Source organism: Meriones unguiculatus, chromosome 20, assembly GCF_030254825.1.
Source record: "Meriones unguiculatus strain TT.TT164.6M chromosome 20, Bangor_MerUng_6.1, whole genome shotgun sequence".
Classification (NCBI taxonomy): Eukaryota; Metazoa; Chordata; class Mammalia; order Rodentia; family Muridae; genus Meriones; species Meriones unguiculatus.
In genome coordinates this window covers 63266462-63338550 of record NC_083367.1, presented here as the reverse complement: position 1 = coordinate 63338550, position 72089 = coordinate 63266462, and the positions used below count along the sequence as shown (strand labels likewise).

General features: G+C 42.8%; 1 protein-coding gene and 1 pseudogene across 1 annotated transcript; both read right to left on the bottom strand.

The window, feature by feature from the left end:
- Positions 1 to 19434: 19434 nt before the first annotated feature.
- Rsph3 (radial spoke head 3) lies at positions 19435 to 64440 on the bottom strand. The gene is made up of 9 exons (XM_021635736.2): positions 63670 to 64440; positions 56653 to 56740; positions 48193 to 48334; positions 45446 to 45591; positions 44314 to 44517; positions 42336 to 42498; positions 40309 to 40395; positions 39835 to 39953; positions 19435 to 19590 (listed from the first exon to the last, which is right to left on the bottom strand). The coding sequence occupies exons 1-9, from the start codon at positions 64215 to 64217 to the stop codon at positions 19567 to 19569; spliced, it is 1521 nt and encodes a 506-aa protein (XP_021491411.1). The 5' UTR covers positions 64218 to 64440; the 3' UTR covers positions 19435 to 19566.
- On the bottom strand, positions 31559 to 39828 carry LOC132649559 (large ribosomal subunit protein eL34-like; annotated as a pseudogene).
- Positions 64441 to 72089: the final 7649 nt, after the last annotated feature.

Genomic DNA, 72089 nt, shown 5'->3' with positions numbered 1-72089 from the left:
CTCCTGGCATTCCCAAGTACCCACACACACGGCACTCTCTCTCTCTCTCTCTCTCTCTCTCTCTCTCACACACACACACACACACGAACACATAAATTTAAAATAAAATAAACGAATAAATGCAAACAAGTGTGTGCCGAGAACCAGCACACACTTAAAGAACAGGCACTGGGCCACACACCTGTAATTCCAGCACTGGATCAGTGAAGACCTGAAGATCTCTGAGTCTCACTGACCACTCAGCTAGGTGGGCTACTGGCTCCAAGAAGGGACCTGGCCTTAAACTGCAAGGTGGGCAGCTCCTGAGGAGCCGAAGTTGACTTCCGGTCTCCATATGCACACACGCATGCACACGAGCTCATCCCCACACAAATATGAGCACACATAAACATACAACCTCCCGTACAGAGAAGGGGAGAGACGCCAATTGAACCCTTCCTGCCTTTGAGGGGTTTGTCTGCAGGCTGCAAAGATGACCTTCCAGGGCCGGTGCATCCGAGCCTAGGCCACGTACCCCCCAGAGGGTCCCCTCTCGGTGCATCCCCCAAACTCAGTCAATCACTGTGTAAACAGAGCCTGCTGCTACCCCTCCTTGCTTCCCTTAATCCTTTGAGCAGCCAACACTTGTTTCGAAACTCTGCAGTCTCACAGATGGAAAAAAAAATCCATGATAAGGCTCGAATGCGGACCAGCTTGGTTAAACATAGTTCTACAAGGAAACCTAATGTGTTCGATGCAATCATCGAAACCTTTCATTGCTTGAGCATGAGTCTTAAATATTTAAATATTGCCTTCTCTTCTGGCTGTTCTTTCTGGTGTCTGAGGAAAAGGAGACATGGGTATGAACAAAATCTCTTGAGTTAAATAAACTATACTGGGAACCGGGCCCCTTGCTAAGTCCCCTCTGGAAGTGACACCTGCCTCTATTGCAAACATTTTCTCCTCGGAGTGGTTTTAATTCCAGGCCAAACCCGTTCTGCAGCGTGCTTTTGTCCCTTTTCTGGGACTGAGCGGTATCAGCTTGCCAAGACTTTAAACCCCATTGGGTTCTTTCATTACTTAAGAGCTTCTTTTCAAAGCCTTTCAGTAGATCACAGAATTAACATCTAAAAAGGCCTAGCAGCAGGAACCCTGGAGACCTGGGGAGTGTGCCACCTTACTCGGCCAGCCCCCCTGAGGTCAGCTCGCAAGAGGAAGGGGCTTTCGGGGAGGAACCCGGATGGCAGAGATCGGCTTGGAGCCCGAAACTCCTCTCCCTGGTTTTTGTGTTTTGTCTGGGCAATTCTCACAGATGGGATTAAAGGCTCCGTCCCTCCCCTCCTTTGTATTTCACACTTTCTTTAGCTCAATTCCGTGTTGGCATCTCCCTCCCAATGCTGAGGGAAAAAAAAACCTGAGCAGGGAAGTCACTTTTATTGTTTTCATCCTTAAATATTCAGTCACTTAGTTCGGTGTAAACTATATTTGAATGTACATTTTTGATTCGTTTCCATTTTAAAAAACACCTGATAAGGGTTTCTTTAATGGAGGAAGGATAATTTAGGAATCATATTCAAAGAGTCCGATTAACCTGGCCTCAGTTTACCATTTAAGTCGAGGATTTCTTTACTTCTTTCCTGGTCTCTGTCTTTCCAGCCCCGTGGAGTTCTGGATGGAGATGAGGGTGCTGAGCTGTGGGAAGGGGGGAAGGTGAAAGGGTTGGGGGTACTCACTAGTAATCGATCTCGTTACCTTGAATTTGGTTTCTGGCTTTTCTTGTACTCTGGGGTTGCCTTAGGGAAATCTGAGCAACTGTTGGTAAAAATGAGGTATCATCATGGGAGGGAGAAAAGAAAAGGAATCTCACGTTCCTTCATTTCTCTTCTTCCTGCCCAAGGTCTTGTCATGCTGATACCTGAGGTGGTTTTAGAAGTTAGAAGCTGGGGAGAGGAGACCTATCTCTTGCTGGGGCCCTGGAAAGGAGAGAGCAGATGACCTTTGTATGTATGGGTTTTGTCTGAATAGTAACTGGATGGAGGTCAAGGGTCTGGAGGAATGGGCGTGCGACCGAGAGCTGTCGCTCTGCTCACAGAGCGTGCTATAAACATCATGTTCCGGGCAGCATTCGGGAGCTTCTGGAGCAATGCAGAGCGTGGTGACTGCAGTTCGCTGGGCCCGGGGAAACCCACAGTGATGGCCACAGGACACGCTTTGTCCCTTTAGAGGCTTGCTGCACATGGCTGGCCAGATTATACTTGCAAATGCACTTCAGCGTGTTGGCGGAAGGAAGGAGGCATTAAGCGCGCTAACAATGTGGCCTTTGTTCTAATGGTGCTGCAGGGAGGGCCCATGGGGAAGAGGCAGATTTTGGAAGCGTGGTTCACGCCAGGCGTTGGCTGCTACATCTCGTGGGAAGGGGACTTCCGGTCTGGGTTCCTCTGTGGCGTTTCAGTTTGGTGCCACATCAGAGGGGTTTGTTTCGGTTGGCCCTTGTTGCACAGTGTGGCCTCCTGGCTGGAGCGTCCATCCTTCACTTTCTTCATTGTCTGGTATTTCTCGCCATGATACGGTTTAAGTTGGGCGGTCAGACTTCAGTGAGACACCACCTTTGCTGTCACCCTCCAGGCTCCTGTCTTGTAGACAGAGCTCAGCACTGGGCCCTGCTTCCGCCTGGTACTTAGTGAGTGTGACAGCCAATTGTCCGTCCTCCCGCCCCCCTCGCTGGTCTCTGATTCTCTTTCTCATATCTTCTTGAGTCCTGGTATTCACAGAGACAGGTTCAAATCCTAGGGCCTGGGGCGAGGGACATGCTGTCACCTCAGAACCTGCTGCTTTGGGGAGATTATTCAGGTCAATACTTACCGAGCGATTCATGTGGGGTGTTTAACAGAGAATGCGCTCGATGCGTGCCGACTTGTGTCACTGTCAATCACTTATTCTGCCGGCCACCACCCACTCGCTCCCGTGTTCTGAGCCCCCACAGCCCTGCAGAGCTGTAAGCGCTTCAGGCAGAATCTTGCTTGTGTTAACTGAGTGTGGAGTCCACGTGGCTCCTGAGAGAAACAATGCTGGTTTCTGCTCTTCTCCCTGGGTGCCTCTGGCGACCTGGGAGCCTGCTTCCGTTCGAGTCTTCTCTGAAAGATATACTCTGGGAAAGCCCTTCCCCGGTGGCTTCCAGGACAGTGACATTCTGACCAACGGAATGTGAGGGATTTTAAAGACATCACCCACTAGGCTTGGGCATTGTGGTTGCCATGCCTCTCTCCCACTGAGCTGAGTAGAGACTCAGCGGGCTGAAGCCCTGAGGGCTGGCCTCTGAGAACCCTCCTGTTTCCTGTTGATGAAAACCGTCAGAGGAAGCGCCTGTCTGCTCACCTGCGCTGCTGCTCTAGGATCTGACCTGCCTTTCATTGTCACTCCCCTCTTCCAACCCTCCTCAACTGCCTCCCTTCCTCCCCCATCCTTCCCATCGTAGCCCCCAGAACTGTGGGAGAATTGGGTCATCTGCTAGGTGAATGGCTTCTCCAGCAACATAATAAATCGAATTGAGCCAATTTTATAGTAAAAAGGCAGGATTATTGGGGGGCTTCTCTGGGCGGGTTCACTGACCACAGGAGCTGGGTGGGGTCAGTGAAGTTGCAAGGCTATGCCAGAATGGGGGTAGGAGGGAGTTGTGACATGATGAGGTACTGTGATGATAGACTTATTTATTTGGCAAGTTTAGGGCCCTATAGGTGGGTCTTAGGTACAGTGGTCACTGGGAACTGGCTTTGTCCAGTGTTTTGTGAGGGCTTTTGAAAGCAAGAACTGCAGGTCAGAAGGGAAAGGTGGGGACCTCTTGGCTCAGGCCATCTTGCCTTTTTGTCCCAAAACCTCTAACCCAACACTATGGTCCTTCAGAGAGAGGTGTGGGACAGAGAGTCCCTCCTTAGCCAAACACTGGCCAGACTTCTCCAGCTAGGCACTCCATGTTTGGATCTCCAAGAGCCTAGTTTTACAGTTTACTCTGAGTCAACCCCAGCTTGACAGCCAATTGTTCTGAATACCCTGGCCCTCACCCTGCTGACACGGGATCCATGTCCAGCCTGCTAGCAGCAAAAGCTCTGCTGGGTCACTGCAGTCAGAATCACTGTCATCCACAGAGACCCATCAGGGAGCTAGGCACAATTCTCCACTTGTCTTCGTTGGCCTTGAGACCAGTGTCCCCCCTGACACTGCTGAAGTCCTAAGCCAACCTCTGAAGTCCTGAGGACTCAGAAGATCATTCGTTGTTTTTTCCACACGGACAGACTAGCTGCAGCCTGGCAGGGAAGGTCATGGCTGCACCTTCTGCCCACCCTTCATGTACACATAAGCTATGAAAACAACACTTGGTTTTGACACAAAGGAAAAGGTAATTTTGCCTTGGGAAGAGATAACCATTCCCTTTCTCAATCCCAGAAGGCAGCCCAATCCTTCAGGCTTACCTCAAGGGCTTCTGTGTTCACCTCTACAGTGACTGGTTGGTGATGTAGGTTTGTGGAGCATCCCTAGTGTCCAGTAGGCAGCAAGGAAGACTGGGAAATGCACCGTCTGTGGAGCACATTAGCCAACTACTTACTCATGGGCCTTTGGAAGTGTGGGCCTGGAATGGCCAGAGCATTGGATTAAAAAAAAAAAAAAGTTATTGGGGCTGGAGATATAGCTCAGTGGTTAAGAGCACTGTCTGCTCTCCTAGAGGTCTGGAGTTCAATTCCCGGCAACCACAGGGTGGCTCACAACCATCTATAATGTGATCTGGTGCCCTCTTCTGGCATGTAGGTGTACATGCAGATAGAGCACTTACACATAAAATAAATAAATAAATCTATCTTTAAAAATTATCAGGGGCTGGAGAGATGGCTCAGTGGTTAAAAGCACTGGCTGTTCTTCCAGATAGGCCTGGGTTCAATTCCCAGCACCCACGTGGCAGCTCACAACTGTCTGACATTCCAGTTCCAGGGCATCTGAGCCCCCCCCCCACCAGACATACATGTAGGCAAAACACCCAATGCACATGAAATAAAAATAAGTAAGTGATTTGAAAAAACTCTTTTATTGTGTATGTGTAAATGTGTGCATGCGTGTGCATGTGTGTAAGTGTATGTGTGTGAATATGTGCTGTGTGCCTACACTGTCTCAGATATAACACCAGAGTTGTGGGTCCCATAGAATCAGCATCTCTGTCTGATATCTGAAAGCCCAGATATCAGATATTGGCTCTGACCTTAGCAGTGGCTCAGTCAGGAGAAAATGGTACAAGTTTCCCCTACGAGGAGGACCACTAAGGTTATAAGTGAGTGCCACAGGCTCTTCCTCAAGGTCTCTGAACTGCGCAGGCCCAGGAGTACCTGCTCTGTGTCCGAAAGGTACACGTACTAGAAAGCGCGGCGCTGGTTAGTTTCTGTCAGCTCGGTAAGAAGTAGAGCGTCCCAGGAAGAGGGAAGCTCTTTTAGATCAGACTGGCCTCGGGCATGTGTGTGGGGGGCATTTTCTTGATGAGTGATTGATGTGAGAAGTGAGTGGTCCTGGTTGTATTAGCAGCCTAAAGGCGCTCTGGGAGCAGTCAACGAGCAGTGGTCCCCTGGTTCTGTTTCAGTTCCTGCTTCCACTTTCCCGCTTTGAGCGCCTGCCCTGATTCCCTCAGTGGCAGGCTATGAGCTGAAAGAGGCCCATTCCTCTTCAAGCTGTGTCTTATCATGGTGTCTTATCACAGCATCAAAAGGCTCACTAATTCATCCCCTAACATAGCTCAGGCTGAACCGTATTTGATTAATGTGGAAAGGGAGAGGTGGAAGAGAGCGGGGCGGGGCGGGGCAGGGATGCAGAAAACACCTGGGCAGCCTTGTCAGTTCACACACCTGTGCCCAGTACCTCCAGATGGGGCCTGGTCCGCAAGCCTGAGGATTCTGAAGATGGACATCACTCTCGGATGGCTTTCCTTCCTTGCAGGTACCTGAAGTGTGAATGTTATGTTTCCAGCCACGGCGCTGCTCCCTCCCATGGAGGCAGAATTCAGGAAACCGTGCAGCCTGGTTTCTTAGTACAAATGCATTGATGACTTCTTCTGGCTGATCCACTGGGGTTTTATTGTTCTCGTTTTGCTTAACTCATCCTCTTGCCTTGACACCAGCTGCTTAAAATAGAATTTAATGATGTTTTTGTACCACCCTTTTCATTGCATTTACGACTTGGAAGCAGAGGGACATTTTATTATGAGCTTTAAAAACTTTTTTTTTTCATGAGTGTCAATGTTTGCTTGCATGTGTGTATGCAGTTCCTGCAGAGTGTAAAAAAGGGGCTTGAAAATCCCCGGGGAACTGGAGTTACAGGTAGTTATGATCTTTCTTGTGGGCAGTGGGAGCAAAACCCAGGTCCTCTGCAAGAGCAGCCAGCATTCTTAATTGATGAGCCATCGCTCCAGCTTTTTATTTTGAATTTCCTGTGCATTGTTAGAGCCTTCCAGGATGAAGACAAACCCACTGTGATCTGTGTCAGGAGCATATGCTAAGCACACGCTTTTCAAAAAGGGCTGTTTATATGGAAAAAAATGAGGTCCAGAGCATTGCACCCTGGCTGTGGCACATTTCTCCTGAAGAGTCTCATTTCCAGAAGGCTCAGGGATGGGCCTTGAACGATAATACAGCTATGTACTTTCAGGGCCTTGGAAAGGTTTCTTGGAAGTGAGTTTGAGGTTGATTCCTCTGAGTGCTCTGGTCTGTTCTCACATGGAAAGATTCAATCGTGGCTGGGAACTCTATGCTTTTCATGAATTTTGGGTTTCAAAGATGTTGACTGATGCATTTTAGCGATTTACAATGCCAGGATGTTAATATCATGTCACCATGTGTGACCTCTGTCCCTTCCTCTTTAGCCTTTTTTTCTTATGCTCTCAGAGTCTTGATTTTCCAACTCCATTTATGTTTTCCTGGCATCAGATATTGTTAGCCAGTCTAATGGAAAATTCTGATGGAGGAGAGCATTTTTCCAATATGAGATGGTTAGCTATTAATTAAGGCTGGCACATAACCTCAAAGCTCACTCTCCTCCAGAGCTGCTAGTGTCAGGTCACGTTAGAATGCCAGGTGGGGGTCATTTCTTCACATCTGCTGTAAATCATCCACGCCAATTGCATCTTCCTCTTTCATGATTAAGTTTTTAAGGTGCTACTTCTTTGCAGTTCAAGCCCTGGGCAGGCTGTGAGTATGGAGGCGGCAGAATTTTATGCCACCCTCATGTGGCTCTGGGGGCACCAGACTGGACATGACTGCAGTGTGTCTCATCAAGATGACCCTGGGGCTTCTGAGAGAGCTCAGGAGTGGAGCAATCAAGAACTTCTATTTGGAAATTCCTCTCCTGAAAATAGGTTCCTGGGGGTGGGGATGGAGCTCAGTCGGCAGAGTTCTTACTCAACACGTGTGAACCCTTGGGTTAGAGCTCCAGCATTGCATAAAAAAAGTGCTGTGGGGTTGCAGGCGCTAAAGAGGCAGAGACAGGAGGATCAAAAGTTGAAGGTTGTTTTCGGCTAAATAGTTCAAAGCCACCCTGAGCTACATGAAACTCTCTAAGAAAATGAGGTAAAATAAAGGATTTCTCTGCTTAGCATTCCGTTTTAGAAAGTGCGTGTGTGCTTGCATGCACACATGTCTATAGAGAAAAGAGAGGAAGGGGAATTTACTCTTTTCCTTTTCCACTAACATCAATCAGATCTTTACTGTACGTGTCTGTTAGGAGACAGACAGTTTTCTGGGTCCAGCATCTCAGGAACAAGTTCTATCTTGCCGGCAGGGTCAAAACTGAGTTCATATTCTCAGGCCTTGGAACCCAGCTCCTCGCCTGCTTCTTCGGGTGTTTCATATTTGTCTGTTAACCAGAAAAGGATGCAAAGAGGGAGCTGCCATTATCTAAGCTAAGGCACACGGGTTGGGAACATGCTGCCTGTGCTGACTTAAAGCTTGCCCACTCCTTTGTTCCCTTATTCTAAAACTCCAGACCAAAGTCCAAGAGAGGACTTGACTGCAAAGAGCTGAGTCTAGGGTCCTGAAACCAGGTGACATGGAAAGGCCCAGTCACCCATGTTTACTTCCTTGCTCAGCCCCTTGTATCAAAATATGATTGGTCAGTTCAACAGCCCACCGGCTCCTGTTCCCAGCCTTTAAAAATGTTGTACAATCTTCCTTCCAGATGAGGTTCAGATCACAAACCGGCCACCTCCCTCCTCGCACAGAAAATAAAGCTCGCATTTTAAGCTTCTGGCTCTGAAGTGACTACCCTGAACCCAATAGGCCTTTCAAAAATTGTTTAAAGAAATCGGTTTCCAGCTTTATGTTTGCTTGTGTGTCTTTGCAGGTAGATTTTTTTTTTTTTTTTGTATAGCCTTAATCATTGATTCTAGAAAAGACTGAGCACTCTGGGTGGTGTGGAGCAGCCCGTGCCTGCAGCTCTACCGTCCTCGGGGCAGCCAGCCGCTCCGTATAGGTCCATCCCCTGCACTGGCCAAGGGGCCTGCAGGGCTTTGCTTTTCTGTGCAGCTCTACCTGAGGCAGCCCTTTGGTTTAAAGAACGGATTTGTGCAGAGACTGCTGCTCTCCCCCTTTTGTGCCAGAGCAGGCTGAGGGGGTGGGCAGATTGACTCCTGGGCCTGGAGAACACAGCCCTTTCTCTATTGGGTCACAGTCTGAGAAGGGAGTTTTTGGCCCCTCCCATCAGGGACTCCAGCCTGACCCTGCCCCTTCCGGGCAGACAGGGAAGTGTGGCACATGCAAATGAGGCCGAGGAAGGTGAGAAGGATTTGACCCAAATGGTGTTTTCAATGAGGATTCCTTTGGTGAATCCTTGGCTATTTGAACTCAAGCCCCCAGAAAAAGAAAAGAAAAAGTAGAGGGAGAAGCGGAGGAGGAGGAGAATGAAGGATGAAGAAGGAGAAGGAGAAGGAGAGTCCCATTGCCTTGATTAGGGTTGCTATTGCTGTGAGGAAACACCATGGCCAAAAAGCAAGCTGGAGAGGAAAGAGTTTATTCAGCTTACGTTTCCTCATTGCTGTTCATCATTGAAGAAAGTCAGGGCAGAATCTCAAACACGACCGGAACCTGGAGGCAGGACCTGGTGCAGAGGCCATAAAGGGGTCGTGCTTACTGGCTTGCTTCTCCAGCCAAGGACCATGAATGGAGATAACCTAGAACCCCTGCACAGAGGTAGCCCATGGGAGTTCAGTCTCCAAGTGGGTTCCATAGTAATGGGAACAGGGACTGCCTCTGATATGAACTGATTGGCCTGCTCTTTGATCACCTCCCCCTGAGGTGAAGAACAGCTTTACCAGGGAACAGAGGAAGACAATGCAGCCAGTCCTGATGAGACCTGATAGGCTAGGGTCAGATGGAAGGGGAGCAGGACCTTCCCTATCAGTGGACTTGGGGAGGGGCATGGGAGGAGAAGGGGGAGAGAGGGATGGACTAGGAGGGGATGGGAAAGGGAGCTACAGCTGGAATACAAAGTAAACAAACTATAATTAAAAATAAATTACAAAAGATTCTTATAAGAAATAAAATAAACCCAAGGACCACCAGCCCAGGCATGGTACCACCCACCATAGGCTGGGCACTCCCACATTGGTCACTAAAATGCCTTGATCTCAGAGAGGCATTTCCTCAAATGAGGCTTCTTCCTCTCTGATGGTTCCAGCTCTTGTCAAGTTGACACAAAACCAGCCAGCGCCCACATCCACACTGAGAATTCTATAATGCTGATTTGGTCAATCAGAACTTGGAGACGATGAAGAGCTGGAATATTAGACACAGAGTCAGAACACCTTGGGCTATCGTCAGCTCCCTTAATAGCCATTTGTTGCCCACGTGCTTCTGACCTAACATCACACAAATCAGATGACTAGGAGTGTCCACAAATTCAAAAGCTAAGAATGTCATTGGATAGCAGATAAAGTCTACAGCAGAGATTTCTCAACTTGCTACAACCTGCCTATCTGATGTTTCCACTAATGTGTTTGAAAAGTGCCTTGAATTATGACTTTATTTGTTCCCTTACTATAAAAGCTTCATGAGCTCAGATATAGGATATCATAATATTGGCTCAGTTCCAATACGATAGTGCTGTCCTGCAACCAAGAAAGACAGGTTCACTACTGTTTTAACATAAAAATTGATGGATAAATTTCTGTTCTCTCTCCCTCTCTAGACTCCATCTGTGAACCTCAGGCTCTTTCTAGCCACTCCAAGACTATCAAAGTGCTAAAAGCAATCCTTGGTTTCATCACTCTCAAACCCAGTCTTGGAATAAAATACCAAGAAAACTCAAACAAACTACAGCAGCAAAACAAGCATACAAAAGAAAAAAAAAACTGAAAATGAACAAACAAAGAAACCAATTAACAAAACCAAGGAGGAGCCAAATGAATGGATGGTCTTGTAATCCTCTAAAGGAATTCTCGTGAACTTTGATCTGGACATCTGATAAGTACCCCTTCCTCTGATTCTCCTGGTTCCCCATCCAGGACTTGTAGTGCTCAGAACTCTTGCCCTTACTTCTGCCTCACATCTCTTTCCAGGTACTAGTCAGAGACCTGGTTTTTTTCTATCACTTGGCTGTTATACAAATGGAACTACTGATGTGCCTGGGTAAGTCTTAGGAAGATCCACTGGAGGCTTCCTTTGGCTGCCACACCTGATACCCCCACTCAGCAGGAAGAAATCACATTGACCCATTTCCACAGTGGTTCTTAGTTACCTCTTCAGAGTGGGGAATGATGAGGATGGAAGGTAGAAATTAATTAGGTGGCCTAGAGTAAAAAGACTGACCCCAGTCTTTTTCAGCTAAGGGCCAGAAATATCCTTGGGTCTCTTGGCAACCTTGATCTCGCCAGAGGCCAGAGATTCCAGAAGCGTTTGAGGGTTCTGATCCCTAAATGATTTTCTTTTTCCCTAAATGATTTTTGCATTACCTCTTTAGTAGTGGTGGCAGGGATGCTAGGGTAGCAAGAAGGGCTGGTCCAGGGAGTAGAATCCCTGTTGGGGTGGAGACCTAACATTCCAGTTGAGTGGGGCCAGTGACCTGGCAGAGGACCATACTTCAGAAAGGCAGGACCACACTGAAAGGCAGGTTCACCTTGAGCCACGCTAGAGCTGGGTGGAATAATTATCCCTTTAATGAGACACGGGACTTTCCATTCTCAGAACTGCCACCCTCCAGTACGTCCTATAAGCCAAGCAGTGTTGAACTGGGGCAGGTCCTAACTCAGAAAGGCACAGCCTTCCTCTTTCAGATGCTTTGATCTTACTCGTTAGCCTCCCTCCCCACCTCATGGCTGCTGACCTCCAGACCAGCCTACACAGTGCAGCCTCCTCTCCCTCTTCTTTCTATCCTTCTCCAGGCTGTTGCTGAGATTTACAGCTTGCCTGCTCTGGTGACTTTTCTTTAATTCTAATAAAACTGCCCTAAAGCCTCTAGAGCAGCAAAACCAACAACCCTTTATGCAGCTGTTACCATATTGGAGCATGGTGTTTGGAGTCTGGTTTTCTGGGTAACGGCTACTTGTAGTCAGCTCAAGAATAACCCATCTCTCGTCTCCTTCGAGGCAAGAACTGTGTTTTGTGGATTTGTGTCAGTAGCCATACTTTAGACTGGGCTAAGATAATGCACCACAGTTGGGGGCCGGCGAGACGGGTCAGAGGATAAAGATACTTGCCACTAAGCCTGTGACCTGGGTTTGATCCCCAGGAACCACCTGGTAGATGAAAAGAGCCGACTCCTGTACATTTTCCTCTGACCTCCATAGCACACCCCCCCACACTCAAATAAATAAATATAGGTCTGGTTTTGTTTTTTGGTTTTGTTTCTTGAGACAGGGTTTCTGTCTGTATCCCTGGCTGTCCTGAAATTCACTTTGTAGTCCAGGCTGGCCTTGAACTCACAGATATCTGCCTGCCTCTGCCTACCAAGTGCTAGGATTAAAGGTCTGTGCTACCACACCTGGCTCAGCTTTGGGTTTTTTGTTTGTTTGTTTGTTTGTTTGTTTGTTTGTTTTTTCGAAAGAAGGTACTGAGGAAAGGAGAGTTGGTTCATTTCCACGGGGTCAAACTGCTTCAGGAGGGGCTATGGTATAAACGCCTTTGCAAGTCCTTTGGACCCACTCTCTGGTTGACATTTCGGAGCTGACGAGAAGAGAAGCCATTTGGGTGACTGCTGAGGGCACCAAGCTGCCTGCTTGTCTGTGTCTCTTTCACCCACTGCTTACTACAGTTTCAGCAAATCTCAGGGCTCCACAGCAGTGCCAGGACACACCACATCTACACATAGGATGCAGGAGGCTCTAGTCTATGTGCTGTCTGCCTGCTGACCTGCTTCACTCTCACAAAAGCCCTGTGAGGAAGGCAGTCCATTCCAAAGTGTGGAAGACAGGCACCCAGAGGCAGACAAATGGTCCAGGAACAATGACTCACAGGTGGCAGAGCTGGCTCAGCACAACCCAGGTGACAGCTCTGTCTGGCTGCTTTTCTATGTAGACACTGGCACAGTCCTCCATGTGAGGGTCACACAATGCTGTTTTCAAAACACACAACAGTTCTGCACCACAAAAGATGCGTGGTAGGTCAGATAGCAACTGCTCCTTGCATCCAAGAAGTGACCTTGCTGCTGGGTATGTTCACTTATCCCTGCTCCTCCCTGGGTGGAGTGCTACATCTGGCAAAACCTTGTTGTCTTGGCTAGTTTTATGTCAAATTGACACAAATTACAGTCATCTGAAAGAAGGGAACCTCAATTAAGAAAATGCCTCCATAAGATCCAGCTCTAGAACATTTTCAGAATTAGTGATTGATGTGGGAGAGCCCAACTCATTGTGGGTGGGGCCACCCGTGGGCTGGTGGTCTTGGGTTCCATAAGGAAGCATGATGAATAAGCCCGTAAGCAACACCCCTCCGTGGCCTCTACGGCAGCTCCTTCCTCCAGGCTCCTGCCCAGTTTGAGTGCCTGTCCTGGCTTCCTTCAGTGATGAACAGTGACATGGAAGCATAAGCCAAACAACCCATTCTTCTCCAAGTCACTTTGGTAACATTGTTATCACAGCAAAGGTAACCCTAAGTAAGCCATTTGGTATTCATGTAGGCACACTCACAATGCAGGGGTGACAATCACAACAGACCATGCTCTCATCTCGGTCCCCGGCACTGAGAAGCTGCTTTTCATACAAACCACGGAGTCTCCTTCGGACCCACAAGGTCACTAGAAGCAGGATGCAAGTCTGGCCTTGCTCCCTTCGTTTCACACATGTCTCCTTTACTCTGACCCCTGTTTGACTCTGTACAGGCATGCTAGTCACAAAGACAGGTCTGTCTCCTTATTCGTGATCTCCTCTTTTTCCTACAAGGGTGAAGGTACAGAGATAAATCATCGCTCTAAACCCAGAGTCACCCTGGAGTCCAGGAAACAGCAAGGTCTACCAGGCACACAGAAAGATGATTGATGATGGACAGGGTGCACTCCAGAGCAAATCACCTTGTGGGAACCAGTTTGCTCCCTGCTGCTGTTGGCTAATAGATGAACATTTTTTTTTTTGGAGGCAGTTTCATGCAGCCCAGGCTGGCTTTGAACTCCTGATAATTCCTTCTCTACTTCTCAAGTGCTGGAGTTGTAGGCATGCGCCAAGATGCTGGGCCAATCAACATCTTTTTATCTCATCACCCTCTTGAACTTGAGCTGAGACACCTGAGTAAGGTGCCATGCCTCCAGGAAGGCTTAGTTGTGCACATCTCTCGCTCACATCTTAGTTATTCCCTTTAAACACACCCAAGTGTTGAACACACACACACAATGGAAAGAAAAGAAAATGGTGCCAAGAGTTTTAAAGAGGGCCCTTCCAGGACAAACCTCACAGTAGCTGTGACATAGAAGCTGCACTGTAGTGCCTCAGCCAAACTCTCCCCTACCTCCCTTTAATTTGTGTCTAGCAGCCTTTTATTCCTGGCCCTCACTTGGTCCACACTATATTTCTGATTTGTTCTTGATCCTAGCTCCAGAAGCCATCCATCCACCCATTCAAGAGAGTATCTTCAATTGCTCACCAAGCAGCCTGCTGTTTGTTGAGTCCTCCCTGGCAATAGACGCTGCCTGGGGTCACAGGACACAGAGAAACAGGACAGCCCCAGATGGTGGGCAGCTCATGAAGTGCCACATGAACTTGATGACACATTCTACACATGGATTAAAGGCAGGAGATTGAATAAGTGCCACATCTAGAGAGAACGTCCTTGCAGAAGCCACACTTCATGTAAGGCAGCACAACGCCAAGTCAAGAAGGGAACTTGTGGGGCTGTCCAGCAGCCCTCCTAGAGAAGCCTGAAGCTGGTCTCCAGTGACAACTCTCTCCTCGACGATTGCAGATGTTGCCCACGGGCAGATGTGTTCTCTAAACTGCACTAGCATAAAGAGCCTCTGAGCAGTTCTCCACCTGCCCCTAACCACTTCAAATGTAAACAAGGTGATATTCATTCAAGTTCTTTTTAAATTAAATTCTTCTTCCATTCTTCTTCGTCTTCTGTCCTAGAACTCTGTATAGACCAGGCTCGCCTGGAACTATCACAGATCCACTTGCCTCTGCCTTCTGAATTCTAAATTCTTGGTCAAAAGAAAGAAACAGGGGAAGAGAGCCATTTGAAACCTCTCCCTTTCCCCTTCTGTTCCTTCTCTTGAATCTTCCTTTCCTTCCTCCTCCTCCTCTTGATTCTTTCTCCCTCCATCTCCATTTCTACTCTTGTCTGGAGAAAAGAGTACTTCTCTGGTTTAGCTCTTCGAAGTCTTGCTAAAAAAAATCTCCATCTTCGATTGAGGCCTTACAGCAAAATGGGGAGTTTTCCAGCTTCTAATTTTCCTTTTGCTTGAGGACCATGTGGTCTTGGTCAGCTGTGACTGCTACAGTAAGGATCAGCACTAGAAACAGAAATAGTTTATGGTGACTCTTTCATTAAGGAAGACCATTGTAAGTGGCATCAAATATCCCTTTCTCTGTTGTCTGGGAGTTATTTGGGCTGAGTGGTTATTGCAGAACAGCCATGCAAAATTGCCAATGGCATTTTCATGTGAACTTTGTCAGCAACTTCTTGATAAGACTCTCATAAAACAAGGATCTTCCCACCCTCCACATCCAAACATCCTAGACTTGGCCTTCTCTCTCTGTGGCTTCTTTATACGCAGATTCCACTAGGCAAGGATGGAAAATATTGTTCAATACTTTCGTCTACACTGAATATGCACAGATTTTATGTTTTTCATCATTTCCACAACAATGCAGTGCAACCGTTGTTTTACCGTTTATAAATTGTTTGGTTTAGCTGGGTGTGGTGTTGCACGCCTGTGATCCCATCACTGGAGGAAGCAGGGTCAGATGGATTTCTGTGAGTTTGAGGCCCACCTGTTCTACAAAGTGAGGCCAGCACAGTCAGGACTATACAGAGAAACTCTTGTCTCAAAAAAAAAATTTGTTTGGTTTTACAGGTTGTCTAGAGATTTAACATATAAAGCAGGATGTGTGGTCATAAGAAAACACTTTATCATGTTATTTAAGGGTTTGAGTGTGACAGGGTTTTAATATTTGCACAGGGTCCTGTAACCAGTTCTTCATGAAAACCAAGAGATGTCTTTCTAATCTATTTACATATGTATGCACATATACATGCATGTATGTATATCTGAAGCCGAGCCTTATAGCTCATAATGTCCTCAAAGTTGCTGTTAGCCAAAGATGACCCTGAATTCCTGGGCCTCTACCTGTAATACCCAAGAACTAAATTAAAGGCATAAACACATGCCCATTTCTGTCTACTTGTGCTGGTTAGTCTTATGCCAACTTGACACAAACTAGAATTATCTGAAAGGAGAAAATGCCTTCATAAGATCCAGCTGTAAGGCATTTCTTAATTAGTGATCACTGGAGGAGGGCCTAGCCCATTGTGGGTGGGGCCATCCCTGGGCTTGTGGTCCTGGGTTCTGTTGGCACTGTTTTTAGACTGTACTTTATTTGGTGTTCCTTAAGCCTCTACTTCCTTTCCAACCCCCTAACCCTAGGCAGCAGAGAAAGAAGGTTAGAAGGGAAAGGGGAAGTAGACCTCTTTAGACTTAGGGTTAGGGTCATCAGGTTAGGGTCATCGGGTTCTTCAGGAAAATACCAGTTTCAGTCATTAGGATATCTAGCAGTCCAAACTATCCAACAGCAAACAGCACCTTCTTCCTCCCCTGTCTGCCTCCTCCAAGATCTCACTCTCTCTAGGCTCTCATATTTATACTCTCCTAAGGTCCTCAGAATTCCACTAACTCCAGCTCGCAAAGATCACACACCTCTCCCAGGCCACACGAGGCTGTTCCCAGCTGTCAAAGACCATGCCCCACATGAAGCAATTACCAACTGTGGACAAATGAAAAGCAAATCTGTATCTCACACTTCGGATTAAAACAAAAACATATTTACGTAACATGACTGAGTTTTAAAAGAAAGCAAAACTTCCACTACAGAGTTCTATAAAAGCAGCTGAACAAGCTATGAAGAGCAAACCAGTAAGCAGTACCCCTCCATGGCCTCTGCATCAGTTCCTGCCTCTAAGTCTCTTCACTGTTCGAGTTCCTGTCTTGACTTCCTTCAGTGATGAACAGTGATAAGGAAGTGTAAGCCAAATAAATTCTTTCCTCCCCAACTTGTTTTTTGGTCATGGTGCTTTGTCACAACAATAGAAACTCTAAGATCTCTCTCTCTCTTGCACTTATCTATCTACCATCCATCCATCCATGTATGCATGTTACCATCTATCTGCTACCACTTGCTGTTGTGGATATAAACGTGTTTTTGTTTTGGTCCCTGGCATGGGATGTGGGACTGATTTAGATGGTTCACAGCAGCAGACTATTTGCTTCATGTGGCTCTGGGAGGAGCTCTTTGCCAGCTGCAGATAGTTTAAATCTGTGGACTCTGGAAAGAGAATAAACTCCAGAACCCAGAGAGTGTGGGGCCAAAAAAGAGAAAGAACAAGGCTGCTCCTGCCTCTTCCTTGCTGCTGTGAAACAAGAAGATGGAGAATCCTCTCCTGAAAAGAGGATTAGACTGGCTCCAAGGAACCTGACCACCGTGACCAGCAGGAAGCAGCTAAGAAAGAACTTCGTCCCCTCTCCCACTAACCTTTTCTCTCTCCTACCTGGTGTTGGGGTGTTAGAAGGGATTGGGGTGGAGTAGGGAGGAAAAATAAGATGAAAACAAAAGTTTAAAAAAGTACACCAACAACTTGATTTTCCCCCTTAGGATCAATAATATTAAAAAACAAACAAAAAAACAATAGTTCAATTCAGAGGGCCACAGGAATCCATACCACAGCCAGGTGAGGCTGGATGCCCCACGAGATGGTTTGTTTCCTCCTGGGAAATTCTTCAGATGTGGGAGCCTCCTACCAATGTTCGGGTTGAAGCACTGTTAGGAGTGTCATGCCACACTTGATACCAGTCCACAGTTTAGATGCGAGAGGAAATGAGTCATCATCCTAGTCTGACTAACTCAGTCAATAGGAATAAGAAGCTCAGCTCTCTAGGAAGAACTAGGTCATAAGACCAGATAGTTTTAGGCCCTTTGAGTTGCTATAGCAACATAACTTAGACTGGAGGATCATTGATAGGTGACAGGAATGCATTGCTCGTGTATCTTGAGGCTGAGGAATCCAAGCTGGTTTTTCTGGCTGGTTGTTTGGTAAGGACTTGCTCTTTGCTCCACAAATCATGGCTTACTGCTGCACCCTAACATGGAAGAAGGGGACAGGGAGATTGCTGAAGCCTTTTATAAAGGCACAAAGTTCTTTCAAGAGTGAGAGAGCCCTCTAATCATTTCCCAAAGATTCCCCTCTCTTCATACTATCACATTGGGTACTAGATTCCAAGATATGTGTTTTGGGGAGCACAGATACTGAGACTGAAGCATTAGTGTCCTTCAGTTGGTGAGTTAAGGTCTGTGACAGCTGGTCACACTGCATCCCCACGCAGGGAGCAGAGGAAGTTGAATGTCATGCTAGCACTCTCCATTTTATGTAGCACATGATCTTCACCCACCATCAGTGATGGACTGGACTCATGAACTGCAAGTTGGAACAAATCCTTTATCCTCTGAAGTTGCTTTTGTCATAGTGTTATTACAACAGGAAATGTAAGGTAATCATGAGACACATTCTTGTAGTTGCCTACAAAGGACTGGAACTCTCACGTATACCCTGTAGGCTAAAAATGGTTGAGGAAGAAGTGGAGTCAGTTAAGCCACATCCCTTGAGGGCCATGTATGATTACTTTATAAGCTCCCATCTCTGATATTTGGGGGTTATGGAGCAGGCAGAAGTGGCTACAGTCTGGTCACATCATTCAACTTCAGGTTTCTCCAACACTGAGAACTATATTTTAGGTAAACTGAAATAGGAGACTAGTGCTTGAGAGGAGACAGTGTACAGATGTTCATCTGATTGAACATCGCACTAAACTAATTTTTTTTTAAAAAATATAATGTTCAGACCCTGCTCCAGACTGAGGGAATCACAACTTGTTCACTGAAAAAAAAAAAAAGAGTACTTTCAGCTGGGTGTGGTGGTGCACGCCTTTAATCCCAGAACTCAGAAGATAGAGGCAGGTGGATCTCTGAGTTTGAGGACAGCCTGGTCAACAGAACACGTTCCAGGAAAGCCAGGACTACACAGAGAAATCTATACTTTCAGTGGGATTGAAGGGATGCTCAGTGGTTAAAACACTGGCTTCTCTTCCAGAGAACCAGGGTCTAATTCTGATGTCCACATGGTGGTTTATAATCTATGACTGCAGTCTCGGCGAATCCAATCTGCCTTCTGGCATCCAAAGGAACAGGCATGAAGGTGAAACACCCACACACATAGAGTAAAATAAAGTGGTTTTAGGGTGGCTTTTTTGTATGTGGACTTGGGTCTGTTGTCTTCAGCTCCCAGGTCAAGTACCCACCCAAAGGCCCTTTAGGAGGAGCTTCGCCTTAGCCAGCATGAGGCTTGAGAAGTGTGCCAGGGAGGGAGGCAGAACTTGGTTAGCAGTGCTCGGGAACTGGGGGTAAGGGCAGATCCCAGCTGTTTGCTCACTCATGTGTTTCATGTGTTCTGAGTTACCATGAAAGGTCCCAACACACAGCACAGACTACACAAACATTTGTTGACTAAGTCAGTGGTAAAGTATAGAGATCAGCTGTGTTCTCTCCCTAGGTTCTCAAGCATGCAGCTTTCCGCCCCTCCCCCCCAACACCCGCGTCCAGAGCACACAGTAGGAGACTGTCACCCTTCACAGGCTATTTTTGTGTTGATGCCTCTTCATTTTGAAAAGAGTAGACAGTGCTTTATGGCTTTTTCTAAAACTCAAAAATGACAATGCCTTTTCAAAAGCATTTTAATGAATAATCTACAATAGGTAAATAAATTAAGAAAAAAATAAACCTTACATTTTTATTTCTCCCTTCTCCCCCCTCCCCCCCCAATAAGCCAATGGTTTCTAAGGTGGCTGTTAAAATCTTCTTGATGACAAGGGTTAAACTCAGCCTGGGAAATAGTCGGACATCTGTAAGACACAAATATTCAATATGTAAAAATATACAATATGTAAATTAATGAAGGGCAGTCATTTGTTGAGGAAAGCTAAAATAGTGGCCAGATAAAGTAATCTCCCATGAGCCCCACTTCTCAGAACCTGGCATCCAACCAAGGGTTCAATGAAAGTGGACAAGGGGATCTACCCCAGCAGGAAGAAACTGCTTTGTCCAAAGACCCTTCTCAAAAATCCAAACCTGGAAACAGAAGGTAATGACTCATACTTTATGGATGACTAATAGTGAACCAATTCTGATGAGTTAATGAATGGATCTTTTAAAATTATTGTAAACTTTATGATGGTTCATATTACCATTCTCTGTATTGTGGCTTTGTTAGTAATTACAGCAGGTGCACACAAGAACTAAAAAGTGCTAGAAATAACAAACGTATATTGATAAGTCCTTTGCATAATTTGCAAGTTTTAAGTTTCTCTCTTTAGAGAAAATAAGGTTGCTGCCTGCCTTACTCATATAGTGATCAGAGGTAGGCGAGCCCTTTCAGGTAAACTTTTTTGCCTTTATTAACTGAAAAAGACAGCTGAGATTTAAGGAAGTAAGAAGTGAGGGCCTGGGAGGAGAGCTCAGTGAATAAAGTGCCTGCTGTGCAAATGTAAGGAACGGAGTCTGATCCCTGGCTCTCAAATAAAAACCAAGTGAGCATGGCAAACTGCCTAGAATTACAGTGCTGGGGAGGCGGAGATCAGGACCCCCAGGGTAAGCTGATGAGCTAGAGTAGCTGTTATTTCTAGGTTCAGTGAGAGATCCTGCCTCAGTAAATGAAGAGAATTAATCAAGAAAGAATACAGTGTCGGCCTCTGACCTCCATAGGCAAGCACACACACATGTATAACCACCACATACATATGAACAACCACATGCATATATACATATGAAGTTTGAAATGATATTCATTAGAATTAGAGACATTTTATTTACAAATACTTCTTAGAAAAATCCAAGGGTAGGAACTCTGTTGGTTGTAACTATACACACAAACAAAAACTGCATTCCTCCCCCCAACCCCACCAACCCCTGAGATGGAGTTTTACTCTGGTTGTTCTGGAACTCACTATGTAGACCAGGCTGGCTTCAAAACTCACAGATACACCTGCCTCTGCCTCCCAAGTGCTGGGATTAAAGGCCTGTGCCACTATACCTAGCCAAAAGCCAGACTTCTAGACCAATGGGGCTTCCTCTCCAGCCTTTCCCATTATAATGGAATGTATCTCCCTCCCGTCCTCCCTCCCTCCCTCCCTCCTTTCCTCCCTCTTTCTCTGTCTCTCCCTCTCCAGCCAACGCCCGCCCCCCAACCTCTCTTTCTGCAGGGTTTCTCTGTGTGGCCCTGGCTGTCCTGAACTCATGCAGTAGAACAGGCTGGCCTTGAACTCAAGAGATCAACCTCATCCTGAGTGCTGCAATCAAAGACATGAGTCACTGCCTGGGTGGAATTTATCTCTTACACTGTAACAGAGACTAACACCTTTCTTCCCTTCCTTCTTTCCTTCCTTCCTTCCTTCCTTCCTTCCTTCCTTCCTTCCTTCCTTCCTTCCTTCCTTCCTTCCTTCCTTCCTTCCTTCCTTCTTAGATATTCTGACATAGAAATGACGAAAGAAACTAACGTTGAGTCTTCCTGGAGAATCTAGGGCCCCTTTCCACCTCAAAGCCATACCATCTCTTTGCCACAAGCTCTCACAGTCACAGATTCTGAGCATCATGTAATAGCTTTGGGGACTCTGTTCAACTTTACTAATTACAACCATTCTTCTTTGGGGCATTTATATGGGAGAAAAACAAAATGACAAATCTGTCCTAAATGACAGATTAAATCACAAAAACAGCCACTAAGGACTTTTTGCTGAAACTGTCAGCCTTGACATGCATTCATGGAGAATATGACTTTCTTATATTCTGGCTGTCCCTAAGTGTCAGAGTCTGGGGTATGCATATCACCGAGGGAAGAGCTCAGGTCATCTCAGAAACCAGAGGGGATGTGCCCAGCTTGAGGTAAGCACACAAACTACATTATGGCACCAGGAAAATAAGCTACATCGCACATGATGCACCTTTGTTCTGGCACACAAACTTTTAGGGAAAACATCTTTAAATATATTCTGGCAGAATATTATTCCTTAAGAGCAGCACCCTGCCTGCCAGTCACACCGTCTTGGTCCCTAACCCCATCTCCCACCCCCCTGCTCTTCTGAGTAGATCAACTGTTTGGTCCCTATCTCCTCTTCCCACCTCCTGCCCTTCAACTGTATTCTGCAGCTGTCTCCTTGTGGACGTCTCCACTTTTCCAACCTCAGAAGTTTCGTTTCAGTTCAGTCTCTTCTTTATGGTTCAGTGTCCCTTAAGTAACCCAGTGCCCTTAAGTAACCCAGTGTCTAAACACTTGTCACTGAGAAGTTTACTTCCTCATCTAAGGAGTGGCTCCCTACAACTCAAATCCATCAGGCTCCAGGATGGCAGCTTCTGTCTTCCCTGGCCTGCAAGCTAGTTGCTGCTGTCACTGTCTTGAAAGCCCGATTCTTTAATCTTCCACTGTCTCTACTCACAGCAGGGAGGGAACTTGGTTGTCCCTAAGTGTCAGAGTCTGGGGTATGCATATCCCTTAGGGAAGAGCTCAGGTCATCTCAGAAACCAGAGATGAGGTAAGCACACAAACTACATTATGGCACCAGACCATAAGCTACATCGCACATGATGCACCTTTGTTCTGGCACACAAACTTTTAGGGAAAACATCTTTAAAGCAGAAAATAACCAGTGTTGGCTTTTTGCTTCTGACACTATAAGGCCATTTGACTGGCACCTGTCTAATGACCATGAAGCCTGACAGGGCAGAGGACACACTGTCAAATCTGTACTCTCAGAGTGCAAAAATCAGACTGGAGCCCAGTTCCTCACCAGAGGTTAGCTTCATCTGCCTCTACTATTTTACAGATAACCAGCTTTTCTTTTTTCCCCCTATGTCTCTGGCCCTGGCATTCAGCACCACTCTTGCAATTTACCTTCTTGTCTCAACAATTTGAATATTAGCAATTAGCCTTCTTATTTCCAATCTTTTTGAAAATTTTAGATATTTGCTATAGTTATCCTTAAAAATATAAACATGATACCATTTCCTGCTCAAGATCTACCCCAGTTCTCTCCAGAAAGTCAATCGGTATGCGAGAACAAAACAATTTTTCTTACAATGAGGAGTGAAGTAAAAATAACTTGAGTACATATACAATTAATCGTTATGAAGCGGACAATCTTTTGAAAGAATTATTTCTCCACTTAATTATTTGAAAAATGCAACTAATCAAATGGATTCATTTATGTGTGTAGTGGACTAACAAAACAATATGTCTGTAAGTTGCTTAGACCTAGTTGGTCTAATGAGTCAGCAGTTCTTATGATTAAAAATTAGCATTTTCTATCCAATGTAATAGAACAATCTGCATAATCCATCATAAATAATTTTGCCATATTTCTAGACCTTATGAAGATAAAATCCACAGTATTTTGTGACTTCACTGTTTCAATAATGCAGGCCAGGATTATGACACTGGTGACACCATGTTTGGGCACTGGTGTTGGATTCTTACGTGACCCTAATCTGAACATGGTGGTTGCAGTCCTGCATCTCTGAGCTCATGAATGTTTTTAATGTAATTCTCTTGTGCTCAGCTCTCAGAACTTAAATCTTAATATATCATTTATTTTTTTTTAATTTCTGTCTATAAGCCGCAGGCTAATGCTCCATCCAGCTTTTAAGAACACATAACCAGACACAGTTCTACAAAGACAAAGAATAAAATCTCACAACTATCATAAATGAACTCAGTTCTGCACTGTGACAATACTCTGAGTTCCTTTCACACGGGAAGTGTCTGAAGGCCTGTGAAACCTTCCTGAGGGCCTCAGTGTATAGGGGGAGAAGTCATACTTTATTTCTCGCATGGGTTACAAGAGCTTCAGTTATCATATTAAAGGACCTGTTGAGGTACTGTTGGATGCCAAGTGTTAAATTTGCCATGGTAAGGTGGCAGCCTGGTGGCACTGTGTGCTTAGAAACTCAATGCTCAACGAGCCTGTTTGCCCTCCCTTTATGTCATATTTAGAGAAGACAAACGATTGTGAAACAAAAACAACACAACAGATGTCAGTGTGAGAATTTCACTTTCATCACTGGGTAATGAACATTCTTTGTCCTATGTGGTGGGATCACGTTATCTGACAGGCTGGACCTGAGGAGAGGGCTGGCAGCAATTTAAACCATCTAGAGAGCTGTTTCCTCATTCCTCTTGGATGAAATCTATACTTTTCTGGATATTTAAAAATTATGGCAAAAAGCATAAATAAATAAAAGCTAAAGATAAAAATTAAAAACGAAAACCTCTCACCCAGCTCTCATCTGGCCAGAAACCCTTCTCCATCAGCTAGTGGCAGGCAGGGTGTTGTCTGCCCTTTCTCTTTCGGCTTTGCTGTAGAAGCCTGTTGTTTCTAATCTCAGAAGCCAGTGGGTCACAGGCAGGGAGAAGCTGTCCTCGGGGTTCTCTAGGGGAGGTGGTAGGTATTCTTCAACCGTGGCTCTTTCTCTCTCAGAGAATGTCTGGAGGTTCATGCCTTGTCCTGTCCCCTCCTGCAGGAAGGCACTGTCTGCCTGAAGCAGTAGAGCAGAATGCAGGGGAGGGGAATCCTGTTCAAGAGTTGCCAGTGTCTGTGCAGTGTGCAGCCATAGGGGGCTTCTAGGGCAGTGCTCAATTTTGTGACAAGACAGCGGTGTGTCTTTTGGCCCCTAACCTCTCCTGCAGGGAGCCGGCTGAGGTTCTTTCAAGCCTCTCAGTGATGGAAAGTCTGCTCTGACACTAGTGGCTGGGGACCGAGCCCCTTTGGCCACCAGAGCTGACTGATGAATTTCAAGCTGTGCCAGTGCCGGCCTCTTGGTGCAGCAGCTAGCTCTGCCATAGTGCCTGTGCTATTTCCCAGACAGATGGCCAAAGCCACTATGGGGACCATGGGAAACAGGAGGTGGTGTGTGGGGCAGAGGAGCCGAGAGGTCCTGCTGGGGGATACCCTGAGTGTGACCGCTGTACCATGGGGCTGGTGACTTCTTACCCAGTATATAAATCCATTACTTATTGTTGGGCAGCACTTTAAGCCTTGCAATAAACCTGTTCAGGGGCACCGAGCTGCAGCTGCAGGAGGTTAGGTCAGCCTTCCAAGGACTGCCTTTGAAGGACCTTAGAACACACAGCCACACCCTCTCTTCTCTCCAGCTGCCTCAGTGAGCCAGTTCCTTCCTGTAGGACAGGGCGGCACAAAGCACACAGTGGCATGATGCTTGGGCCTGGGCCCTGTCTCCTTTGAGAAGGGAGGTCCATCTAAACACCTGGAGACCTATCACAGAACCCAGGAGCAGCAGGCAACCACCTTTATGGCACTGAGCAATTTGGTTTATTCCAGCAAGATGACTGAAAAGGGAGGCATGTTAACTGAAAAATTTTAAGATGCTGTGAGTGGTCTCTGACATAAACTGTTAGTGGTAGTATTAGGCAGTGTTGAGACAAGGTCTCTTGCATAGTCCAGGGCTAGCCTTGAACTCATGAAGTTGCTGAGAATGACCTTGAACTTCTCATCCTCTACCACATTCATTTTATCCAGTGTGGGGAATCAAACCCATTGCCTAATGCCTGTTAGGCAAGTATTGTACAGACTGAGCCACATTCCTGGCCCCAGATATAATGTTAGTGACCCATTTTAAAAACAAGGGGGAGGGGCTGGAGAGATGGCTCAGAGGTTAAGAGCACTGGCTGTTCTTCCAGTGGTCCTGAGTTCAATTCCCAGCAACCACATGGTGGCTCACAACCATCTATAATGAGTTCTGGTGTGCAGGTGTACATGCAGGCAGAACACTGTATACATGGTAAATAAATAAATCTTAAAAACAAACAAACAAACAAACAAGGGGGAGAAGCAAAGTCATGGGAAGGCCTGAAAACCAGGCCTTGAAACTGAGCAGGCCACACTCATCTTGTTAGGATGCCATCCAAGAATGATGCCCTTGGCAGCCCATTCTCATGGTCTCTGAAGAGCCAGCTATATTCAGCTTCACCTAGTAGTGTCCATCAAAGGGAAAATGGCCACTGACTGTTTCTTATGGCTTTATGTGGTCATCCCTTTGGCCCACTGTAGCCAAGCAACCTCATTTGTAATGGCAGAATATTCTGGTGGAACATGGAAGACCCCTCCATTCTACCAGTGGTTTCATTCTTGGTTCTGTGTAGCTGAGTTCATCATAATGACACCATTCTCTGCTATGCTTGACCAGATGGCTATGAGACTTCCTAAGTCACTGGCATCCAGTGGCCTGGCCTGGCCATGGTGCTTCTAGATGACAAGGCCACTTGTGACTTGGGGCCAGTCATGGGAGTATCCATCCTGCCATGTTGGATATGGGTCAACACCAGTGATTAGGAAGAAAAATCAGCTTGCCAAAGTATTAAGAAAGAAGGTTGGATGATGCCCTACAAACATCCTGGACAGGTGTGACTATACAATTTGAGAAGATCAATGCCAAATGAAACACAGAGCCCTTATTTAAAGATTAAGAATTTAAAACACCTGGTGTGATATTGCACACCTTTGATTTCAGCACTTGGGAGGCAGAGGAAGGACTGTGAATTCAAGGCCAGCCTGGTCTACAGAGTGAATTCTAGTATAGCCAGGGCTACAAAGAGAAACCCTGTCTTAAAAAAAAAAAAAAAAAAAAAAAAAAAAAAGAATTTTAAGACAATAACATAGAAAATCAAGTTTTGTTGGGAACCCTTATGAGTAATGGGTTCTGTGTGGCTCTGCAGGTCACATGAAGCTACCTCTCTCTGACTAAGTGGTCACTGTGGGCAACAGGAAACAAAATGTGAACTATGACATGAGATAAAAGCCTGCACATTCCAAAACTTGGAGTTGGACCCACGGGTAACAGTCAACAGATGCAACAGGCCCTGTGGGCCATGGTCTGCCGGATAGTGCTGCTTTAGCTATGGAAGGCCGAGATGATGGGACATCTAGGAGTGAGGCGTAGTTTGGATTTGGGGCTGAATGAGGTCAGAGTCAACTTGTCCAGCACTTATCTTCTGCCTTCCAGAGATGGGTCTGGCCTTGTGGCATGTGATCATTAGAATCTAGCCTTTGCTTAACAGATGCTGGCTGTAGCCAAGTGCCAAAGACAGTGGAGTAAACCTTGGTGGAATTCACCAGAAGCTGTTATACAGCTACAGCCATAACACTTGTCCCAAGACTGGACTACACCAAAGGAGACATAGCTTCTCTATCTGCAGTAGATTGTGTCTGCTAAAGGGCGCAAGACCAGCTGTTCCTCTCCTGGAATCAAAAAGGCCCACCTCTACTCAGCCACACTCACTGTGAACAGTGAGGAAACTGTAGTTGCAGCTACCTTTTTTTTTTTCCCTCACAAGTTTTTCTTCTTCCCATGAGCAATGTGTGGGCTGCTGGATGCTAGAGCCCAAAAATAATTCTCAGAGTAGCAGCCCTTCAACTCCACTTGCTTAGCAGACCAATGGGAGGCTGGCACTGTTTCTCAGTACTAGAACACCAATTGGTTCTTTCCTTAATGCTGAGATTTCTTATTTTGCACTTCATTTTTTATTTACTTCATCAAAGATTTCTAACAGCTGTTTAAAAGTCACCATTGCTAGTTTCAGGAGCTGGTACCTCTTGGCATAGGATGCAGTTTTTTTCTTTAGAATATGCTTTTTTTTTCCTCCTATGACAGGTAAGTTTTTTAATTGAGATATTAAATTACATATTTGTGGGAGGTGGTGTGATAATTTGATACATGTACATGATCTGTAATGACTAAGTTAATAATTGGTATTTCTATATCCTCAAACATTTATCACACCTTTGTGTTGGAAGCCTTTAACTTCATTTTTTAAAAAAATATGTTTTTTTCCTTTTTTAATTTAAATATTTATTTTTTGATATTAATTACAGTTTATTCACTTTGTATCTCAGCTGTAGCCCCCTCCTTCATCCCCTCCCAATCCCACCCTCCCTCTTTCATCTCCTCTCATGCCCCTCTCCAAGTCCACTGATAGGAGAGGTACTCTTCCCCCTCTATCTGACCCTAGCCTATCAGGTCTCATCAGGACTGACTGTATTGTCTTCCTCTGAGGCTTGGTAAGGCTGCTTCCCCCCCAGGGGGAGGTAATCAAAGAACAGCCACTGAGTTCATGTTAGAAACAGTCCCTTACTAGGGAACCCACTTGGAGACTGAGATGCCATGGGCTACATCTGTGCAGGGGTTCTAGGTTATCTCCATGAATGGTCCTTGGTTGGAGTATCAGTGTCAGAAAAGACCCCTGAGCCCAGATTTTTGGTTCTGTTGCTCTCCTTGAGGAGCACCTGTCCCCTCCAGGTCTTTCTATCCCTTCTTTCATAAGCTTCCCTGTACTCTGCCCAAAGTTTGGTTATGAGCCTCAGCATCTGCTTTGATACCCTGCTTGGTAGAGTCTTTCAGAGGCCCTCTGTGGTAGGCTCATATCCAAACCTCAAGTGACAATACATGCTGGAGAGGATGTGGAGAAAGGGGAACCCTCCTCCATTGATGGTAAGAATGTAAACTTGTACAACCACTTTGGAAATCAATCTGGCACTTTCTCAGACAAGTAGGAATAGCACTTCCTCAAGATCCAGCTATCCTAGCCCTAGGCATATACCCCAAATATGCTCAAGTGTACAAGGACATTTGCTTAACCATGTTCGTAGCAGTTTTATTCACAGTAGCCAGAACCCTGGAAACAACCCAGATGTCCTCAGCTGAGGAATGGATACAGAAATTGTGGTACATTTATACAATGGAATACTACTCAAAAATTAAAAACAAGGAAATCCTGAAATTTGCAGGCAAATGTGGGATCTAGAAAAGATCATGCTGAGTGAGGTATCCCAGAAGCAGAAAGATACACATGGTATATACTCATAAGTAGATATTGGACATATAATATAGGATAATCATACTAAAATCTGTTCATCTAAAGAAGCTAAGCAAGGAGGACAATCCTAGGTAAGATGATCAGTCCTCACTCAGAAAAGGCAAATGGCATGGATATTGGAAGAGGGAGAAAAGAGGAAATATTTTATTCTTTGCACACCCCATTTACAAATGTCTAAAAAAACTGTTAAAATCCATCATCTCTCCTGCCCCTTCCCAGCTCTAATACCCACTGCTAGGGTCTCTACATTTAGGATATTAAAACTGCAGCTTTATCATGAAGATGTGTACATATCTTTCTGCGTCTGGTTTCATGTAACATGGTATCTCCAATACTATCCATGTTGCTGCAAATAACAGGAATTCATTCTTTGTGAGGCTGAGTAATATGACATTATGCAAACATAAGCCATTTAAAAGAGCCACTCTTCCATCACTGGACCCCTAGGTTGGCTGGGCATCTCATCTGCTGTGCGTAGTGCCGTAATGAGAGTTCAGGTGAGGCTTTAGGACTCACTCTGTCTAGCCAGGCATGCTGCTGCACACCTGAAATCCCAGCACTCAGGGAGGCAGAGGCAGGCAGATCTTTGTGAGTTTGAGGCCAGCCTGATCTACAACGTGAGTCCAGAACAGCCAAGGCTACACAGAGAAATCTTGTCTCAAAAAACCAAAACCAACCAACCAACCAACCAACCAACCAACCAACCAACCAACCAAACAAACAAACAAACTCACTATATCTCCCTTGGATGAATACCCAGTATCAATCATATCGCTAAGTCATCAGCAGTTCTGTCTTTTTCTAAGGATCCTTCACACCCTTTCTGTAATGTCTGTAGTAGTTACCTTCTCAGTGAGTGTGTGCAAGGGTCTCCTTTTCTCTCCTTTGCCAGCACTAATCTCCATCTCTTTGGAAATAGGCACCTTACAAGAGCAAAGCGCTTTCTTACTGTGGTTTGGCTCTGTATTTCCCTCATCATTTTTGATACTGAGTATTTTAATAAACGTGTTGGCTAACATGACCCCCCAAAATGTTGCAATGTGCATTCTGGGCTGAAAGAAGTATTCTACGATGTCTAGTGTTATTAGCCTATAAAGGTGCTCACACCACACACTTCTTAATCTCCTGCTAAGTTATATTATCCATTGTTCAAAGTAGGGGTTTGACTTAAAAATGGAAAGCTGAAGATAGCAAAAGATTTAAATAAAACAAAACTTCAGGGGCTGGAGAGATGGCTCAGAGGTTAAGAGCACTGGCTGTTCTTCCAGAGGTCCTGAGTTCAACTCCTAGCAGCTATATGGTGGCTCACAACCATCTACATTGGCCTCTGATGCTCTCTTCTGGCATGCTGGTGTGCATGCAGATAGAGTCCTTATATACATACATAAAATGTATAAATATATCTTAAAAATTTTTCAGGCTGGAGAGATGGCTCAGCGGTTAAGAGCACCAGCTCTTCTTCCAGAGGTCCTGTGTTCAATTCCCAGACAACCACATAGTGGCTCACAACCATCTGCAATGGGATCTGATACCCTCTTCTAGGTGTGTGAAAACAGATCACTCATACATAAAAATAGATAAATAAATATTAAAAAATTTTTTTTTCAGTGACAGGGGTTTGATGGTTCTCATTTTTGTATTTGAGAGTTGAATTCTCACCTACTGGTAGGTGCAAATACATTTTAAGTGTGGTATTTTCCTCAGATGGTTTGTGTCTTGCTACTTTTTTAAGATTGATGCCGTGGCTGACTCTACAGTTTCCCCACAGGCCTGTGTGGAAGACTCGTTCTCCAGCTGGAAGTGCCATTGGAGCAGTGCTGTGACCTTCTGGAGGGGGCCCTCCTTGGAAGAAGTACATTGTGGAAGGGCAAGCTTTTGAGTGGTGTGTCTGGTTCGAAGAGCCCTTCCTCCTCCTCCTCTTAGTTCTTGCTGCCACGCCGGGAGCAGCTGTGCTACTCGCTGGTTACCATATCTCATTTCAGGTGTGTACAATAGAGTCCCCTGACTGCAGACTACGCCCTCTAACAGTGTAAACTGAAGTGCGCGTGTGCTCCATGTGAAAGTCCGCAAGTAGCTGTCACAAAGGTGGAGTCTGCCTGCGTCTACCGTCAGTAGAGCTGCTTCAGCTCTGGCTTGGTTATGGTTTTTGTGTCATTTTCTGTCCTTTTACAAATTTCAACTTACTTGTATCTTTGAATTTCAGGTCTTTCGTAGGCATGTACCTGAAAACAGAGATTCCCCCGAGTGTGTCAATTGTGTCTCTTGTAGACAAAATGTTTTATATTCTGCTGGTTGTTGCCTTCTGAAAACTGGAGTGTTTAAACCATTAAATGTATAAGACTTCCACTGCCATTTTGCTGTGTTTTTCACAGGTCTTATGCATTTTTATGTTTCTCTTTCTCCATTATTGCCCTCCTTTTGCATTAAATTCACGTTTTCCATTACACAATATAATACTTTGCTTCCTCTTTCTTCCCCATGACTGTATGCTGTTCATAATCTGAGGGCACATTCACATGATTTGTCTTGCTCCCTTCACACTGATTTCCTTGTCTCTTGGAAGTCTACAGCACATCTCCATGTGATGTCCTTATTCTATGGAGAGCTCACAAGCCTCTTAGATGAGGTACTTTCTGCCATGTATAAATCTTTAGCTATGCATCTTCTAGATTCTTCCTCTTCTAGCTGATATTTCCTGTTCACATCTGGATATGCCTGATAGTCTTGCTCAGGTTTCAGAGATTGTTTATTTTCCTTCACTCCTCTTTCTTCCTGTTCCTCAGAGTGGATTTATTTTATTTGGCATAATTTCAGCTTCAGGGATTCTTTATTTGTAGATCAAACTGTGCTATGGAAGTCCTGAAGAAAGGATTTGATTTCAGTATCTGATTTTTGAATACCAGAATTCCCACTCGGTTCTTCTCGTTTCTGACTTCTATTTGTTTTTTTTTTTTTTTTTTTTAAGATTTCATTTTTATTTTCTGTGTTTTGCTTTTATTCATATCTGTATACCACATGTGTGACTGGTGTCTAAAGAGGTCAGAAGGTGGCATCAGATCCCCTGGGACCCGTATTGCAGACTACTGAAAGCCAGCAAGTGGATAGCTGGGCACTAAACTGTGGTCCTCTGAGGAGCAGCCAGTACTTTTAACCTCTGAGCCACCTCTCCAGCCTCACTGCTTCTGCCATTTCATTGATTTTATTATTTGATGAGATCACACTCTCATACTTTAGCTCTCTAGACATTGTTTCCTTCAGCTCTTTGAACATGTAATGACTCAAGCATCTTTTCTGGTAAGCTGAAAATTTGGACTTCCTCACAAAGCTTTGGCAGATAGACCTTTGCTCTTCTGAAGGATATATTTTCTTATTTTTTGCATGTTTGTTAAATGTTTTGTTTTGGGGCATTAAGTACTGGACATTTTGAGTAAGTATAACATAGTATTTTGGGAGACAGATTCTTGTCCCACCAGTACTTTGAGTTTTTGTTGTGGTTTTTATTTTACTCTTTATAATAACCTTCCTGCAAAAATGCTGTCCAATTCTCTTCTCTGATGTGTGGCCACTGCAGTCTGTTCAGTTAAGTTAGTGGATCAGCAATTAGAATATATATTAAAAATACTCCTTTCAAAAACCATTCTCATGTGTGTGTGGGGAATTCATGCCACTGTGCATGAGGGAGGTCAGAAGACCACATGCAAGAGTTAGTACTCTCCCTCTACTATGTGGGACTTGGGGAACTAAACTCAGGGCACATGCTTGGTGCAAGTGGCTTTACCCACCAAGCTATCTGGCTGAGCCCTAGAGACTTAGGTGAATCACTAACCCTTCTACTGTTTGCAGAGAGGCTCCGTATGGGTCGGGGTATATGTCAATTCCTACCCGTATCAGTCCTCAAGGTCAATCAGGGATGAGCACTCCATGCTCCTACTCCTGCTGTTGTCTCCATCTTAGGTAAATGTCATGTTACACTTGTTCTAGATTTAAATTATTTAACAGCAATGCCCTGGTGTTAGGACCTTTGTCAATGAGCAAACTCTGAGTCAGATCAAATAAAGTCATGCCCTAAAGATGGGCTTTTCAGGGAGCTGACCCAAAGTCAAATTGTGACAAGTGTCTTTGGAATGTGCTTTGAGAGACACTGAGCCTATTTTACTCCTTTCAGTGGCTGCTAGGCTACTTGTTAGCTGTTATGGCCCAAGTCTGCTGGTCTCCATGGCCATGGGGCTGAAACAAGACTGAGAGAGGGGAGCACCATCGAGTTTGTTGTTCTGAGAGCTGCTGCTGTCCCCAATACACGCAGGGCCACTGCTCCAAGTCTTTGATTAAAGTCAGATTGATTCAGGGAATTTTTGCCTGCCTGTCCCCATTGCTTTTGTGGAGTAGCAGATTTTGAGAAGTCCTTTTCCCACCATTCGAGATGGTGGTTATGGGTTCCCTTCTACATATGGTAATTCCTGTCCTGGGCTGTAATATGAAGGTATGTTTAGGAGCAGCTGAGGAATGTTTTGTGATAATTATACACACACACACACACACACACACACACACACACTGTTACACTTTAGGATATATCTTCCTATGCAGTTTCTTTTGTGACTACTAGCTCTATGGTATGCTCATAGCAAGCACTCTCCCCTTGTATGTCACCTCTAACTTGCTATGGAGTTAGTAACCGAGAGTCAAATGTTACTTGCTATAGTGCCATGAGGGTGCACAGCACTGTGTGTGGGCTTTGTGGTGTTGTACTTCCTCAGATGATTTTGACCTTCTTCCTATAGTGTGCACAAGTGGTTCTCAACCTTCCCAATGCTACGACCCTTTAACACAGTTTCTCATGCTGTGGTGACCCCCAACCCTAAAATTATGTTCATTTGACTTCATAACTGTCTATTTGCTATTTTATGAATCATAAAGTAAACATCTGTGTTTTCTGATGGTCTTTGGTAACCCTGTGAAAGGGTCATGACCTACAGGTTGAGAACCACTGTTTTAGACAGTGTATTTGTCTATATCGGAGATAGAGGATGTGCGTTGCTGCTAAGTTGGGGGGAGTAAGACTCTTAGAGTACTCCTTAGTGAGTAAGATTACAGCTACAACAGCATCTGGGCTCCAGAGGCACATGAGAGGAACCTGGATAACTACAAGTTTCACAGTTGTAGTTACAGGGTAAAAGGTAAGAGGTTGTAAAGCTATGGTGTGGGAGAAAAAACTGAGAGAACACTTCAGGAAAAAATAATTTTACGAGGGTGTATAGCATGATGATTGATATAACAAAAACTCTGGTCTCCTATGCCATAATCATGCCTCTATGATTACAACTAAGGACAGAAATGGGGAGGCTTTAAACATGTCTATATTTAGTATACATGCATATGTGTGTGCATGCTCATGTCACAGAATCTCTGTAGAGGTCAGAAGACAACTTGCAGGAGTCATCTTTCTCCCTCTACTGTGTAGGTCCCAGAGTCTGAACTCAAGAGTGTCAGGCTTCATAATAGTTGCCTTTACCCGGACCTTGGGATAGCTTTTAATTTGGTATAAAAGAACTCCTAATGACAAATGTCAAGAGTAAATAATTGACTAAGCATTTACCACTGCGTGGGCCAGGTGAGACAGAACAAAATAGGAAAGAACTGTTTTCTAGCTCATGAAACAAAAAAACTCCCTCATTTTTAGAGAAAATAAAGAAAGATTAGAGCTGGTGAGGTAACTTAGTATGTGAAGGTGCTTGCCATTAAGTCTGACAACCCATTTTTGATCCCTAGTACCCAAAAAGCAAAAGGAGAGAAATGACCCCTAAATCTGTTCCCTAACCTCCACATGGGTGCCCATGGCATGCCCTACACATATGGTAATTCGGAGAGAGTAGCTGACTTGAATGAGCATCTGTTAGAGATCCAGAATGGGATGAAGAACGAAGTTAGTGAGTACAGTAAGTATGGTCTACAATAATCATTTTAAGAGTGAGTCTGATACCCCAACAAAGCTGGCAGATGATGTTACAGCAAGGTAAGTATTCAATGCGAGACTGGATATCTAAGGACTGCAAAGAAATTAAAAACAATTTCTCTACAAGTTATTAAATCAGCATATAAAACAATGGAGCTTATTACAGTACTTTCAAATATTTATGTCATTATACACTTTGTTTTTCAAGATAGGGTTTCTCTGTGTAGCCTTGGCTATCCTAGAACTCAGTATGCAGACCAGGCTGACTCAAACTCAGATCTGCCTGCCTCTGTATCCCGAGTGCTGGGATTAAAGGTGTGTGCCACTAATGTCTGGCTTAAACACTGTTCTTATTCATCCCCTTCCCATACTCTCCTCTTCTTGTCCCTCCATTGCTGGTCTCCTCCTCCCTTCAAATAGTATCTGTCCTCTTCTGCTTTTACTGCTCACACACTCCATCACTCTTTCCTCACTCCTTTGCCTCCCTTAAAGTCACTTCCTCACCTCTTGATTCCTTCTCTCTCTTTCAGTTCCTTTTCTCTTTCTCTCTCTTTCTCTTACACACCCCCACACACAGGCAGATACAAACATAGATATCCACACACATTTTTTTTTTATGACCAGGCATTGACCTTTATTACTTAAAAAGGCTGCATATTTATTTTGCTTTCTGACTCTGTGCTTGTGCCTTTAACACTTTCACAATAATGTTCCTCAATAAGGAAAGCCTGCTTGATCCTGTCACACACACATGGAACCACCACAGGCTCTGCTGATGTGCTTAGACAATCTCATAAGGACTTTAGGCCTCACAGCACAAACCCCTTGAAGTCTGCCTGGGCCCACACCCCATGCAGATTTAGGTGCTTTCCCAACTTTCTTGGTATACAGGTAAACAATCCTGTTGCCAGAGGTTCGAGACAGCCTAGTTTTGTTAGAGGCTGCATTGTAGGAGAGCCTACGACGGTATGTCAAGTCCTGGACCATTCTGCCTCTAAGCAGCATACCCAGAAGTGGAAGCTGCACACACAAATTTAAAGCTAAAGTCTACATGTAAGAGAAAAAACCTGGCAGCTGTCTTTCTAAGTCTGTCTTACTTTGCTTAACAGAATAATATCTACCAGCTGCATCCCTTTTCCTACCAGTGTTATGATTTCACTTCTCTCTATGGCTGAATGATGTGGTCCAAGTACACAATGAAATTTTATCTGTACCAAGCTTTCTTTTGGCCACCAAATTACTTTTGAAGTTGAGCTCAAGTTAATGTTGACATAGGTCTTTACTGACCCCTAGTGGGAAATATGAATATTAATATAATCTAAATTGTTAGAAGACTATAATTAACACACATTAAAATGCTTATTTTCTAAACACCATGTATCAGTATATTGACAAATATTTGTTTTGAAGTCTACTTTTAAAAATGTGTTAAAATGGTCAGATTCTGGTTAGATTTAGGCAGTATTGGTTATTGGTTCCATCAGTGGGAAATGAAGCCCAAACATAGGCTCTACAGAGTGCCTTGAGATTAGATGAGGAAAATGGCTATGTAGGTATAGAATACATATAAAACAAGGGAGAGCATATGAAACTTTCTATAGTAGGAAGAACATGTGAAATCAAATTAGATAAAAATGGCGGATGGGGTTATTGTTTTGCTAATGTAAGAAAATGAACTTGCTGGGGTAGAAGAAATAGGTATCATGACATTTGATGTAGTATAAAAAAAAGTATCCCTTCCTCACTGTGACCCTTCATTGTGATTTTAAAAGGAAGTATATGCTTTAAGTGTTCTCCTTCCATATGATTTTAAGATTTTATGAAAAACCAATAAATGAGTCTTTTCCAATTTTACAAAGGAAAGCTTTGAGAAAGGAAAAGTCCCCTTCTGAGGTGAGGCTTAGCTCTTGCAGATACAGAGTGTAGACCAGAAGGTCTGGCTTGAGCCAATTTACATGAGTTTACATAAGTTCTTGCAGGGACCCTCAGGCCATGTTAGTCTCCCTCACTTAAACTTAACGATGTCGAGTGTAGAGGAAAATGACATTGGAGCTTTTCTCTGTTTAGTTATGTGGGAACTAATGCCAAGACTCCAATCTCTGTATGGTGACCACACATTGGGTGGTCACGTATGGGTATCACGTACCCTCTGTCATCTCAGTGCTAGCTAAGACAGGAGGAATGGGTTCATGGAAGGAGCATCAGTAAATGTTGGTCAGTGGAGTTGAAGGTGTCTACCAATCCACCCACTTGTGCAGCTGCGTATGGTTATGGCGAGTCCAAGACTGCTGCCTTCTTTCTATAGCACCCCACCTGTGCCTGAGGTAACGCTTCAGGAACTTGACAAAAACACCAATTGTTCACTTAAGATACTGGAAATATAAAACTGGTCTCTTTTTCTCTCAGATACAATACCTTGACCTCTCTCTTACTTGGTTTCTCTCTAGGATGGAACAGGATGGTGACAAGGCTAAGCCTGTCTCAATGGAGAGTGTCTGGATTTACACATATTTCAATAAATTATGAAATTATACAGCATACATTGTATGTCTAGCAAAACATGTGCAAAGGCACATGGCTGAGGAAGTCATAAGCCCTAGCAGGGATTGACTACTGTCTTATAAGTACCTTTGTTTATACCCACAGACAAGACAAAGGGTACTCCAATCTTTATCAGAGAAGTCTCTCACAGTGAATAAAGAACCTCATGGCTGTTCAAGGTGCTGAGAATAACTGATGGTTGAGAGCTCAGTCCTAAACAAGATAATTTTTACCACCCTAATGTCTCAGACACAGTACAGAAAAAAAGAGGCAGACCTATCGAAAAAGCTTGAGACAGACAGGAGCTGGGAAACGCCATCTTCTGGATATAACACAGACACAGCAATCATGAACTCAAAACAGCTGCGACTATCTGCACTGAGGCTGTGCAAGACTGGCCCTGCCAATAGTCAGGAAGCATGATCATGGGCCCCTATTGGCTACTGACAGACTCCGGAAGCATGGCATCATTTCTTTAGTTGTACCCATCAGGTTCCAACTGACAGTTCCAAGCCCATGGCCATACTCTGTGACCTTTATCCCTGGGTCACAAAACAAAACAGACACGGATTTAGGAAAGGGTTTTATAGAGAGGAGGAGAGGGTTGACAGGTGGGAGGGAGATAAAAGAGAGTGAGTCATATATATAATTCATATAAGTATGAAATTGTCAAAGAACAAATTGCTGTAAAATGTTGAATAGGCTAGATTTTATAAAGATAGTAACAGTTGCAGGAAGCAATTAGCTTCAAATTAATTTTAAATAAGTTGTAGATATTTTAAAAGCAGTAATAAATTTTAAATTATAAAAGTTTTATATTTATAATTAAGTTTATTTAAATATTCAAAATTTTGCTAAAATCAGTATGTTACAAATTTTAGGATGATAATAAAGACTGTTTAACTAGGTCAGCAGGGGAAAACAAATGTGACTTGAATATTTAAAGTTCTGCAGAGCAGTAACTCACTTAAATTTGTAACCCGTGCCTTACCAGGCCAGAGGTCAGAGGTCAGAGGAGGAGGCTTCTCAGGTCAGAGTCCTGGCTAGGGTTCTGGTGACAGTTGTGTGACTCCTACACTTGTTGCCTGTTACAAATCATTCTAAATTTCCTAGCTCTGGGATCTTCACTTTTAGCACTCAAGGCAGCTCCATTACCAGACTGTGAGTAAGGAAGAGTAATCTATTCAGGGCTGTTTACCCTAAGGGCTGTACCTCCTGCTTGGTATTTGACACACAGCAGGTACCTGTTCATGTCTGCTGTGACTAAACAAAAGGAAGGTGGAGATACAAGCATCATCACATGACTCAGGAAGTTTCCATGAGGTTAAACAGTATTATGATATAATACCTGGGGAACTGGGTACAATCATTTTATATTTATAATCACATACACATTCTTGCACTGGTCTTAAGTTACAATGGATATGCAAATAAGTTATGCCATTTCATGACTGCCAATTCTATCTCCTTGGGCCTTATAAGGCTAGACTGAATGTCTGCCTGACAACTCACACTTGTCAGTTATTGCCCGTAGTCATAAGACTGAGATGCTCACCTGTACTTTTAGCTACTGCAGGGAATGGTCTAAATGAGCTCAGCAAAGAGTCAAGAATGACTCTCCTGTACACCACAGTCAACTACAATATCCAACAGCTTGCTACATTTTAAAGAGACAAGCAAGTTACATAAACTAGTATGGGGAAAAAAAGACATACTATTTGGTAAAGGATAAGATATGTAAACAACATATTTATTAGTTACAAAGTAAAAGCTTGTATTTTCTAAAGATGGAAGCATGCATGAGCCTAAACAGCCTATAAAAGGCCTGGGCACTTCCAGCCAGCTGACAACAGAGGCTGTGTGTGTGACCCAGCCTCACACACAGCCTCTGTGCAGAGGGAGGAGACAGCTTTTGTTTTTATTGTTGTTGCCTGAAAATTTTCTAGGAGTGAAATAAGAAAAAGAGAGATGCAAGAATGTAACCAGTCCAGAGCAGTAAGCAAACCTTTGTTAGATAGTGATGATGGAGCAGGTGCCTGTTCAATTTTATACAAACAAGGGCTCAGTGTTTGCTCCTTATAGGGAGGGGGCACCTTGGTCAGGAACAGACTTAGGTAATCCTTACCGAATGGGCAGGCTAGTGTCCAGCACAGAAGACAAGCTTAATGGCTGACAGCACTATTCAGTGAACATGAGATATGAGACTTACCAAAAAGGAATTAATCCACAAAATGAGAAGGATTAAGAAAAGATACACTTAAAAGTTATAAATGACAGTAAAGGAAAACGTGATTAGATAAGATTCTTATTAGTATGATAATATGGCCTTTGAATATTCTGTTAAATCAATGAAAAATATCATTTTTATAGTTTTATTTTTATCATAATTGATTTGTTCAGCCAATTAGAAAAAAGATTTGGTGTCAAATATCACATAATTTCTACTGTGTGGGTCACACACACCAGTACCTGATTGCATTACTCCTGACCAGATACTGAGTGGCTCCTCGGGGGCCCATTATCCTTCTGGTGTGACAGCTTCTCCCCTACAGACTGCCTCTTTTCTGCTTGGTCACTCAGCCAGGAAGGAGGCCCTTCTTCCGTAGGCTTCCTTTCTTTCCTATCATCTTGGGATGATATTGTCTGTGAGGAGCCTCTGTCTAGAGGTGGCTTCTGGGTAGGGGGCGTGGCTGGCTCCCGTAATTCTGAACTCACCAAGGAATCTGGCATCCTCTCAGGATCTCTGAACAAATCATCCTGCCTCGGAGAGGACTGCAGGTTGCCCTTATGCTCGTAAGTATTTAGCCTTCTTTCAACCACTTCACGGATCAACACTGAAAAGTCCAGAGGTCATAGTGAGCTCCCATACTTTTCTTGCAGATACACAGAAACATCACCTAGCTTCTCCCCCTCCCGTTAGCCTTTGTAAGTTTAGCATATGTAACACTGTCAGTTGATGCTTTCAACAATTACGTCCCTTAACTCTGAAGAGAATGCCAATTACAAAGCAACAAGAGAAGATGTTATACCATGAAATTATAGGACAGCCAGGACAAGAGGGTAAAAGCTGCACCCTTATTAACACAGCTGATATCCTCAAAGTTAAGAGTCATCACTAACAGCAGCGTTTCCTCTCTCATTCTTCCCCACTGAGAATCTTAGATATGGCTTTTATAGAGAATAACTTACTGTCAAGCACGGTTCTTCCCACCATGCTGTATTCCATGGATTTTTCAACTTCATTCATTAGCCATGGAAGGAATCCTACCTCAATATCTGCAATAAAGAATTAAGTTATTTCTTTACAAGACGATAGACAGAATGTGCTTTCCCTAATGTAACACTGCTCAGGAGCACTGTGTCCTCAACATAAAACATTACATGGACTCATAGAGCTTTTGCCACCGTCTATATATGTGCTGCTCAACTTCCCCTCTACTGCAGCAGAAGCAGTATTTTATAAATGATGAGGTTTTCCAGAGTCAAGACAGAGCTGGGCCCAGCAATCTGAGATGGGTCAAGGAGGGAGGGCAGAGAGAAGATGCCGCTCTGGGAAAACTCCACTGAAGTGGGAAGCAAACCTGGGGATGAGCACTGCTGGGAAAAGAACACCTCCCTTGAGGTCAGAGCCAAATGGAAGTTGATCAGCTGGAAAGGTATCTGAGAAGGGGCCATCTAGAACACTCCGATGCAGTGGAGACGAAGTGCTTCTGTTAGCAAAGACTTTACTCCAACTTCAGTGGAGCATCTACTGTGCAAACACTTGAACAAGCTGCCCATGAAAATCTATATTCAGAGTTTCAAAATGGTTTAGAGGCAGGCACTACATAGTTATTTAATAGGGTGGTAATGGAAAATATTGTATTTCCTATTATATATGACATATCTCAGGCAAAATTTTCATTTTCAGGTTTTATACCATTATAACAGAAAACAAAAATTATTGTTCTCTGTGGCACTAGTAAGAAGTCTATTATTATGGTTTGTATCTTAACTATTTCCCCAAAGCTCATGTACTGAATGCTTGGTTCCCAGCTGATGGTATGTTGGGAGGTGGGGCCTAGTTAAGGAAGTACATCACTGGGGAGTGTGTCCTCTTGAAGGGTATATTGGGGGACTGTCCCTTTTTTAAATTTTTTTAAAGATTTATTTATTATTTATACTGCCTGCATGTACACCTGTAAACCAGAAGAGGGCATCAGATCCCATTATAGATGGTTGTGAGCCACCATGTGGTTGCTGGGAATTGAACTCAGGACCTCTGGAAGAGCAGCCAGTGCTCTTAACCTCTGAACCATCTCTTCAGGCCAGGGGCCTGTCTCTTTTGTTTACTGTAATAGCTTTGATTTCCCAGTTATTCCCCACATAGGCTCAGAAACAATGCAGTTAAATGACTACATATGATTATATATTGAAATTTCTGAAACCCTGGGCTAACATCAATCTTGCACTCTTTGAAGCTGATTACCCCAGGTATTTTGTCTCAGTGACAGCTGACTGACACACCTAGCTAGAGCACAAGTGGGATGGTCAAAGAATGCTGGATTAAAGGTGTGTGTCAGCACTGCCTGGAATGTTCCAGATCCTTAAAATAATTGACCCTTATACTTCTGCAGCTTTAGAACCACACCTAATGCCAACTATGTGTTGGCATTAGAGAAACAGAATATACAGAATGAATCCATGAATGTAAACTTTTATGTAATTTATGATTCAATTTCTAAAAATTCACCATTTCAAATATGAGGAAATTGGTGGTCATAAAGCTAATGAAATTGGGACAATTCATGTTTTTGACATTAAGTCTTTCTATTACATAATCCTGCTTCTTAATAAAGAGATTCTAAGCAACATCTTTATAATACACTGCTTTAAATATTTAAGATTTCTTTTGATATCTAATAATGGTACATATTTAGAAGGCATGATGTTTATTATAAACAATACTTAAACAACTATACCTGCCTTTTTGTTTCAGAAATATAAAAATTCTAAATCAAAATAAAAATGGCCATGAGAAAGAGCATGTCGGCACACACCTGCATTTCTAACACCCAGGAGGAAGAAGAGTAGGAGGAGGCAGAAAGATCATGAGTTTGAGGCTGTCCTGGACTATAAAAAAAAAGTTAGAACAGTGATCATACACATGAAATGAATTTGAATAGTAAGAATATTCCCACTGTAACAGAGCAAATCTAATAAAAGTTCCCACACACCTCTTTCAATTGGATCATAAAAGTAGCCACTGTTCCTGAGACTGTCAAAGACAGACGGAAGAAGGTCAGACAGGTACTGCTGTGCAAATGCTCGAGCTGAGATCTTCTGTGACGCCTCATTGTGCTTATGTACAATTTCCCACTGCTGCTTCTTACGGCGTTCCTGTCAAGAAAAAGATGTCATTGCATATGGATATTTGAGTATTTTATCCCCTCAAGAACTGGAACAGGTGAGGCTAAGTATGTGGAAGAGTCTGCAGAAGCAAAAAGTTGTCAAGAAAGTATCTGTCAAGGGCTCACTATGATGCAATATACTTGAGCAATTAGTGGGCACTGAGTTTACGAAGAAATAAAGGAGCCTAAAGGAAAACTCATCTCCTTACCCATTTTCAAGTAAAATTTTTCTATGCTTACAAATAGGATACTGTATGAATGCTATCAAAAAGAAAATGGCAGCTGGTACACACCTTTAATCCTTGTACTTGGGAGACTGAGGCAGGAGAATGATGGGTTAAATGCTATCCTGGGTTACACAGGGAGACCTTGTCTAAAACAACCATTATAGAAAAAAGAGTTTTTTTAAAAAAAACAACAACCATGATAGATAATGATCTGTATTTTTATTAGTAACATTATAAAGTAGTACTAATACAAATTTATACTCTTATGTATCTTCCATCAAAGAACATGGCCAGTAATTTGAACTGTTTTTAGTATCTCTTCAAATTAATAAAGCTGAGATGGTTTTGGAGATCATGAAAGCTTGTGTGTGTGTGTGTGTGTGTGTGTGTGTGTGTGTGTGTATGTGTGTGTGTTTGACCTTAGGTCACATCTATAAAGCTAATGAATGCTTTTCTATGTGTCCACATTTTCATATTTTCAAGGTTTAAAAACAAAATGGATCTAGATGACTTAGATTCTAGGTTTTTTCCATGATGTACTTCCTGACAGCAAAAACATATCTTTATAAAAATTTTATTATTTCAAGAGCTCTATTTTATATATGTAAGCAAAGATTGCACATTTCTCCTAGGAGCTGTGTTTTCTTCATATAAACAATTATTAATTTTGGAAGAAAATCTAGTTGATTACATATTGAGTAGAAGTTTCCTACAAATGTACTTTTCTTTATAATAATTTGGGCTCGTTGGGAAATAATTCTCGTTGGTTTAAATATTCTGGTACTACTTTTTGTTTATTCAATGTATAAGAAAGAGTGACAGCTACTGTCAGTACCAGAAAGACCCTTAAATATGATTAAATGTAGTTTTTCTAGCTGTAGGCTATTGACACATTTTATTAAAACAAATTACAAAACTTTTATTATTGAAGACTCATGAGACATAACTGGGAAACAAGGGCGTGGCCGCCAAGAAACAGGGATCTTTGCTAATTATCTCCATTAGGTCCTAGACTTCTTACCGATTTCCTTTTCTTTCTGCTATGGGATGAAGGCAAACCAAGGTATATCTTTCTCTAGCACTTCTTCCAAATGCTTGATATTTAAAAGTACCATCCAGTGGGACACATATAATTTAGGAACCTGCATTTCACTGGGAGCTTTTAGAAGCCAACTCAGATATATTAATAGAAGGTGGAATATACAAAATATAAATCAACCATAAGAAATTTATAACCCACAGGAGACCTGAGCAGCAAATATTGTAGGTCTGTATCACAGGAACATTTATCACTATGCTACGTTCTTCATATAAATAACTATTATTTATTTATACTATAAATGGTACATATTTATATAATATAATTTTATATATCATTTAAAAAGATCACTAGCTTCATAATATGCTATATGTAAATTTGAATGTAACATATTAAAAGCCAAAAGACTAAGAAACTGTTTTGGATATCATACATAGATTATGGATCCAGCATACATAAGGCCCTGGGTTCAATCCCAAAGAAATAAGAGAGGAGTGAAAAGTCCAAGACAGATAGACAGACAGACAGACAGCTCCACCTTTTCCTCTCGGTGCCTCCTCTCCTGCTCTTCCAGTCGCTGCACTTCAGCCAGCTCAACATTCCTTATCTCTTCATATGAAAACTGATAGGCCCTCAGGTTGGCCAGCTCCTCCTCTTCCATCACTTCTAAAAGGGCCTGTTCAATTGTTTTCCCCACGAGAACTTCTAACATTGGTTTGACTTCAAGGTTAAAGTCAAAGAGCTTAAACACAAAAGAAAGCAAACAAAATTTTAATCATAAATCAAATGTAAAATAAGAATGTAAAGGGGAGTGACAAGAGAAGATTGCTGTGTTGTCTGTCAGACACTGTACTGCCTTTGCAAGGTTTTTAACTCCCAAAGCAACCCTGTGAGGCACACAGAACATTTTGATTATAGGAAATATCTATTGGGTTAAAATAATCAAAGAAATCTGTTTATCAATATGAACTTTAACAGTCAATGATTTTAAGATAGAATTCTGAACGTTAAGTGTCCCTGTCTTTCATATTCTTTTTTCTGCTAAAGACTGACTATTCTTAAAAATGACAGATGAACTAAGGACCAAGAATAGTGTACTTCTGAAGCAATTCAAGTCTAATAGAGTCAAAACTTTCTAGGTAGAGCTTGAAAATTTATTTTGTTTCCCAATTTCGATGAGTTTTTCAAATTCCTTTATTCTCAATTCTCTATGTCATTATTTATGTAGTCATTGATTTTAATTCCATAAACTGGCATATTTATGCATTCCACGTGGAGATGAAGCTGTCACTCAGGGTTTTTTTAAAACATAAAGTCCCTTCATAAAAGTTATGTACTCCATATGTGACTTGTGGAGTACCTGAGAGTGGAATTTCTTACATAAAGGGTAGTTGTCTTCCTTATTTAGTACAAATCTTAGGTACATTTACGTAAACATGTAAGCAAAATGTGTAAACAAAAATGGTAATGATTTTACTTTTTACTCAAAAAGTAGGAACAATCAAATAGTGTGCTTAAAAATATTTCTTGGTACTACAAGATAAAACTACTGGAAAGAATCCAAAAAGTGAATCTGATTGTTAAATGGCTCTTGCCTCTATGAAGCTCTACCTGAGCCTACCTTTACGTCATTTTTGAAGGCAGAGAGAAGCCAAAAGGATGTACTGTACCTCTCCTTCTAGTATTTGAGTGGCTACATCTTTGCCGGTTTTGGCAGGGATGAAGAGGGGTGTTGGTGGTCTGTCCAGAAATGCATCTGTCTGACACTCCATGTCGACTTCAACTATGCGGTCAGCAATTTCTTCAAGGTATAATTCTAGAAAGAAGATTATGTGCAGCAGGTTTACAATCACAGTCTATTTTAGGCACACACATGTTTGTGAAATGTTAGCTCACCTCAAGCAGAATTAAGTTACCAGGCATGGTGGCACATACCTGAATCTCAGCACTTAGGAGGCTGAGGCAGGTTGATCTCACCTCTAATGCCAACCCAGGATCAACAGTGAGTGTGAGTTCAATTCAAATATCAAACCAACAAAATAACCCCTAAACCAAAACAATATCAAATTAAATGGATTGGAAACTGAATCTTAGACTAAAAGTGCGCAAATATGGGGCTCAATTTACACACCTAAGAGTCATACATATAAAAATTGACAATCAGCTGAGAACATTTACTAAATGGCTGAAAGCCACTGGACTTTTCATTGCAAAATGGAACTAAAGGAGAACACCAGACCATAAGTGTGTCTGAGATACAAAGTTAACAGCACCTCTAAGAGGCTACATCATTAGTAGATACAGGATTTACTACAGTAAGTGTGTTGGGAAACTTTAAGAATCACCCACCAAACCACCTTGCTCTTTGACTTTCTCCCTATGTATAGTTTAGAATAAGACACTTGCAAACAATGTTGCATTAATAATTTGATGAGGCAGGGCAATGTGGCATCATGTTAAGAATTTGAACACTGTTGTCAAATACTGAACACAGAATCCAGCCAAGACATAGCTCCTTGCCTTCAGTCAGGATCAAAGTTACTTGTCATATAGAATCTTTTTAACACAAGAGAGTAACAGGTAAAGGGCCAGAGGCAACAGTAAATTAAAAAGTAGTGGCTGTATCATTTAGTATTCAGATGGTAAGAAGCTCTGCTTGAGATCAAGACACACAGACACACACACAGAGACATACAATTAGCAAAACCTCTCATGTTTTGAGCTTACAATTTTGTGTTGGCCACATTCATAGTTTTTTGACACCTCTAAGACCAACACTAGGCCTTAGTTGTTAGAATCATAAGGATGGCTAATCACTGACACTCATTCTAGGCTTGGCTTAAGAGCAGAGGAAACAGTGGAGTTTACTCTTTTTGCTTTCACTTCAGAAATAACCTTGGTGAATCTGCTCATGACCTTCACTGGATAGAAGGAGATTCTCAAGTCACACTAGTCTGAAAAAACAAAACAAAACAAGACAAAACACCAAGTATTGTCAGATTATCAAGATTCTGTCAACACAAAATGCCTTGGCCAGCATAGCTTGGTCCTGGAAACCTGACTGGGTCAGCAAGGGAATGATGACAGGACAGACACACAGACACATGTACTGAAAGGCTGGGCTCAGATGGGCTATACCCATTCTGAGGAAGTGGCACCTGCAATCACAGCAACCTAGAAACTCAGCACATGTATTATGTACAGCATGCGGTGGGGGTGGGAAGTGGTTAGTTAGTCTCTGTAGGCAAGTAGTCTCAGGCTGTAAACATCTGGGAGGAGACAGCTGCAGTTGCTAGTTTTTGCACATACTGGTCAATCACTTGTGAACACATACTTGCACACTTTCAACATTTACACTCAGAGCAGAAGACTTTTCCAATTTCCTGTGGGTCTGAAACATTAGTCCTTGACATGGTACCCATGTCAACGTTCACTCAGGGCTCCCTCTGCTGTTTATACATTCAGTCAGGGCCTCCTCAGCTCCCCATAAGGAAAGACTACAGCTGAGCAGAGTGAGACAAGCAGGAAACCCTGGAACCTGCTTTAGAAGCACCTATGTGCAAAGTCATGGAGAGCAGAGGAGAAAGGCCAGTGTGAAAAGCAGGTGACTAAATACAAGTGGGTTCACTCTGAAAGACAAGTAAAATGTCCAAACAGAGCTGCAATGCCCTCCTGTCAGTCTTGATGAAAAGTAACTCATGTTGGGTTGTGAGTAATTATCCTACTTTGAAATTGTGCTGGCTAATTTTATGTCAACCTGACAGAAGCTGGAGTCATTTGAGAGTAGCAAACCTCAATTGAGAAAATGCTTCCATTAGACTGAGCTGTAGGCAAGCCTGTTGAGCATTTTTTAAATTAGTGATCGATGGCAGAGGGTCCAGCCCATTGGGGGTGGGACCACCTCTGGGCTAGTGGCCCTGGGTTCTCTAAGAAAGCAGGCTGAGCAAGCCATAGGGAACAAGCCAGGAAGCAGCACCCCTCCCTGGCTTCTGCACCAAGCTCCTCCAGATTCCAACCTTGTTTGAGTTCCTAGACTGACTCCCTTCAGTGTTGAGCATACAATGTGGAAGTGTGAGCCAAATAAACCCTTTTCTCAACAAGTTGCTTTTGGTCATGGCGTTTTACCACAGCAGTAGTCACCCTGGCTGAGACAGACATATAATACATGAAAGGGCTAAGAGAGAATTAGTAGTCAAACTCTTTTATCAAATCCTAATCCCTACTTTAGCACTTCCAACATTATAATAATACATGCTCTATATATTTATTTGCTTATTTAACAGACTTCCCTACCACATAATGGGGAGGGATTAACAAACACGGGATACAGAAAGAAGATAAAGGAAATAAAATATAAGTTCCAATGGAACAACACGAACAGTTGGTGAGCCCTAATGCCAGAGGCATGGTCATGTACCTGTCTGCACATCCACATGCTTTCTGCCCTCCACTGGCTCAGGCGTCCGTGGTCTGAGCTGCTCTTGGGCTCGTTTTCTGGCAAGAGCCTTCCTCCTGGCCTGCTGCTGTCGATGAAGCTCTAGAGGATCAGGCTGTCCAGGCTGAGAAGGATAGACAAGGCTTAGAAATATCAGACAAAATCAGTTTTCAAAGCTGAATGCCATTGACAAAGCCATTCCTGGCTCACACCAAAGCTTGTGTCAGTTAATAGCTCCTGAGGATTGCCGGTGTGTTGAAGGTACCCTGCTGGTTGAGGCTGCAGTTCTTGCCTGGACTAGATAGCCATTATGAGCACTTGGCACTAAAGGCAGAACTTCCTCCCCTCGGCAGGGTCCTCTGCTCTCTGCCTGAGTTCATTTGGAGAGTGTTTAAATGAAGACTCCCCTAACCACACTTGATACATGGCCTCTGACACAGCTTCCTGCTAGTTCTCTCTTGACCTATATCTTAATTAGGTACTGAGTTTCTAGTCTTAGGATAGGAGCGTGTGTGTAATGCAAGTCAAGCATCCTTGAAGTGCCTAGTTCTAACCAATAATGCACACCTATTCTTGGAGCCATCCACCCACTCCCCTAGGGGTATATAGTCTTTGTTCTCTGGAATTAAAGTCGAACTAGCATCAGCTGTTCCGAAGTGTGTGATCCTATGGTTCTTACCAGCCATTCCAGACATGCTTCTCATCTCCTGCCTCTACTGACTTCTTAGGCTGATGGGAAACAGCCCCCCAGAGCAGGAGGAGAACCACACTGGTATGATTGATCGCATGACTATGGTGTGATGAGGGCCATTTTGCTAGAATGTGGTTAGCTGATGCAAAGCTATCAGCATCACATGGGTATAGATTTTTAGCTAATTGCTTGTTTTTTCCTCAAACACTTTTACCATCAGTTTTTCTGGTTCTGAGAGACCAAAGAACTAAAAATTAGATTTTTGGGGTATTGGTTTAAAGTTTAAAGTGCAAGCCTGAACAAAGGCCAGCCAGGTGGAGACATGTCCAGCCACCTGGGGACAGGAACTAGCTTTACTACATTCTTTTCCTGCCCACTAGTGATACTAAGAAACCAACCCAGATGGCCAGGCCAAAACTGTTTATGGTTTTGATGCCTAAAGTAAACCAACCATTTCAAAAGTCAATTTCCCTTACCCAATCATGTAATGCCAAGGCATGTAACTCCCTGCTTGCAGTTGTTTCCTTTAAAGACCTTGTTCCCCTAGACTGCCGGGCTGCACTCCTCTTCCCAGGGAGGTTGCTGTGACCCAGGCTAGAGCTTGTAATAAAAAGATCCTCATGTGTTTTGCAATGGACTCAACTCTGGTGGTCTTTTGGGGTCTCATGATCTGGGTATAACAGTTCCTGGTAAAACTGATATTTATTCTGTTACAGTAAACTTTAGTGGATAGTTGAGAAACTGAAAACCACCAGGAGTATTTTCTTTTTAAGTCTGAATTCAATAGAATAGATGTCTCTTAAATTTTTTATGAGTTCAATTCAAAGAAAAACCATCCTGAGTCCAAAAAAAGCTTCTCCAAGTACACAAAATAAGTTGATTAGAGGGCTGAAAACACTGTTTTAACGTAAGACAATTATGAAAGGAAAAGAGAAATCAGATAGTATTTTGCATGAGAGTTTTCAATGTTTAAAATCTGACCTGTAAACAAATTTTAAATTTGTGTGAGACTGTATACTTATGTATGTACATGTTCATGTCTGAGTGTGAGCATGTAGTATGTGTGCCATAGGACATGTATGGAAGCCAGAGGACAACGCAGGGTGTCATCCTCAGAAAGGACACCACCACCTTTGAGACAGGGCTTCTCACTGGCCTGGAGTTCACCCATTAGGCTAGACCGGTAGCCAGCAGGCCCTGGGGCATCTCCTGTCTCCACCTTCTCAGTGTGTGGATTTCAAGTGTGCTCCACTAGGTCCAACATCTCCCCACCCCCTGCCTTAAATGCTGAGTCATCTCTCCAGACCCAAGATTTTCCATTTTCTTTTCTTTTTAAAAACATTTTTTCAAAGTATTCCTTAATGATTGTCTGGATTTCACTAGAATCTTTTGTAAACTCCCACTTTCATTAACAATTATATTATTTGGCTTTCCTCTTTCTTATGGTTAGTTTGGTTAGGGTTTGTCAATCTTGTCTGTCTTTGCAAAAACTTTTGGTTCAACTGAGTCTATGAACTATTGGTTTTTGTTTCTACTTCACTAACTTCTGACCTGGTCTTTATTATTTCTTGTCACTTTTAGGTTTGGCTTATTCTTGTTCTTCTTCTTAGTCTTTGAGGCACACTAGGTCACTTATTTGAGATCTTTGTTGCTGCTGTTTTGAGACAAGCATATCACTGTCACTTAGGCTGTCATGAACTCCCTATATATCCCATAGCTAAACTTGAATCCTTGGCGATGACTGTGCCTCAGCCCCTAAAGTGCTGGAGCTGCACACGTCTTTGTGATCTGCAGCTCTTGAGCTAATTTACTATAAACTTCCTGTTACAACTACCTCTCTGATTTCTACAGTGCCCATTGTGTCATTTAAGAGTGTTTTGTCAAGAGTATCAGTCAAGATTTGTCATTTCTGTGGGTTTTTTTTTCTTTTACTCCATTATGATCTGATAAGGAATAAAAAATTATTTTGATTCTTTTGTATCTCTTTATGATTTAAAAATGTTCAATTTAATGAATGCATGAATAATTCAAGACACATAATAAGATCAGATAGCACTGAAATTAGGAGAGTTAAATTACAGCTCTAAGAATGTGTTCTAACTAGTTATATCATTGAAAAGTACATCTCTTTTTTGTATTTATTAATAAGATTTTCTTTGTGACCTAGAATGTAGTCCATTTTAGAAAAAATTCCAGGGGTTGCTGAGGGAGTGTGTGCATTCTATTTTTTGGATGAAATTATTCTGTGGACATTAGGTCCATTTGATCTAAGGTAAATTTTAACCCTGAAGCTGGTTAATTTTTAGTTTGCATGACCTGTCTAAAGTGGGGCACGGAGGTCACCCACTATTATTGTAGCAGGACCCACTGGGCCTTCTATGCTCATTAATGTTTGTTTTACGAGACATTTGGCATATATGTATTTCCATATTTATCTATGTATCTTGGTGGACTGTTTGCTTTATGAATGCACCGTGCTTTGTTCTTTCTTCTGACAGTTTTACACCCGCTTTACCCAACGCCTGTGCCAGCTTACTTTGGTTTTCCGCTTAAATTGACTTCCATCCTTTGGTTTTAGCCTGTGACAAGTGAGCTGTTTCTTGGAAGTAACAGACAGTCAAAACTACTTTTTTTTTTTTTAATCCAGCTCTTTGTTGGCAAGTTGAATCAATTTACATATAAGATTACTGAGGGTTTTTTCCTAACTCTTGTGACTTTATTGGCTGTTTGTTGGTTTTAGGTTTTTAATCGATTAGTATTAGGGGTTTTCTTGTTTATGGTATTGGACATGAAGGATTCCATCCTAGCTCTCCTTTGTGAGATTTCTTTTTTGTGTTCTTGATTGAGACTGTCCTCCTCCACTGAGTATAGTACTCTTTTTTTTTTTTTTTTTTCGGTTCCACATGGGAGGTTTATTAGGGGAAGGGGGGTTGCAGAGAGAGAGAGAGAGAGAGAGAGGAGGAAGAGAAAGAGAAGAGAAGAGAATAAGAAGGAGGGGGCTCCAGGAGTTCTTATAGGGTGACCCAGGGCATGCGCAGGTAATTCCAGGTGGTCAGGGTGTTTTCACAAACGCCTGATAACCGGTTTGTCAGGTCCCTTGGGGCTGACCATAGAAGTGCCTGCTTACTGATCCCAACATTCCTCCCTTTTTTTATAATTAAAAATAGGGAGCTTGGGCTGCCTTACTCTTTAAGCATCTTCTGAAGTGCTGGATTTCCCTCAAATGTCCTGATTCCATCATCAATCTTAGAAGACAGATTTCCTGGAGACACCAACTTGGCTGGCAGTTATTTCTTTCAGGGCTTAAAACATATCATCCATGCTTCCTGACCTTCAGGGTGGCCAATGAGAGATCTGATGTTTTCTGATGTGTCTACTTCTGTAAGTGAGTTGTTTTCCTTTTAGAGGTTTTAATATTATTTCTCTGCTTTGTATTTTTGATACCTTGAGTTAGATTGTATATCTGTGTATCTCTCTCACGTGGCTCACAACCACCCATCTGTTCCACCCCCTTACCCCTGGTCATCTACATGCATGTACATACACAAAATTAAACAAATAATAAATCTTTACATGAGAATTAATGTTTGCATATTATATCTTTTTCTGTCCTTCTACTTTTGACATAGTTACAATTAAAGGAATTTTCTTACACACAGAAATTAATTGGATCACGTTTATAATCTCTGCCAACTTCTAACTTTTAACTGCTTCGTTCAGACCATTTATGTTTAACAAAATCACAGGTAATATCATATCATGTGATAGGGGATAGGCAGCCATTTTTTTCTGTTTGCCCACTGTTTTAAATTTATCTTCTTTTTCCTGCATTTCTATGGGCATACTGAGTGCTTATAATTTCATGTTGACATGGCCTCTATTTTGTTTTTCAGAGCTAGGAGTCAGATCCAGGACCTAACACATATTCACAAAGTACTCTTACTGAGATGCACACTCCTCTGGCATCCACTTTTAATATGTCTAACTTCCAGGACTCAGATACTTTTAGCTGTTTTCACAACTATATCCCATCCAAATGGCTCCACCCAGTGACCATTGGTAAAAAAGGCATAGCTCCACCTAGCCAGCCAGGGCCCCTGCCTTCCTGCTGCTTCCTTTATAAGAGAGATTCAACTGTTTGCTCTGAATATAGAGGGATCAACTCTCAGTTATAGCATGATCACCAAGAACAAATGCCTTGAGCTATATTGCTGGACAATGGCCAATTAAAGCTTCCTATGGAAAACCTGCTATCGTAACACCAGTGATTTTTCAGGCAGCATCCCATTTCTTTCTAGTTTCTTTCAAAACAATTTAGTTTTTGCAAGTTAGATTTTGATGTGGCTTGGCGTGCATTTGATTTCTCCTAGTGTCCCAAATCTTGTGAATCTTAAGTCTACTGCCAAGTCTGTGGGGTTTTCAAACATTATTTACTCAAACACTTTCTGCTCCACATGGTGTGTTTTCTTCTGAGTAGTGCTGTTACCGATGCACTGTCTGTCTGATGAGTTTTTTATTTTGGTTATTTTAGTTTTTAGTTCTATAGTTTCCATTTGGTTTTTTTTTTTTTTATTTCCTATTTCTCTGCTGAGTTGCTTATTTGTTTGCACAAAGTATTTATACTTTTTCACTTCTGGTTAACATGCTTTTGACTTAAAAGTCTTACAATTCCTATGTAAGGTATCATGTATTGTCATTTTGATTGCTTTACCTCCTAAGAGACTATCCTGGTTTTGATGATGAATAACTTTCTATTGCTAGGTGGTGCTTGAGTGGTGGTGTAGTGCTGCTGAGGTTGCTATCTGGATATGGTGGGGGGCAAGAGCTGCACGATCCCACGGCAATGAATGTTACCACACTGTTTCTCCTTGTTCTTATTAGAATAAAAACTTAGCCCCCCACTGGTTTTGTTACTAGCACTCAGAAAAAGTAAGGCATCAACCTGTGTCATCCCCTACTACTTACCTCACTGTGGATGTGTGGAGGTGGACAGTGCCTCAACAGAGGGAGCAGGGGATGGGTTTGCACTCTTCTGCTGTGTGTGTGGATTTGCATTGTCTTTCCTTATATGTGGGGTGGGAATGCTGCCTACTCATCAGCCTGGTCTCACTGGCACTATGGGGAGAGGCAGGGCAGCTTTTTCTCTAGTGTCTGGCTGAAGCAGAGGTCTGCAAGGCTGCCCTTTCCCCTTGGGTTATGTCTGTGGGTGACATTGGCTTCTCCAGCCTCCTGAGCATGGTATAGGTGAGTCAGGGAGGAAACACAGAATACATAGCTGAGTTGCTTTTCACCTTTTCTCAAAGTCCCTGGCTAGCCTGCAGCCATCCATCCTTCAGTCCTCAGGGTTTCCTAGGAGAGTCTTAATTTAGTCCTAAGAAGGAGGAATAGGATGTTTTAGGGCAGATTTTTTATAGTAAGATGCTGATTATTTGACTAAAGATGTTTAAAAAAGGATTACTTACTTTCTACTTTTGTATTAGGTATATTGTGCTCACTATACAGCTAAAGCAATGTAATATATCTATATCCCATATGTGGGCTCTTCCTGAGCTGGCTGTACCAAAACTGTCTAGAGAAGCTTGTTTAAAAAGCAACAGACACATAACGAAAGAGAGAGATAGATAGAGAAGAAAGAAAGAAAGAAAGAAAGAAAGAAAGAAAGAAAGAAAGAAAGAAAGAAAGAGTTAGTTCTACCTGGGCAGTGGTGTGTACACCTTTACCCCAGTACTCGGCAGAGGCAGGCAGGCCTATGAGTTCGAGGCCAGCCTGGTTTACACAGTGAGTTCCAGGACAGCCAGGGCTACACAAAGAAACCTTGTCAGGGAAAAAGCCAAACCAAACCAACCAACCAAACAACCCCCCAAAGCTCCCTCAGAACTCCCCAACAAAACAATGCACAGTACTGTGTTTTTTTGTTTATTTGTTTGGTTTTTTTAGTACTGTGTTTTTGATTGGGTAAAGAAAAGATACATATTCAGGCTTTTATAGAATTATAAAATAGTATCAGTTGCAGAGAATGAAACAATCTAAACAAAACTAAATGTGTCAGGCACCAACCAGCTAGAGAGTAGCCTCCCTCACATTAGTGGTTTCTGTAAATGGCTTAAATTGATCTGCAACAATTTAATACCAAAATCTAAAGTCAAAGTTTGGAAACTTTTAGAGGGTCCATTAGTATCTGTTGAATAAAAAAATAAAAAATAAAAAAAAATTAGGGTTTATTTTAGTAATTATAATTGTAGAAAATATGTATAATATAAAAGTTAGCACTTTTCTTTTTCATGCTGGGGAATATTTTGGCTGGTGAAAGGATTCGCCCTTTAGATTAGGCTAAAGAAAACAGGGTTATTTAGTACACTACAAAGAGAGCAGCAGGCAGGGCAGGAACAATGAGCTGCTGCCACATCCATCATCCTAAGTAGACAGCTCCACGGCAGAGCACATCCACATCATTGTGACTAGCGCTGCTACTTACCCCCAGACTGTTTACTCTTCTGTAACTGAAACTCTGGACAGTCACCAAACAGTAACTCATTTCTCCCTCTAGCTCCCGAAAGTACCACTAGACCCACATACATACACACCTGAATACATATATACATAATTGTTGGAATAATGTTCTTGTGGAATGTACACAATTTACCTTTGTTCATTCAAATGCTGATTTCTCTACCCCACTATCTGGTTTCAATCTGGAAATTGCATTGTGATGTTCATTCTAAACATCACTCCTCTCAAGTTTGTGTAAACATGCTACCATTTGTTCTCTGTGTTGTCAATAAAACCACCAGCCACAAGGCTGAGCAATGGGGAGAATAGGGTGGGACATCCTGTTCTGAAGGGGAGGAGAAGGAAGTAAATGGGGAAATAGGAGAGAGAGAGATGGGCAAGAGAGGTCTTGGAACCATGAGGAGAGAGGAACCTGACCTAAGATATGACTAAAAGCAAGTACAATGGGTAAAATCTGAATGGTAGGAAGCTATGCAGGATTGGAGGTTTAGGATGGAGTAATCATTGCCTAGCATTGTCCTCTAGGTTAACTAAATACATCCTAGTCTCTATGTGGTGATTTGGGTATACAATTGGTTTAGGAATAACCACTGTTTAACTAAAAGTTAAATCAATAATAAATATTAATATTCAAAGCACATAATGCCTGTATACATATGCATATATACACAAACATACTTGAGGGGGCAGTTTTGGGAACTGAGCTGAAGGCCTCGCACACATTAGGCAACTGCTCTATCATGGCCCACACCTCCAGCTTCTATGTCTTTAAAAAATTCACTCTTCAAGTAATTTATTTTTATTTCATTTTATAAAGGTTTTGGGTGACATTAAAATTTGACATAAACACACAACTGATCTTCACCACAGATAACATGAAAGCTGTGTTAGACAACTGCCCTGCTTAGTTTTCATTGTCAACAGAATGACAGAAATCCAGAGTCACCTGGATTAGCCAGTGGCCTCATCTGCATGAGAATGTTTAGACTAATGATTGACACAAAGGGCTCAGCTCACTGTAGGAGGCACCACCCCTAGGATGTGTAAGAAGGTTGATTGAGCTCACCACATGGCAGCATTTCTCCATGGTTTCTGCTTGGGCTCCTGCCCTGACTTCTCTCAATGATGGTCTGTGACCTGAAGAGTAAGTCAAATAACCCTTTTCCTTTTCTACCTGCTTCTGGTCATAGTGTTTGTTACAGCAACAGAATTAAACCAGGACAAGTACTCAGTCTGCTTACCACTTGTCCTGTGGGAAGTGCATAGGTGTTGCCTCGGACCACCCTTCTGTCATACATTATGTTTCCAAAAGTCAAAGGTTCTTCAGCTCTGTAAAACAGAAAATTCTAAGTGAATAGTACAGTATTTATATCCATTAAGTAAATCCATTTCAATAGCATTTAGATTAAAAATATCTTACAGGGGAGAGAGATGGCTTGGTGCTTAAGGGCAGTTGCTCTTCCAGGAGACTCATATTGGTTCCCAGCACCCACATGACATTTGACAACCATCTAACTCCAGTTTCATGGAACATGTGTCTCCCGCACAATAAATACACATAAATAAAATACTTAAAAATGTACAAAAGAAATTGTACAGACCATAAATAGTATAATCCATAAAATATGGAGACAGAGCTTTTATTTATGTAATAGTTACTATATGGCTGGATCTTGCTTTTTTTTTTCTTGTTTGTTTTTTGAGACAGAGTTTCTCTACGCAGCCTTGGCCTGGAGTCCTGGAACTCGGTCTATACACCAAGCTGGCCTTGAACTCAGAGACCCACCTGTCTTTGCCATCCAAGTGCTGGGATTAAAGGCATGTGTGCACCGCCACCACCACCCAGCTACAAATTTTATTACTCACAATAATTTCATGTTGGGAACTATTATTCCTATTGAACAGAAGAGAAATGGAAAGGCTGCCCAGACTCCCTTTGCTAGTAATATGCAGAGCTGGGTTTAGGCTTGTAATACTCAAGACCATTCAACAAATGTGGAAGAAGCCCAGTGAATTGGAGTCTGTCCTAAAAGACTGAAATAAGCCCCACTCGGGGATTGAAAACATACATTTAATAAAAGAATCAAGTTTTTTAAAAAAGTCAAACTTTGCCTTGTTCTATAAACTCAAAGGACTATTGAAAATGTTAGCACATTTTGAATTTCAGGAACCGTAATGATAGTGAAGAACACAAACACACAGCTGATCGCTCGGGAGTCCTTCAGTGCTCGTCTGTGTCTAGCTGCGAGGCCATCCTCCACCTACACCACAACAGGCTATCAGAAGTGCCTGAGTGAGGCTGAGCTGCTGACACATACCAAAGCATGTTTTTCTGTCCATGCTACTTGATCGCAGGTTGTGCCCAGCTCGGCTACATGCTCCTGTGTGGGAGCACTGTCTTTTCTAGCTTTCTGGTTGTTTCCCAGCTACTTATCTGTACTTCCTAAAGGTTCAGCTTTCTCTTGTCTATAGATCTGTGGTTCTCAACCTTCCCAATGCTTTAGTTCAGTTCCTCATGTTGTGGTGACCCCCAGCCATAAAATTATTCTGTTGCTACTTCATAACTTTAATTTTGTTAGTGTTATAAATCATAATGTAAAATATCTGACATGTGATCTCTGTAAGAGTCATGACTCACAAGTTGAGAACCACCATTTTAGATTATCTCATCCATGTGCAAAGCTTCAATTGTAATCTACATACCAATTTTATTTTATTTTTAGTTTAGTACTCTCAACTCCAGCTGCCAAAGACAATTTTAAAACTGAACTGTTCTCATTCCAGCTTGTTCCTTCAAGTTCATCAAATGGTGCCAATAACCACAGCTGTGTCTTATTCACGAACACTGGTTGTCCTCTGTAACTACCTTCTCCCCCTCTCCTTCCAGCTAGAAAGAGGTACTGACTGCACACCTCAGCCTTTGTTATACCTGCTCAGAGCTCACTGCCATCACCATCGTGTACCTGGACTGCTGAAAAACACCTCTTAACTGACTGGAACAACATTTCTTCCTCAATTTATTCTATATCCATTTAGAAGAGAAATATCCAAGTAGCACTGACTTAGTTAATGCCTCCTACTGTTAATTAATAAAAGAAAATGGGTTGCCATTATCAAAACAACAAAATCCATAACACCAACTGTTGATAAGGATATAATGTTTATGCTTAAATATTCTTGGAGCATAACCATATTGTATTTGTTCACATTAAAAATATGTATGTCTTAATAATGACATTCCTCAGAACCTGCCTCACAGAAGTAAAAGGCCCAGCACACAGTTATCTGCCAAACCTCATTCTTTGTAGCAAAAGCTCAAAGTAACTTGAGTAATTATCAGCGGTGCAAAGTTTTAACAATGATGGTTACACTCATACTCTGCATTACAACAATGATATGGAAAAAGGAGTAACCACTCCAATTATTAAGAGGGCAGAGGAGGTTCAGCATCATGTGTGTTACTGTTGCTACGAAAAAAACTGACGGTCATCTTTCAACTTGACTGACTGGCTTGAGAGACACCTAGATTAGTGAAGCAGACTTGTAGGCATCTGTCCTCAGAGATGTCCCAGAGATGATTAGGTCAGGAGCTCTCTGACTCCATCTATGATTTAGACCACAGACTATGGACGAGTACAATTATAAAAAAGTTGGGTTTAACTCGATGAAGTGAAATCACTAGGAATATGACACTGAAGGGTGTGTCTTTACTCTTGCTCTTTCTTGGTATTTTCTCCTCTGCTTTCTGGCTGCCATGAACTAAACACCCCTGTTTCCTCACACCCTTTCCACCACAATGCTCTGCCTATCCTGCATGGAGCCAAATCACCATGCAACAAAGCTTCTGAACTATGAGCTTAAATCCTCTCTCCTCTGCTAGTACACAAACACACAGAGCTGTTGTGTATGTATCCATAAATAAGAAGCAATGAATTTGAAAGGTAAAGAAAAATGCATACAAAGGTTTACTTTAAGGACAGGTGTAAGCCAACAGGCAGAAAGGGAGATTGAGATGTAAGTCATAAGACTGCCCTAGGCATGAACAGATCCTTTTAGGTACTTTTTATGACTAGGTATATGTATATACAAATAACAAAATAGGAGGAAAATAGATTTAAGACATTTGTAAGAGGGGAACAAAGCTAGCTGCAGAATACTATATACTACTTTAATTTTACTTTAGAAAAAAAAAATCTCTTCTCTAATATGTTTTTGTTGTTTCTGGAGACAGGGTTTCTCTGTGTAGCCCCAGCTGTCCTGGACTCACCTTGTAGACCAGGTGGGCATCAAACTCATGAGTGCTGGGATTAAAGGCGTGACACCACGCCTGGATAGTATGGTTATTTATATGAATACAAAAAAGAACAATACAATGAGCAGAAGATAGTAAACTGTCTTTGGTCACCTATTTTTTCTTCTTTTTTTAAATGGGAGTTTTGAACATGTGATATATTTTCTTCTTTTTTTTTCTTTTCTTTTCTTTGTGTGACAGGGTATCTCTGTGTAGCCTTGCTGTCCTGGACCCACTTCGTAAACCAGACTGGCCTGGAACTCACAGAGACCTGTCGGCCTCTGCCTATGCTTGGATCACAGGCACGTGCCACCATGCCCAGCGTGTTATCTTCTTTTTGAAGCATTTCCCTTTCCTAATCTCCAAAGTCTTTTGGCTATTTTCTCAGGTCCTACTACACTTCCTTCATGCCCCTTCCTGGATAGTGGCCTTCTTCTCTTGTTTTGCGCTCAGCTTTGTCAGTGTTTGGCAGACTGCTATGGGTAGTGCCACAGTTTAGACCATGTGTCAGCATGCTAGAATCAGCACTACACACAGACTGGCTTAAGAAGAAGCCAATCACCTCCATGCACAGCTAACCAGCCCAACAATGTGGTCTAGAAGAAAGACAAATCATGGGACAGGCTACCAAATTGATCTGTGTACAGGCTGCAGCTATGACGCATTAGTTGTATAACCTTGGGAAGTGAAAACGATGTCACTTCCTTCTCAGAGCTATAGTGAGGGCTACAATACCTGGCACCGTAGCAGTACCTAATAAATAGGAACAACTCGCATTGCAGTAGTCTCTTTAATTCGAATTAAACAGTTACACAAATCCATCTGCATGTTAAATTTACCGGATGGCACTTCAATTCTTTGCCTGTGTATTTAAACTAAGAAAATTTACTATCACTGGTATGAAAATGTAAAAATGAACTAAAATTAGGGTCAAATACACATCTAGAAAACTTAGTACAAAAGAAAAGGCCTAGTTTAGAGAAGGCAAAGAGAAGGGGTTGCTTGAGGCAAGGCAGAAACCAAAGGTGAGGCCTTTGCTAGCCCTTGGCAGCCTCTCTTTCCCTCTGTCACCTCCAGAGATATAAAAGACCACTGGAAGATGAATAAGCCCTTCACATCTGCTTTGAGACATATGCTTTTTTGTTGTTTTCCTGTAACTACTTATCTAAACTGTCTCAGAGGATTAAAAGTTAATGGCTAAAAAACTAAGAAACTCCTGTTACTTTGTTGTTGTTGGTGGTGGTGGTGGTGGTGGTGGTGTGTGTGTGTGTGTGTGTGTTCTTCCCTTCTTTTGGTTTTGCTGGTGTAAAATTATTTCCTGTGTTTTCACGGGTGTAGTTAACCTCCTTGGGTTGGAGTTTTCCTTCTGGTACCTTCTGATGAGCTGGATTTGTGCATAGATATTGAGGATGGCATCATTCCACAGTTGCAGTCCCGTACTGAATAAAAAGTGGAAAGCAAGCTGAATACCAGCATCTATCTTTCTCTGCTTTGTGACTGCAAATGTGATGGCAACAGCCTGCTATGATAAACTATATCTCCTTGAACCAGGAGCTGAAATAAACTCTTCTCTGTCAGGCTTGCTTCTGCTCGGCATTTGATCATAGCAACCAGAAAGAAGTTACTTCACGACTCCTCTGACTCAACCTCCTTGTCTTCTCCTTTCACCCCATGGGCTGACTGTGACGACATGCCTCTACATGGACAATTCAGGAAAATCTCCCCACCTTAACATCGGAGAAAAACAAAAGGTACAGTGCTTTTTTTTTTTCCATTTCTTTAAATTAAAAACACTCACTAGGTTTTACATGCCCTCTTCTAACAGAGTTCTAAGACAAGGATGCCATACTTTGGTTTGGGCACAAGCCTAAAGGTGAATTTAACTGAGTTAAGGTGTTTGTAATCACTTGACTATCAACAAATACACAAAATATGTATATGCTGAGTACTCTTAGATGAAATACTTGAGACTAGAAGTATATCAGATTTTTCCCCATAGTTTGGAATATTTGCGAATAAATGACTCAAAAGTAAACATGTTTCATAAATGCCTTACATACATAGCCTGAAGGTAAGTAACTATATGCAATATTTTTTGCTGTACCTATATTCTATCACTAGTCACATAATGTCCTTTGTGGAATTTTCTACTGTGGCATAGTGGCATTCAAAGATCTTTAGGTTTGGGGACTGACGGGAAGGCTCGAGGGTTAAAAGCTCATATCGCTCTTGCAGAGGACCAGAATTAGTTTCCAGCACCTATGTTAGGGAGCTCACAATCCTCTGCAACTCCAGCTCCAGGGTCTCTGAGGTCCTCTTCTTGGCTCCATGACACCTGCACTCCCATGCACACATACACAGATACTCACATATACACTGATAAACAGTTTTAGGCTTCCAGATGAGATGCGCAATCTGTTATTCAAATGCTTTCTTTCAGTTTTACATTTATTCTGCTACAAAAGGGAAGAACCCTTTGAACTACACTGGGCTTGTAGTCATCTTAAAAATTTAAGTTTCTCTGAGAGAAAAATGAGATATTTCCATTTTTGTGTTGGTGAAATTGGCTTCTCATACCTAAATATAATACTGGGATTCAGTCCAGTCATATATCTAATAAAGATAATTTGTAATCTTGACTCCCTTTATAAAATATGTACATGCTTGGGACCAGAAGTACATACTGCTATCCAGCCAAGTTATCTGGAAAAGTTATTCACTATGGTCAATATAAAATTTTTTGAACAAGCCTGGACTAAGAACCTTGTAGAATAGAAGTGGACTGACTCTAAAGATATTCACTCTTTGGATGTGGTTATATAGTCACTCACCAGGAAATTTAGCTAATGGCATCTTGCTAGATATGTTTGTTTATAATGGTATCATGGAAGGTAACCACTCTTACGGTTAAGGTTCTTAATTCTCCTCTGTAAGTAACTACTTTCACGAAACATTTCACTATGGTTTTTTGTGTTGCTTTGATAGACTGCTCAATTACTGAACATCTTATTTTAACATAAAAAGCAACTAGTTGTTGGGCGGTGGTGGCACACACCTTTAGTCCCAGGGCTTGGGAGGCAGGGGCAGGCGGATCTCGGAGTTCAAGGTCAGCCCGATCTACATAGTGATTTCCAGGACAGCCAAGGCTACACAGAGAAACCATGTCTCGAAAATTAAAAAAAAAAAAAAAAAAAAGGAAGGAAGGGAGAGAGAGAGAGAGAGAGAGAAAGAGAAAGAAAGAAAAGAATCAACTAGTTATATATAAAAAAGAAAATTAGCCACCCCGCTGCTTCTGCCTCTGGGTGAGCTAGGATATCAGGTTTGTTGTCAGGCCTGGCTGAAAGTTACAAGTGTTCAATCACCACTTCAATTTAGACCGAGAGCTTCTTATGTGTTAGGCAAAATTCTAAATGAACAAAAGGTGTGGAATTCCTCGCTACCATGAAGCTTGCACTTATTCCCAAACTTGAAGATTACAGAGAGAATAACTCAGAGAACCATAAATTCTGTGGTCTTTTTTACATATAGAGGCAAATACTGGGGTGAACAGGATTTTTTGTGGTCCGACATGGGAGGCTAACCTATGTCCACCCAGACTAGTGTGAGAAGGGCTTTCGTGGCTAGCTCTCTCATTTGGTACACGCCATCCGTGTACTTAAATTCAGAGCTAGAGTGATAACTTGTGATAACCTGTGCTTCAGTTTCCTCATCTGCAAGATGGAGCGCTGAAACCAATTTGGCAGAACTGTGGATCAAGAAAGACTTGTGTATTGTGAATGTCCCCATGTGGTGCTTGGTGGTGTCCATAACTATCCGTGTACATGTCATGGCTCAACCAGTGGTGCCTATTTAACCACATAGTTGTGTTGTCTTAGGGCAGGAAGTTTTGACTAAATGTTTTGACAGGGGAAAGCAGATGGGATGCAAAGCGGAGACCAAACTATGGTGAGCTACTTCGGTCACTCACGGCTGCAAAAGGCTGGGCCGGTAGCGGTGGCGCTGGCAAGACAAGGCCCGGGGCTTGCTGGTGTAGGTGTAGGTGCCAGAGGCCTCGGTCGTCCGAGGGCTGCGGTCTGTCAACGCCGACATGTTGGGGGTCGAACCGCCTCCCCTTCGGTGGAGGCGGACTCTGAAGCAGGTGGGGGTTAAAAAGAGGTGGGAGCCGGAGACGTATAAGTAGTGCCAGGGGCAGGGATGCCGCGGCGCGCGGGGACACGGTTCTCGGGGAAGCGGGCGGGACGCGAGGCGGTCCGCGCAGGGGGTCTCTGTTACCGAAGGCTTTCTCCCCGGAGCGTGGAGCGAGTCTGACGCGCCCGCACCGGTTGCCGGGCGACGCGAAGTTCCGCCCGGAGGTGGGAACTCCAGGCAGTTCCGGCCGGCTGGGTTGTCGGAGGGGCCCGTAGTGAAGGGCGTTTCCGGCTCGCGACCCCGCCCACCTGCTGGTCCTCGGCTGCGCTTGCGCGGTGGCCGCTTCTTGGCAGGCAGGGCCGCCTCGGCGTTGTTGGCGGCGGCCATTGCGGCAGAGGTGATGCCGTCTGGCCCGGCTGAGGGGCGCCGCCTGGCGGGGCTGTTGTCAGCGCCATCCTCGCAGGCCCACGTGCTCCTGCTCTTTCAGGGGTGTCCTCGGTGGTTTCTTCTGCCGCCGCGCCGCCGCGCTCCCCGCTCCTCGGGCGGCGATACACCCTTGCTGTCGGGCTCCCAGCTCTGTTGTGCGCTGGGGCAGGGGCGGAGGCGGGGCATGGCGGGCGGTCTCCTGTTTCCCAGCTCCTCCTCCGCTACCTGGCGTGAATGGCCGCGCCTACCTTCTCCCCGCACTGAGGAGCGCCAGCCCGTTAGAGGACCTCTGGGCTCTCAAAGCAAGTTGGGCCACCCTTTAGACACTTTGGGGAAGGGCTGGATCAGGTGTCGGTTAAGGCAGGGCTCCCTTCCGCTATGGTTATACATTTTTTGGGGTGTGTGTGTGCTTGCACGCTTTATTTTTCCAACCTACAAAATGGGAGTGGCAGATTTTATCCCTTGGGAGTTGTGAGGATTAAGTGTTAATGAAGCTTCAGGACTTCGAACTGTAACTGGTAAATGCAATTTACGGTTTAACGTGGAGGGTCACCATTGTATATGTATACTAAAAAGCGTGTAGTAAACGCTATAGGCAGACACTGCCAACGACTTTCGATCTGACTAGCTTTGAGGAAACTTTTGAGAAAGTGACTTTAAAGTAAGTGGTGCTGAGGTTGGCGTCTGGGAAAAGGTACCTTTAGAATGGCTCTGATGGGGCTACAGCATAGAGGCTAAAAGCAAGTGTGTTTACCCGAGTTTGAGCACAGGAACCCACAGGAGAAGAGACACAATTCCTGAAAGTTGTTCTCTGAACTCCACCCAATGATTTGTAGAAATGCTAAAGAAAAGTTGGTGTTATTTCACAGAAGTGTTGGACAGCTTATCAGAATGTTTTTATCCCCCTTGGAACAGGAAACCAACTCCAAACATCCAAAACAATAAAGCATTCTTTCACTTAAATTCAGAGCTAGAGTGATAACTTGGGGGGTTACAGGAGGAAGAAGGAGCAAATTGGTGATTACACAGGGAAAAATGGGCGCTGAGTAGGTAACCAACAGTGCCGTCCCAGCTATAGCTGGGATTTATCAATAATGTAATGGCTACTAAAAGTTATGGAGGTTTGTTTCTCTAGTTCTCTTTATTTGACTCCCAGGGAAGCCTCATTTAATTCTTTGGTTATAGTAGTACTTATATATTTGTGGTAATACAATCTTTTGTTTTGTGTGGAGTCTCTGAGGTAACAATTCCAGATACTTACGTGCTGCCTGATTGTCTTGGATGGTCTGAAATGTAATGATTTGGTTAAAGGATTTTGAGTATCTGCTACATGCCAAGCATTGGTCATTGGAAATTGGAGGTATAGAAGTAAAAAATAAAAATAACATTCTTACCTCTGGAATTTTTATTTTAGTAGATGAATCATAAAAACAAGGGAGTAAAATTTAGTTCAGGGTCCTTACTCTACATCACAGACAGGTGCTGTCTGCTTGCTGCTTGCTTTCTGATCTCAAGTGCCTTAGCACTGTTTCTTGGAGATGGACATTTACTATGGCCCCTCCCTGCCATACTATGATCATTGCTTTCTCCTTGTTCCTTCTCCCAGATAATTTTCTGCTCACAATTCAAATCTCAGCTCCTTCTATTGTTTTCTCCATGAAGACATTTTTGATCCCTCTGGTTTGTGCTCATATAGCCTTCAGCCACATTTCCATTGTTTGCTCACTGGGGCATTGAGTAGGACCTGTGGACACATTTGTTTCCATAGTGAGGTCATGTGCTTACTGAGGCATTATGTCCATTGGTATTTGCACCCTTGCGGAATAGCTTCAGTTTGTTTGCTGAAAGAGTCAATAGCAGAAGTGTGCATTTTACCCAGGAAAAGGAAGGAACATCTCTTATTTTTTGATGTGAAAAATTTGAGCAATTGGCTGTTCAAACTAACTTCAAAATGTTTCCAAGTACTGATAACAGAAGACAGAAGAGATCTTGGGAGGTTCACTGTTCAGCAAACACTAAGTACCTCCCTGGAACTGGACATACCCACAAGCCCTAGAGAAACATGGAACTTTCTTCCTACTGTGGAGGAAGGGGCAGATAATAGGCAAGTGAATCAGAAAAGAAAAAAAAAAGGAAGAAAATGTTAAGCACAAGTACTTTGATGAAAACACAGTGAGATATTACAGTAGGGTGTCCCAAGTGTCTTGGATTAAAAGGCAGAAAAGGCCCAAGGAAGTAGTAGTTAACTGAGACCTTTGCAATGTAGAAAGGACTCAGCCACATGACATTTGCTGGGAGAGCAGTTCAGGCAGAAGGTGACGGTCAAGTCGTTGTTTCTAAGCAAGCCTGTTATGCTGAGGAGCTGAAGGAGGGCAGGGTGGCCAGAATTAGGAGTTCCCAGGGAGAGGAGTTGGAAGAGAGCTTTGAGAGTGTCAGAGGTGATAAGCAGTTCAATCGGCAAGGCTTCATAGGACAGGTTAAGTATGGACACAGGAGAACCACAGAAGGATGTTAGGGAAAAATGAGATGACTTGAGCAGAGATCGTTAATGGCTGTGTGAAGAATGGATTGCCTGGGATGGAGGCTAAGATACTAATTAAGAAGGTGTTGTAGTTGTTTAGAGAGGGGAAGGGCCTGGAATTAGAACAATAGTAAGAAAAACAGAAGAGGTGTGTTTGGGATATTTTGAAGCTTAAAGAGCACAGTATCTTAGCTTTAACTCTTAACCTGAGACGACAGGTCTAGAGTCATCAGAGAAGGTAATTTAAATTGAGGGATTGCCTAGTTCACTTTGGCCTGTGGACATGTCTGTGGGGGAATTGTCTGGTTGCCCTCATTGATATGGGCATGCTCAGTCCACCGTTGGAAGCACCATTCCCTCAGAGGTGGTCCTGGGCTGTATAAGAAAGCTGTCTCATCGTGGGTCTATAACCAAGCCAGCAAGCAGATGCCTCTGCATCATGTTCCTGCTTGATTTCCTGATTTTCCTCAGTGATGGACTAGCTAGTATGATGAAGTAAACTGTTTCCTTCCCTAAGTTGTTTTGGTCATGGCATTTGTCACTGAAACAGAATGAAATTAGAACAATTAGCAAAGGATTAGATGTGGGGGTGAGGAATAGATGAACACAGGATGGTCACCACATTTTTGGCTTTAGTGAAATAACACAACCATAATATAATTCACTGAGATGCACTCAGCTGTTGGAGGGAATGGGAAGTCCAGAGTTCTGTTCTGGATTTGCTAATTCTGAAATTCATGTGCACACATCATGTTGATAGGTTATAGCTATGAGTGAGCAGTTCCACAGAAAGGTTGGAATAGGGAGAAATTTGGTATTTAGACAGGGCCAAAGACATGAAAGCCAGACAAGCAACACGGTGTGGTCTGTGGATAGTTTTCCTAGATTTTCTAGCTCCTGTGTGAAAAATACATGACAGATTTTTTTCACATTGATGATCCTACACATCTACATGTTATTACCAACCTCAAAAGCTAAAGGAAATAAATCCCTCTAAACTTGAAATGCTGAAATGAACCCTGCGTGCTAACCATGTTGACAGAAAACTGCTGTTCTTTCTATTGGGAACACACACACACACACATTAGCGAGATGTATTGGGAAATTGATTAAAATGCATTCTATTCAGATGGAAATTTTTGTGAAATTTTCAGTCTTCAGTTTATAATTCACAATTATTTTTTTCATCCTAGATAGGTATCTGTGTTTGTGATTTAATTTGTATTTGCAAGCGTTTCTTTTTCCTATAGAGAAACTCCAGAATCATGTAAACATCGGATCCTTTGAACCTCATTCTGGCCCAGCTTTCAGGTTGACGATGCCCTGCCTGGAGGTTCCTTGAATCTGGCGGTAATACTCAGAACTGTAGACCCGCTGATTTTCAGTTTCCTACAGAGCTGAGAAGCAGACAGGATGTTCCGATCATTTCCTTTTGATCTAATGGTTTCAGTGATTCTCTCTAGTAAGAGGCAGAGGGAGCGCGCGCGCTCACCAGGCAGAGTCAAACCATGACTCAGAGTGTGCTCCCAGCTTCTCGGGAAGTTCTCAGGATCAAAACATGGTGTGTTTTTGAATGAAAAGTAAAATTTACATCTAGTGGATGGAAATTTCTTGTAAGAATATATAAAACTTCCCTAACACTTTCTATTCTTGAAAATGAGAGTTATTTTTGTCAAAGGATTTGAGACCTGAATGCATTTCTTTTTAATTGTCAGGTTATGATAAAGGCCTGTGATTCTGTGATTTCATTCACTGGTTGTCTTCTTCCCCTACAGCTACCTCAGAACAGCCCTAAACTGTGAGCCATGGCTTAAAAACACAGGAAATGTGGGCAGGAAGAATAAAAGTACTTTTAGATTTGTGAAAGTTTAAGACCATGAGTTTCTTTGTCTTAATATCTGATAAAATAAATGCTTCATTGATGGGCTTCTTCTGTGGTTTTAAAAACATTTCAGATTTGTAAAATATAATAGACTTATTCCAGAATATAGGATCAGAATCCAACTTGTAATATTGCCTCTTCTCTTCAGGAGTATGCTCAGTGAGGGCCTACAGTGTTAGGGCAAGTTAGCCAGTGTTTCACCAATGATTCCAGTTGTTTTTATCTGAGTATTTGTAGCAAAATGTTACCAGAATTTCACTCTGCTTGGAAATGATGTACAGAATGGTATGGCACTTGAATTGTATTGTTCTTAAGAATATTTGTATTGTAAGACTCAGGGAGCTAAATCTTTAACAGACAGTGAACTTCCTTAAGCCTCAAAGCACACTGAAATATTTAGAGCTGAAATCTGTTCCTTTGGGACTTTTACTAAGAAAGAGTGCCCAATAACTCTTTTAAACATAGGGATCATTTGTCTAGTTAACAAAAAAGTTATAGCAGATCCCAGAGGCAAAAATAATTGTAAATTTGTGCATTTTGCCCTAGAGAGACCCCCTCTCAGACTTGTATATTTTTTATTGCTAAATCTAGCTGTTCTTGCCTGAGAATTGGCACAGGTATTGATTTGCATGTACAAGATTCCTTTTGTTACTTGGATTTTTTAGACAAGTCATTTTTAAAAATTCAAGTCTGATTTGTAGAGATCGATGTCTGAATTCATACCCACAGGAGAGAGACAGATTTTCCAAACTGTCTTGTCACTCCTGGAGATTAAAAAGATTTGGAATAAATTTGATAATAAATGTTTGTTGGACATGAAAAACCACAGAAAACTGCTGAGAGAAATTCTAAAATGGCTAAACAAGGGCTGGGGTGTCGGTCATAGTTTGTTCAGTTGCCTTGCATGCGTGAAGCCTTTGGTTCAGTTCCCCAAACCATTTTTTGAAGGGTCTAAATGAGTGGAAAGATACAGTATTTTTATGGAATAGCAAACTCAACAATTTTGAGGTGCCAGCTCTCTCAATTGATATAGAGATTCAATTAAACTCCAATTGAAGTTTCTAGATATTAGGCTGAGGATATGGCTCAGTTGGCAGAGTGCTTGCCTAGTGTGTATGAAGCCCAGCACCGTGGGACACTGGTTGCGGTGGCAAAGGGATGTGATCCCAGTTCTTTGGAGATGAAGACCAGAGGACCAGAAGTTCAAAGTCATCCTTGGCTGTATAACAACTTTGTGTCAGCCCAGGCTACAGGGTACTTTGTCTCAAACAAACAGGAAAAACCTTCCTAGATATTGGCAAACTTAGCTGAAAATACATGAGGATAAAAGGTCTTAGGATAGTCAAAGAGAAGGAAAAGGTTGTGACAAAGTTCCAGGACTTCCTTTGAAGTTTCAGTGTCAGCACAGTGTACACAGCAGAAGGATAGCTATAAAAGATGTAAGAAATAGCATGCGGGCCCTGGTGAGATACCTATAAAGTCAATTGTTTACTTGTGGTGGACATGCTGCTGGGCACTGAACCTTAGGGCCTCGTTCACGCAAGGCCATGTTCCATCACCACACACATCTGCAGCCCTCAATCAGCTTTTGGCAAAGGCACTGAAGCAAGACAGAGGAAATGTCTTGTTTACTTTTTTACTGCTGTGATAAGACACCAGGGCCAAGGCAACTTAGAAACATTTAGTTTGGGGCTCACAGTTCCAGAGGGTAGTATAGTGCAGGAACAGCATGGCAGTAGGCATGTGGGCATGGCATCAGAGCAGTAGCTGAGAGCTTACATCTGATCCACAGGCATGATGCAGAGAGAGAGAGAGAGAGAGAGAGAGACCAAGAGGGAGCTAACTAGGAAATGGTGTTGGCCTTTGACACCTCAAAGCCCACCCACAGTGACAGGAATAAATAATAAAGAAACAAATCTCATACTGTGACAAAACCTTACAAACCAAAGACTTTGTGGAATACATAAGGTTCTAGAATATGTAAAGTACCACTGCAGTTTGTTTTACCTGCATAAGATCGGGTAATTCTTAGATAGCCAATAAACACCGGAAGAGATTGACGTCATCATCTAGTTGACAGAAGATTCAAATGAACGCACAGTGAGATAGTAGGACATCCACACTACCGTGCTAACTAGAGCAGTCAACCAAACCAAGCCCAACCAAACTGGCAGCACCAAGTATTTACTGATAACTCTGTGCTCAATGATTCGATTGTGGCAGTGTTTTCTTAGGTGTTTATGTGAGATAAAATCAACCACCCCATGTATTCTGAATAGATGAGGTTTGTTGCATGGTTATACCTCAATAAAGGACCAAGGGTATACAGATGCCTAAGCAGTTGTTAAAATGCTGTCTTCATGATAAATAGAGCTAAGATCAGGCTTACCCTGGATTGTTTTTCTTCAAATTAGACCATAGTGGTGTGCACAGAAGGTGGAAATAAAGGACAGGAAGTAACAAGGAGGAAAGTAAGTGTTCTGAGAATTGACCTCTTGCTATCTAAATCCCCAGATTCACTTAAAAAACATGTCAGAATACCACCCCAGAATGCTTAAGACAGGTCTTAATGAAGTTTCAGTACTTTAAAATAGCTTCATCATTTCCTCTTTCTTTCCCTAATTGAAGACCAGTAATTTGAATTCTATACAGGAGTTACATATTAAAAGAGAAAGGTCAAATAGCACATGTCATTTTGGAATGGGATCCAAGAGTTTTGAGCGCATCAGACTAAGAATTGGGATGACTCTAACAATCCACAGAATGCATAGAGTTAATTTTTTGAGATTTAACACATGGATCTGCCAACATTTTTCAACTAATACTTTTAGTATTTTTGTTTCCTATATGTTTTACATGGAGTTTGCCTAGTTCTTCCCGGGCTTAAAAACTAGGTTAATTAACATTTTGATATTTTGGGGGCTGGAGAGATGGCTCAGCAATTAATAGCACTAGCTGCTTTTATGGAAGAGTAGAATTCAGTTCCTAGCACTTCCATGTTGAGAGGCTTACGAGGGACCAGACATGCTTTTCTAGCCTCCATGGGAGGCAGACATTTCCACACACAGATACATAAAAAGTTTCAACAGTAGATCTTTTAATAATTAGTTTTCATTAAAAATCTTATAAAAGGATTTTTAATGTTTTTCTTCAAAAGATAATTTTATAATATTTGATATGTGTTTATTTTCTTTTGAGACAGGGTCTTTCTATGCAGGCCTTGCTGGCCTTGAATACACTAGGCTGGCCTTGGACTCACAGAGATTGTCTGACTCTACATCTTCAGTGCTGGAAGAGCGGCATTGGGCTGTCTTTGATATGTGTGTCGAGATTACCCTGTAAAAAAAGAGTGAAAGCTACCTTAAGGGAAGAGCTCCTACTTGTGCAGCTTACCCACTTTTGCAATTTAAACAAGGTTAAATGATTTCAC

Bases quoted from the DNA above. Each gene is read 5' to 3' on its own strand.
- Rsph3 (XM_021635736.2), bottom strand. From the start codon at position 64,217: ATGGCCGCCGCCAACAACGCCGAGGCGGCCCTGCCTGCCAAGAAGCGG. The intron at 45,592-48,192 runs GTACATGACCAT...TCTTCTTTCTAG, and splicing joins GCATGTGGATGTGCAGACAG to AATTATACCTTGAAGAAATT. The intron at 19,591-39,834 runs GTGAGTTCAGAA...TGTGTCTTACAG, and splicing joins AGAGGATGCCAGATTCCTTG to ATGTCCGACTATTTCCCAGG.